Raw genomic sequence first — 70,374 nt, forward strand, 5'->3', positions numbered from 1 at the left:
GCGACTGCCCACATGCGCCCTGCCGGAGCCCCGGACACAGTAAAAGCACGGGACGGGAAATCATAAATCAAGCCTATTCGGTTGGCTGATTCGTATTATTGCTGGTTCGTTTATGTAAAAAAAATACTGCTGATTGATTTATTTTAACAGTGCCCATGTGAGGGGCTGGCCTGCCCCGCCAGCCAGCCCCAGCCGAACACGGCGGAGTCGTCTGCGCACGGCCGCTCGGCACTGCGCGCCCGCGCTGCCAACACTTTCCCCACCTGGCAGGCGGATCGAGCAGCCCGCGCATCCGTCCCGTCGCTTTCCATCATCGACGCCGCCGCCGAAAGGCCGAGAGACCGAGGGAATTTACCCCAATGGCGGGGAGTTTCGGCGTCAGGCGACGGGGGAACGAGGGAAACGGAGGAGAGAAAAAAATCTCGGGGCCGGGTGGGGGCGTGGCGCGCGCTGGGATTGGTCGGCCAGCTCGGCCACTAGCGGGGGGCAAGGTGGTGGTGGTTGCCGTCCTTCTCCCCTTCCCTCCCCCACCGGGCCCCAGTCCCCTTCGCCCTGCCTGTCTGTCCCCTCGATCTCCTGCTCCCTTTCCCCTCCTCTCCGGCTCCCTCCCTCCTCTCTCTCTTCTGTTCTCTACCTGGAGCTGTGATCCTCTTCCTGAGGCGCGGGCGTTGGATGGATACGTGGTTGGCTCCGCGCCATCTCCTTCGGTGGCGATGAGCTCCGGCTGCTGCTGCTGCTGCTGCTTATGAGGTATGATGCTTGCGAGACCTGTCCATGGTTGCTTGCTTCGCTTGGCTTAGAGATGCTCTTGCCTGGGCAACAGTGGCGGAGCCAGGATTTCACGGCTGGGTATTCCACGTATGAAAAATTTCCAATGCATATAAGCAATAGTAATAAGAGGCAAAACCAGTACAAAATTGATCCTGGTGCACAGCTCAAGTAATATATAATTTTTTTATAGAATATATGTTAGGTAAAATATATTTTTACCTTGGTAACAAGGCACCAAGCAAAGTGAACCTGGTGTCGCCCCTAGTAATAATCAACATTACAAGAACAAAATGCAACATTTTTTTCAGAAAAAAAACACAATGCAATAAGAAAATAGAAAACGAAACATTCAATTCTTACTATGAAGAATCCAGAATGGATCTGGGGTCGTTTGTGTTCGCCTTGCTATTGCTTCAAGCCAGAGATGAGAAAGGTGCTGAGGGGGAGGGCTGGACGCCGGAGTCGAGGGGGAGCCTGCAAAGACCCCTGACCGCCGCCGCTGCCAGAGGAGTGCCGGGCGCAAGGCGCTGCCGTGTTGGTTGTCGAGGCCCTACTGCCGGAGGACCGAGGGGCGAGAGGGCGACCGGGCGAGGGCTGAAGGGCCGAGGGGGAGAGCCGACCTGCCGTGCCGTTGTGGCGCCGCCTGCCGGTGCAGCTGCCGCCCTTCGGTCGATGAGAGCGATGGACGGGAATACGGTCGATGGGTTTTTGTCTTTTTGAGTTCGTGGGCTGCTGCTACTAGTTGTTCTACTGGACTTTTGGGCTACATATTTGAAACATTCAACAAACTAACATGCTATATCATTACAAATGTATACGTATATTTGTGTTTGTCACAAAAAATATGGGTATTCCATGGAATACAGGGGCATACCCCTAGCGCCGCCCATGCTGGGCAACCAGTTGCGCGGAAACTCAAGCACCTAGGATAGGATTGGTGGAATTCGAGCAGTTCTTACAAGTTTCCAAGCTATGTGATTAAAGTGTTTTTTTTCAAAAGCATCTTTTCCACGTAGAGATAATGTTTTTTAGTTCATGATTTGTCAGTTTCTACTGAACGGAGACCCACCACGTGCCATGCTCGCTGAAATTCTGTGCTCAAGGCCATGCTTTTCTATTTGTATTATAAAAAAAAGGGCGTACCCAGTGCAGAGAGATCCCGCTCTGTGCAGGGTCTGGGGAAGGGTGTCAGTGGCAAGCCTTACCCTCGCCTGTGCAATGCGAGGAGACTGCGACTCGAACCCGGGACCTTCCTGTCACAGGCAGTAAGACTCTACCGCTTGCACCAGGCCCGCCCTTCTTCTATTTGTATAATATGAACTATAATATATTTGAAGTTACTTTCATGGTAATGATTCAGTGGAGTAATCTAGCACGAGGGTTAATTCCAGTGGAAATCCATCAGGGGTGGATCTCGTTGGGATCAAGTCTGTATTTCCTTTCAGTGAGTATTTATTTTCGGTCCATCGTGTATAACAACCTTTGATCTTGTTTCAGATCTTGCTGAATGAATTTTGTGGTTTTTGAGCCGTCCTGGTAAACCTTGGCATGGCCGAGACAAGCGCAGCCCAGAGGTGTGCTTATCTCATCTTTACCGTGAAACATGCCTTTTCTTTTGTTTTAGTTCTAATGTCTAATGGAAGGCTATGCAGTGTTTTTTCAAAAGAAAAAACAACAACAACTAAACACTGCTAACTGTGCTACTTCAAGATTCTTATAAAAAAATATTTTGCAATTTGGTTGTCAGAAATCTTGGAAGCACTACTATATAGGCATTCTAGTATAAATTGTGAGTGCTGGTAGCCTTATCTTGTCTTTCTGTTTAGGGGGAATACCCTTCCAAATGGTGACATCTATGTTGGCAACTTTGCTGGTTTAGTTCCTCATGGATTTGGAAAGTATATGTGGACAGATGGAACTCTTTATTATGGCGAGTGGGATACAAGCAAGATGATTGGCAGAGGAGTAATTCAGTGGCCTTCAGGTGCTTCATATGATGGAGATCTCTGTGGAGGTTTCATTGATGGAACAGGCACTTTCAAAGGAGTTGATGGATCTGTTTATAAAGGTTCTTGGAGGATGAACAAAAAACATGGAATGGGCACAATGGTTTATGCCAACGGTGATACTTACGAAGGTTTATGGAACGAGGGCTTGCCAGATGGATTTGGTAAATATACATGGGTTGATGGCAACATCTACATTGGAGGCTGGAAATCTGGTAAAATGAATGGCAGAGGAGTGATGCAATGGACAAATGGCGATACTCTTGACTGTAATTGGCTTAATGGACTGGCTCATGGAAATGGTTTTTGTAAATATGCATCAGGAGCATGTTACATTGGTACATGGGACAGGGGACTCAAGGATGGACATGGTATGTTTTATCAACCAGGAAGTAAAATGCCTTGTAATCTTGAAGTGTCTGAGTGTGTAACAGATCACAATATTTCAAGTTCTTCGAGCTCTGGTAATGAAAATATCAATAGTGGCTTATTATTTTTATTCCAAGAACTTTGCAACACATGGAGACTACGCAGCCTTTTCCATTGGCCCAGACGTATTTCAAATGGCACCACACCAGTTTTTGATGATAATTCTGGAAACAATTTGTCACAAGATTCATCTACTGAGCCCTTGGCAACTGATAATTGTGTCCAAGATAGTGGAGTTGATAAAGTATTGGTCTATGAAAGAGAATATGTACAAGGAGTACTTATCTCGGAAAAGCCAAAATGCCATGATTCCGGAATGCTGGATAGCGGTAAAACACAGGAGCATACCTGGCAAAAGCAATCTGGAGGGCCCATGGAGACTATTTTCAAAGGCCACAGGAGCTATTACCTAATGCTTAATTTGCAACTTGGCATTAGGTAAGTGCTTAATTGTAATGATGTCTTCGATTATGTGTCATCTTAATTCATTTTTGTCAAGAATAGATTCTTGTAGTTGTTTTCTTTTTCTGTATCATTACATTTATACTGTGTATCTATTTAGGACAGTTGTACTCTCCACACAGATATGCTACATCTGAAAGAAGCATATGCATAGCTTTCAGACACAGAACTTGTTGGAGGTAACAGAGAAATAATCAGCCAGGGCAACTCTCCCAGGCGACTGCATTGCAATATATAGAGGATAAGTACTGCATTGATTACATACAGCTCACTAGAGCTTTAACTAGACAGAATAGCTGCCTGGGTACCCGCACAACTCTTGGGCTACCCAAGGACTTAATGACATAGATTAACTAAAAACTTAAATACACTAAATGTGCCTGGGAAGCAGGGCTTACAGCTACAGTTCTCCCCCTAAGACCTGCTTCAACCCTTCTTGATCTGCTTGATGCCAATTCTGCTTCTCATATCTTCAAGCTTGGCCTTGCCCAAAGCCTTAGTGAGAATGTCTGCCAATTGATCAGCTGTAGGGATGTACTCAGTCCTGATGCTGCCTTCTTCAATACAATCCCTGATAAAATGTTGCTTAACTCTGATATGTTTGCTCCTGTCATGGAAGACAGGGTTCTTAGCAAGTGCAATTGCAGACTTGTTGTCAACCCTCAGTTCCACAGTCTCCACCTTTCTTCCCAACAAATCAGCCAACAATCTTGACAGCCACAGGGCTTGTGTTGCTGCTGAAGTCATAGCCACATATTCAGCCTCACAACTAGACAAAGCCACCACCCTCTGCTTGATAGATTGCCAGCTGACCAAGCTGTTGCCAAAGAAGAACAGACAACCTGTTGTGCTTTTGCTGGAGTCAATATCACCGGCTAGGTCTGAATCACAGTAGCCCACAAACCTAGCAGAATTTGGGGCTCTTTTGAACTACAGACCATAGTCCAATGTTCCAGCCAAGTACCTCAGCACCCTCTTGACTGCTTGCTGGTGCTCAGTGGTCGGTTTCTCCAAGAATCTGCTCACATAGCCCACTGAGAAAGCCAAATCAGGCCTGGTATGAACCAGGTATCTCAAGCTTCCAACCAGCCTCCTATACTGAGTTGGATCCACCTCCTTGGCAGTGCTATGCTTGCTGAGCTTCAGGCGCTCTTCCATTGGTGTAGCTGCTGGATTGCAATCAGACATGCCTCCCAGTTCTAGAATTTTCTTGGCATAGTGAGTCTGCCTCATGGTGGTCCCATTCTTGCCTTGCTGCACTTCAATGCCAAGGTAGAAACTGAGCAAACCCAAGTCACTCATCTCAAAGGTGGATTTCATCCTTTCCTTGAAAGCCTTTACTTCATCTTTGACTGCTCCAGTGATGATTAGATCATCAACATAGACCCCAACCAGCAACACTGAGCCCTCTGAACCTTTCCTGTAAATTGCTGCTTCATGTTTGCTCTGTTTGAACCCCATTTCCTTCAGAGTAGAGTCCAACTTAGCGTTCCACGCCCTGGGTGCCTGCTTCAGCCCATACAAAGCTTTGTGCAGGCGATATACCTTGCTTTCTTCCCCAGGAATAGCAAACCCAGGTGGCTGCTGGACATATACTTCTTCCTTGAGCTCTCCATTTAGAAAAGCTGACTTGACATCCATATGATGAACAGTCCATCCTTCCTGGGCAGCTAGAGCAAGCAGCAGTCTCACTGATTCTATGCGCGCAACAGGAGCGAACACATCCTCATAATCAACACCCTCTTGCTGCACAAACCCACGAGCAACAAGCCGAGCCTTGTGCTTGATCACATCTCCTTTCTCATCTTTCTTCAGCTTGTAGACCCATTTTAGAGAAATTGGCCGATGGCCAGCTCGGGGAGACACAAGCTCCCAGGTGCCATTGCGCTCAACAGCGCGCAGCTCCTCTTTCATTGCTGCCTGCCATGCAGGATCATCTTTTGCCTCTGCATAAGAAATGGGTTCCCCAGAGTGGGTGAGGTGGAGCTCTGCGAAAAAGCGCTGCGCCGGCGGCGGAACTTCCTGTTCCCCGCCCAATATGCCATCTATGGTACGATAGCGCAGCTGCTCGTCGTTGTGATAAGTGTCCAGCCGTTCCTCATCATCTTCCAAGGGAGTCACGTGCTCCACTTGTGGGCTGGCTGGAGCTGGTGGTGGTGAAGGCGTTCTGGATGTCTCAGACACCTCTTCTCCTGCATCAAGCACCGATTCTGCTGCTGGGAAAGCTTCAGGTGAGGCAGAATGGGGCTGAGGAGATGAGTGTGACTGCACTGAACCTCCAGCTCCAGGGACTTCTTCCTCCCAAGGAAATTCCACCACAAAATCACTACCAGCTGCCCCAGACGTACCTGCTGCTGGTGATGTCCAATCCCAACCTCTTCCTTCCTCAAAAACCACATCTCGGCTGACACGTACACGCTGAGATGCTGGATCAAAAACTCGATAGGCTTTGGCTCCTTCAGCATAGCCAATAAATACTCCAGCTTCACCACGATCATCAAGTTTCCTGAGCTGAGACAAACGGCGAGTATATGCCACACAACCAAACACCTTCAGATGGCCAACAGTGGGTGCTCGGCCATGCCATGCTTCATAGGGAGTGACATCACCTAGAGCCTTGGTTGGTGACCGATTCAGAATATGCACAGCAGTCATCACTGCCTCCCCCCAAAACTTGGCTGGCATCTGGCGCTGCTTGAGTAAGGCACGTGCCATGGCCACCACGGTTTGATTTCTACGCTCCATCACGCCATTCTGCTGTGGTGAATGAGGAGCATTGTAATGCCTTTTGACTCCTTCATTGGCCCAATAAGCAGCAAATTCTGCAACAGTAAACTCTCCTCCATTATTTGTGCGCAGAACTTTCAGTTTACGCCCACTCTCCACCTCTGCAGCAGCCTTCACCTTCTTGATAGCATCTGCTGCAGCATCCTTAGATGACAACAGCACTGCCCACATGAATCGTGTGGCATCATCTACAAGCAGCAGAATATAGCGATTACCTGCCGAAGTTGCTGGTGTAACTGGCCCACAGAGATCACCATGCACCAATTCAAGGTGATCCTGAGCACGATATGTTGCTGCAGCAGGAAATGATCGCCTCCTCTGTTTGGTGGTGACACAAGTGTCACACACTTGCTCAACATGATCGATCTTTGGCATCCCTCTTGCCATTTCCTCCTTGCCAAGCCTCCGCAGGGCCTCAAAATTCAGATGCCCAAAACGCTCATGCCATTGCCACGCCTCCTCATCCCTGCGCGCAGCAAGACACACTGGCTGTGCTGTCTTCATATGCAGTACATACAGCCGGTTCGTGCCACGCCTCACCTTGGCCAGTAGGCGACCGCTGCTGCGTTCCCAAATCCGCAGTACTCCATCATCAATCACCACCTTTGAGCCATTCTCATCAAGTTGACCGAGGCTCATGATCGAGTTCTTCAACGCCGGAATGAAAGAAACTCCATGAAGAACACGATGCTCACCAGTCTTTGCTTCAAAAACAATTGAGCCAACGCCCTTGATTTCCACCTTGGACGCGTCCCCGAACCGAACCGTGCCTCGAACGTCCGTGTTCAGGTCTGAAAACAGGTCACGCCGCCCAGTCATGTGGTGTGTTGCGCCTGAATCAAGGTACCAGCCGCCAGCCATCTCTTCATCATCTGCTCCCAGATAAGCACGCGCACGTGGCTCAAAGAACTCAACGCGCTGCGCTGTATAGTTGAGCTCCGGCGTGCTCTGTTCCATCTCAATGAAGCCGTGAGACAGAAACAGAGCCGCATCTTCCTCACACTCAGCAAACTGGGCACGCCCTTCATGTCCTCCTTGCTGCCCAGCTTGGTTACCGCCGCCACGGCCTCCTCCACGGTTTCCGCCGCCGCGTCCACCACGATTTCCTCCCCCGCCGCCGCGCTCTGTTCCATCACGGCGCGGCTGGGGACATTCACGCGCCCAATGCCCTTCCTGATGGCAGTTGAGGCACGTGTTGGGGCCAACACGGCCGGCGCCATTGCCTTCTCCACGTCCGCCGCCACGGCCAGCACCTCTGCCCCGTCCGCGTCCACCTCCGCGGCTGCGTCCTCCGCCACCGCCGCGCTGGTTCTTGAAACCAGAACCGCCAGCTTCTTCTGCGCCTTTCTTCTCCTTCCTCAAACGCGCACGCCACTGCTCCTCAGTGTACAGCAGCTTGCCGTTGATGGACACCGGCTCTGTCACAGCTTGCGCTTCACGGTCATCCACCGCCTTGAGCCTTCCTGTCACCTCTTCAAGCGTGAGCGCCTCGAAGTCGAGGAACTGCTCAATGGCGACGACGATCTGCGCGTACTTGGTCGGCACCGTGCGCAGAAACTTTTCCACGACACGCGCCTCATCGATGTCCCTGTCTCCATGAAGCACCAGCTGCTGGTGCAGAGTTGACAGCCGTAGGGCAAAATCCTCCACCGGCTCGCCAGGCTTGACGTCAATGTTCTCCCACTCCCGACGCAGTCGCTGCAACGTCGCTCGGCGGACCCTGTCCACACCGATACGAGTCGCAGCGATGGCATCCCATGCCTCTTTTGCTGTCGCCTTGTCGAGGAGCGGGAGCTCCAACTCCTTGGGCACAGCAGCGACGATCACCTCCAGAGCTCGCCTGTCGTCGCGAAACTGCACTGGGCCTCCTTCGACAGCTTCCCAGAGGTCGCGCGCCTGCATCCTGAGCTTCATCGTCTGGCTCCACTCATAATAATTGGTCTTGTCCAGCATTGGCCATGATGTGCCGCTGCCGGAATCGCGGTAGACCACCCTGCCTTGCGGCGACTCATAGCGACCGCCGCCACGACGCCTTCGGTCACGCAGTGGTGACTGCGAACGGCGCCTGTCCCGCGGCGGAGTCCGCGGCCGCCGGTTCCTCCGGTCCTCCTCTTCTTCTTCCTCCTCCTCCTCCTCCTCCTCATCTCCCTTCTCTGCTGCTATCTCCGCCCGCAGCTCCTGCGCTGTCCTGGCCGCCGCCTCCGCGGCTGCTGCAGCCTGCTGTGCCGCCTTGACAGCCAGCGCCGCCGCCTCCTCTGCTGCCTTCAGGCGCGCAGCCCTGCCAGAGGGGTCGCCCAGCTCGCCCTCAGTGGCTCCCTTGGTCTTCCTAGCCCGGCGCTCAGAGGAGGTTGACGTCATGGAGAAGATGAGAAGGTGAGAAGGTGTCTAACCTAGGCTCTGATACCAATTGTTGGAGGTAACAGAGAAATAATCAGCCAGGGCAACTCTCCCAGGCGACTGCATTGCAATATATAGAGGATAAGTACTGCATTGATTACATACAGCTCACTAGAGCTTTAACTAGACAGAATAGCTACCTGGGTACCCGCACAACTCTTGGGCTACCCAAGGACTTAATGACATAGATTAACTAAAAACTTAAATACACTAAATGTGCCTGGGAAGCAGGGCTTACAGCTACAGAACTCACATTATTTATGAGCAAAGTATTACTTATGTAAGACTTATTAGCAGTGGGTAGTGAAAATTGTGTTTAACCTACTGCATAAAAAAAGTAGCTTTGAAACCTCCCATTATTTGAATGACAAGTGAAAGTCTCTTTTCAAGAATAATTTTGATATGCTAAAACTATGATTTTCTTTCTTTAGGATGAAAATTTGTGATGTTCGATATCATGTGCCACTATCTACATACAGAAATAGTTGCCATGGCATATTTCTGGCGCTGCCTGTACTAATTGTACTCCAAACTCTTAGGGCATGTACGCGGTTCCAGATCTAAAAGGCCATGTAGGAAGTCTCCAGTAGTAAACCCAAGCTTAGCAAAATTTGGTGAATCCGTAGCTCCTCTCAGAAAAGTGAACGATGGTTCCCATACTAAATCAAGTAATAGCCTAATAGGTTTCCTCACAATAACACTCAGCCCCATTTATCATGTGCCAGCATGACACAGAGGTGCTACTTTTGCTTTGCTTATTCTCTTGGAGCTAAATCCTGGATTGCTTTGGAGTCAGAAACTTTTCTTTCCCCACCAAACCAATTCTTAGATCCTCTGCCTGCAATGGTATACATCATGGTTTTGAGTGACTAATGATCCTTAGCCCCTCTTTGGGTCATGGGTTGCACACACACCCTTATATCTCCTAAATTTACTATATTGTTTGTTTGTGCCTGTGATATCTCAGAGCTTTTTTGTTTTGGGTGCAACGAAGCTCGGCAACGATGACACACCGCGTTCACTTCTTGGGAGGTCAGGGCTTGTTGCAAGTATGTGGCGGCGTGTCAGCGTCCCTGGCTGATGTTCACTGTGGGAAGTCGGAGCTGCTTATTGCTGCTTGTAGTAAGCTCGGCAACGATGACGTGTGGTGGGCTCTGTCCGGTGTGTTAGGTCCTTGGCTGATGTTCACCGTGGGAAGTCAGAGCTGCTTACTGCTGCTTGTGGTAAGCTTGGCAACGATGACGTGTGGTGGGCTTCGTCAGGTGTCATTGTTGTGTAAGTGGGTTGCCTAGGGATTGTCGTCTGGGCTGTCGTGGTGGGGTTTTTGCCGGTTTTCCATCTGATAAACCGCGCGGCCTTATGGTTTTCAGGCCCGGTTTCCCTTATAAACCAGTCAATTCCATTCTACTTAATTGAAATGCAAAGCTCTTGCCATTGCTTTAAAAAAAATCTATTTAGGGAATTGTATGACTATACTAAATTCAAACATGGTGTACCTCAGTAAGTTAATCTAGTGAATGTCCACACTTCAGTAACTAGTTCCCTATTGCTATTCAGCCATGCACAGTCCTTTCTAATCACCCCGTGATATTGCTATCCAGGTATACAGTAGGTAAAATCACCCCTGTGCCTTTGCGTGAAGTCCGTTCAAATGATTTTGGACCTCGAGCACGGATAAGAATGTACTTCCCTACTGAAGGCTCGCAGTATACGCCTCCACACCACTCTGTCAATTTCTTTTGGAAGGATTATTGCCCTATGGTTTTCCGGTATGTCTCTTTCCTGATTGCTAATTGTATAAGAATTTAGTGTTTCATACTTTTCTGTTGTTTTTTCTCGAATGCATATTGTTCTGTTAGTGCTGAATGTGATACTTTTTTTTTTTGGGGGGGGGGGGGGGGGGGGGGGGTATTGTTGATTGTGATATTTAAACTATGGTTCATCTATATCTAATTAGCTATGTTGGTCTATTATGATTCACCCATGTAATTAACTATAGAAGATATCAAGTATCAACTGAACGAATGCGACGTTGCTGATTTGTTTAACAAAAGAGTAGGTAATGTGTTGGTTAGAATGTTAGATTGCCTATGTTTTTACTTGCAGAAGATTGTATCTCAGAATAAATTAGAAACTAGCAAGAATCTTATGATCACCTCTGAATCAGTTTGTCTGATTTAGAATGAGTCTGCCATAACCATCATAGCATCGCTCAAAGCCTCAACTTGAATTTTTTTTTCCCTGAAAGTCATGTTTCTCTGTTTTTACTATGTTCTCCTATTTAAATATTGTTTAATTGGTTATAGTTCATGTCAAGGGCGAGGTGATCTAGGGTAGGCGGCCCTCGACTACGGAGTTCGTAGTCTCCAGCCGTGTCTTCCAGTCGCGGAGGTTTTACCCCTCACAGTCGCCTGGGCTTAGTTGGAGAAAAGAGAGAGAGATTAGATTGGAATAATTCTTGCTTACCCTGTTGAGTGCCGGATTACAGGAATATATGGCCGATGGCCCAAACCAACTAGAGCTAATTGCTCCTAAAATTATGGAACTGAAAAAGGGAAACTATCCTATCCTTCCTCCTAGCCACGCGCGTCTGGCTCGCCATGCTCCTCCCTGGACGCGTTCGCCGCGCGTTCCGCTGCACGGCGTACGTCGCGGGCCCGCCTACGCCGATGGTAAGTGCGTCCCCACATGACATCTCCCCTCCCGTCGAGGCTCAGCTCGTCCTCGAGCTGGAATGCGGGGTACTTGGCGCGGAACGTCTCAACGTCTTCCCAAGTTGACGAGGCCGGCGACTCGTCCTTCCACTGGATCAAAACTTGGGGCACTCCACGGGCCAGCCGGTAACGCGTCGCGCGTTCAGGCTCGGGGGCGACTGCGCCATGGTGCACGGGTGGTAGTGGTGGGGGTGTCTCCGGCGGCTGGCCCTGGAACTTCTTGAGGAGGCCCACATGGAACACATCGTGAAGGCGAGCTCGGGGCGGCAGGGCAAGGCGAACGGCGACCTCGTTGATCAGCTCGGTGACGCGGTAGGGGCCGAAGTAGCGCGGCTTGAGCTTCCTAGTTGTAGCCTGAGGCAGGGACGCCGCCGCGCGCTGCCGAACACAGAGGAGGGCCTAGTCGCCCACCTGGTAAGCCACATGACGGTGGCCCGTGTCGTAGTGGCGCTTCTGGAGTGCTTGCGCCTGCTCTAGGCGGTAGCGGATGTCGGCGAGGAACTCTTCACGTTCCTCCATGGTCCAGGCGACGGCAGCCACCCTAGTCTCGCCGGGCTCATATGACCGGATGGACGGCGGGTCTTGGCCATAGATGACGCGGAACGGCGTGTCGCGGAGGGACGTCTGGTAGGCGGTGTTGAAGACGAATTCGGCCCACGGCAGCCAACGCAGCCATTGTCGAGGTCGATCACCTATGAGGCACCTCAAATACATGATGATGACGCGGTTAGCAGACTCAGACTGACCATCCGATTGAGGGTGGAAGGCGGTGGTCATGTGCAGCTTCGTGCCCATCAAGCGCATAAGCTCGCGCCAGAATGTGGACGTGAAGGTAGGGTCGCGATCCGACACCATCGACTGAGGCATGCCATGCAGGCGTACAATGTCGGTGAAGAACGCCTGGGCGACAGACTCGGCGGAGTATGGGTGTGCCAAGGGAATGAAGTGACAGCACTTGCTGAACCTGTCGGTGTTTCGGACCGGGGGGTCCTCAACCGACTAGTGAATTTGTTCTGCGTGCTCCCGATTCCGGATGGTGATGCAAAGAGACACAAGGTTTATACTGGTTCAGGCAATCGGCGCCCTACGTCCAGTCCGAGGGATAGAACTTGTATTCCTTGCACCGAAGTGCTCGTAGTAGGGGGTTACAAGCTAAGGGAGAGAGGGAACTTGTCCCAGGTCTCGGCAGGGTGCCGTGGGGCCGTCTGAGACGTTGCTCTCAAGCGGCTGGAAGGTGTGCGTGTGTGTGTGTTCTCCGGGCGTCCCCTCTAAGTGGCCCAAGTCCTCTCCTTTTATAGTTGAAGGGGGGACAAGGGCAGTACAGGTATTACTATGCGGCGTCGTGCCGCCAGGGACGGCATGTCCAAGCCCTGTGGCCTGTTCCTGTGGCGGCGTGGTCGTCGGAGTGGCCCATCCTTGGAGTACTGGGACGGCGTGGTCGTCCCATCAGATCCTGTGCGTCGTGGGAGCCCCAGGAATGCCTCGGAGTGGACGTGGCGGCGACCATAAGCTGCTGGGGACGGACTATGCACGAGGCCGAAACTTGGTCAGGGCCGAGGCTGGTACTGCGGTGGGGGGGTCTCGGCAGGCGCGGACCCCAATATTGCCGAGGCCCTGATGTACAGTGCCGAGGCCTTGGTGTACAGCGCCGAGGCCTTGAGCGGGCGGCTGATCGTGGACACAGTGGTAGGACACAGTGGCCAGTAACCCCCGCCATATCCTGTCCCAGGCGCTGACGGCGGCTGATCGTGGTCACAGTGTTTGGACACAGTGGCCGGTAATCCCCGCCATATCCTGTCCTGGCCGGTATGGTGCTGATGCGACTTCGGGTCGCGTCGGTCTTTCTGTGACGTTGAGCCGCTGTCCGGCTGAGATCACGGGAGTGGTTGAAAGCATTAATGGGACGTGACCGGCTGTCGGGAGGGTCGGCCGAGGCGGGGGGCGACGGACCGCGGGCGAGCCGGCCTCGAGCGACACGGAGAATGGGGCCTCGCGCGAGACGGGGATCAGGCTCCTTGCCGAGGCTTCGCGCGAGAGGCCTCGCGCGATACGGAGAACGCGCCTCCTGCCGAGGCCTTCTGTGGAGAGCCTCGGGCGAGGCGGAGACGGCGTTCCCTGCCGAGGCCTTCCCTGGGGAGCCTCGCCAGGATGTCGAGACCTCCTTCTCGGGGCTCGAGGCGAGGAGGAGGACCCAGTGGGCCTGGCCGCGACGGGGAGGAGCCCACGACTTACCTTTTTGCTTTTATCATTGTTATTTTTTAGATGGGACTGGGGCAACCCATTTGATGTTTTGCTTGGGGTACCCCATTCTAAGGTACCCGACAGAACCGGTCCACCACCGTGAGAATGACGGACTTGCCGCGCACTCGGGGCAACGCTTCGACGAAATCCAGGGCGATGTCGGTCCAGACGCCCTGCGGCACGGGAAGAGGAAGAAGCAGTCCCGCTGGGTGCAAATGCTCGGACTTGTACCGTTGGCAGATGACGCACACACGAACGAGCTCCTGCACCAACTGTTTCATGTTAGGGAAGTGGAAGTCGCGGCGCAGCCGATGGAGAGTGCGCTGGACGCCTTCATGCCCGTCCTCGTGCACCGCCGTCATGATCTCCTGAACAAGCGGCGAGGCTGGAGGAATGTAGAGCCGTTCGTTGTACTGCACCATGCCGTCGGCCAGGGACCAGGGCGCGCCGCGGACACCGCCGGAGATCTCCTCTCGGAGCGCGACGAGGGCCGGGTCCGCGTCCTGGGCGTCGCGAAGGCGCGTGACGAAGTCGAAGCGAGGAGCTGACAGTGCCAGAATGGCCCCGTCCTCCGTGTCGCGGTGTGACATGGCGTCGGCCACCGCGTTCGCCACGCCTGGCTTGTACTCCACCGAGAAATCAAAACCGAGCAGTTTCCCCACCCAATGATGTTGGGGAATCGTCGCAAGCCGCTGATCCAACAAGTATTTGAGACTATAGTGATCCGTCTTCACGAGAAAGCGGCGCCCCCACAGATAGGGCCTTCAGTGGCGCACGGCGTGGACGAGGCCGATTAGCTCCCGCTCATAGGCGGCGAGGGCGCGATGGCGTGGCGCGACCGGCCTGCTGAAGAAGGCGATCGGGTGGCCTTCCTGGATGAGGACCGCGCCGAAACCGTGGGAGGAAGTGTCGCACTCGACGGTGAACGGTTTGGCGAAGTCTGGCATGGCGAGGATGGGCGCCGAGGTGACCGCAGACTTGAGGGCGTCGAACGCCGCGGCCGCTGCGTCGTTCCAGGAGAACCCTTCTTTTTTGAGGAGGGTTGTCAGCGGGGCGGCGACGGTGCCATAGTTGTGGACGAATTTGCGGTAGTAGCCCGCCAGGCCGAGGAAGCCGCGTACCGCCCATGCGGAGCGAGGGACAGGCCAGTCGCGGATGGCCTGCACCTTTGCCGGGTCCATGGCGACCCCTGTCTCGGGGATCATGTGGCCGAGGTAGGAGACAGAGGGCTCTCCGAAAGCACACTTGCTGCGCTTGATGAAGAGCTGGTGTCGCCGGAGCTCAGAGAGCACGACGCGGAGGTGTCGAAGATGATCCGCCCACGTACGGCTGTATATAAGAATGTCATCGAAGAAAACAAGGACGAAACGAAGTAAGAACGGCCGGAGGACATCGTTCATGAGCGCCTGGAACGTCGCCGGGGCGTTGCACAGCCCGAACGGCATCACCAGGAACTCGTAATGCCCGTCGTGAGTCCGAAACGCCGTCTTGTGGACGTCGGAGGGCCGCATCCGGACCTGATGGTACCCTGACCGCAGGTCGAGCTTGGTGAAGAAACGGGCGCCGTGGAGCTCGTCGAGCAGCTCGTCGACGACGGGGATCGGGAACGCGTCCTTGACCGTGAGCGCGTTCAGAGCCCGGTAGTCAACGCAGAAATGCCATGTGCCATCCGCTTTCTTGACGAGGAGGACCGGCGAGGAGAAGGCCGAGTCGCTGCGTCGGACGATGCCTTGGTCGATCATGGCGGCGCACTGCCGCTCCAATTCATCCTTGTGGGCCGCCGGGTACCGGTAGGGGCGAACCGCGACCGGCTGCGCGCTTGGCTTGAGGACGATACTGTGGTCGCGGGCGCGCTCAGGTGGAAGGCCCCGCGGTTCGGAGAAGACATCGGCGAAGCCTGCCAGCAACTCGTCGAGGAGCGGCGCGCTGGCAGTAGTAGCGCAAGCCTCTGGTGCGCCGGCCGAAGGAGCGCCCGCCCAACAGACTGTGCGGCCCTTGTGCTGGAACGACACCGTGCCGGTGGTGAAGTCCCACACGAGCCGCCCAAGAGTGGCCATCCACCGAGTCCCCAGGACCACGTCATACCCTGCAAGTGGCATGACAAACAGGTCGACGCAAAAATCAACGCCGTCGATGGTGAGTGGCGCTTGGCGGAGCACGCCGGGGCAGGGAACCTTCTCGCCGTTTGCCACGGTCGCTGTGAGCCGCGGGCGCGGCTGGACGGGGAGCCCAGTGCGGCCGGCCGCGGCTTCGGCGATGAAGCTGTGGGTGGATCCCGTATCCAAGAGGGCGACGAGGGTGATCCCGCCCAAGACGACCGTGACCTGCACAGTGTTGCCCATGGCCACGCCGGCGACCGCGTGGAGAGAGAAAATCGGGGACTCTGTCTCTGGCGCGTCGTCGCGCTCAGCGGTAGCGCCGTCGTCGTCGTCGTCGACCACGCTGTCCAGGAGGAAGAGGCGCTTGCAGACGTGGTTGTGGCCCCGGCCGTATTTCTCGTCGCAGTTGTAGCATAGGCCGAGGCGGCGGCGTTCCACCTATTCGGCTTGTGTCAGGCGCTTGACCGGCCGGCCTTCCACAGTGACCGTCGGCGCGGCAGGCTTCGTGGCCAGCTGGGGCGCCGGAAGAGCGCGCTGGTGCGGCGCAGGCAGGATACCCCGAGCCGGAGCCTTCGTCTGCGCGACGGAGTACTGCTCCATGAGCTCCATCTGGCGGGCGAGGCTCATGGCGGCGGCCAGGGATTGCGGATTCTGGACCTGCACGGCCATACTGAGCGAAGGCAGGAGCCCGCCCGTGAATAGCTGCACCCGCTGCGCGTCGTCGAGGTGGCCGGCGCGGGGAAGTGGGGCCTGGAAACGGTCCTGGTATTCCTCCACCGTTCCCGTGCGGCGGCAGGACGCGAGCTCGAAGAGTGGCGCGGATCAGAGTGGGGGACCATAGCGCAGATTGATGAGCTCCTTGAAGCGAGGCCAGGAAGGGGTGCCCTCGTCCTGTTGGACTTGCATGTACCAGAGTTGCGCCCCGTCCTCGAGGTTGTACGACGCCATCCACACCTTCTCCTCCGGCATGATCCGCTGCTGAAGGAAGAACGACTCGCATCTATTGATGAAAACGAGCGGGTCGGTCTTGCCATCATGCCGCGGAAAATCGGGCCGCCAATGCTTCGGTGGCCGATCCTGGTGGTGCTCGCCGGAACTCGGTTTAGGGCCTGACGAGGACGAGCTGGCGGAGACGAGGGAGGCGATCGCCTTGGCGTTGGCGTCGACCGAGGCTTGCAGCGCTGCCATGTTCTTGGCGAGGGTCGCCACGGTGGTCTTGAGGTCGGAGTCGTCACCCATGGCGGCAGCGACACAGGAGGCAGCGGACGATGATGCAGACGACAGGGATGCAGCGGCGGCGGCTGGTGGTGGGGACGAGGCGGCGCGCGGAGGAGACGAGGACCCTGACGATGAGGATCGCCGTGACCGTGACAGTTCAACAATTAATAAGAGATCATACATATTATAGAGGAATTCCCACTGGCTTGGATTTTTCTACAGATTCTTCAATTCATCTTTTTGTCATAGCTAATTGACTCATTGATTTCAGGAATCTTCGAGAAATGTTCCACATTGATGCTGCAGATTACATGATGTCCATATGTGGTGATGACAGTCTGAAAGAGCTTTCTTCACCCGGGAAAAGTGGCAGTATTTTCTATCTTTCACAGGATGAACGTTTTGTCATAAAAACCTTGAGAAAAGCTGAGCTGAAGGTATCGCCTCGAAGGCTTTCTATGAGAGTGTGTTGTGTTTTACTTGTTATTTTTTTTTGAAGCGATGTTTTACTTGTTCTTAGTCTGTGGATGAGTTGTTGATATATTTACAGCCAGGAAAAATTTGTTGCACACAAGATTTATGGTCTTAATATTAGTTAACATTCATATGGAAAAAAATCATAGGATAAAAATAATTTATACCGTTGTTGAGTGATAAGTTATGCCTACTGCAGATTGGTTTGATGTAATACAAAAAAAATCATAGGATAAAAATAATTTATACCGTTGTTGAGTGATAAGTTATGCCTACTGCAGATTGGTTTGATGTAATACATGCTGCAGATACTGTTGAAGATGCTTCCAAAATATTACAGTCATGTCAGAGCTTATGATAATACGCTAATTACAAAAATTTTTGGCGTGCACAGGATTACTCTGAAAGGCGGCAGAAAGGTGCACAATCACATTCTTGTTGCATTATTCTTATTTAGTCTGTAAATGCATGTCATATGTTTTGGTTTTTTTTATGGTTTTGTACAGGTTCGCTTTGTTGTGATGGGAAATATGTTCTGCACTGAGCTGCGAATTCATCGTAAGTATGACTTGAAGGGTTCAACACAAGGCCGATCAACAAAAAAGCAAAATATAAATGAGAACACAACACTGAAGGACCTTGACCTTTCATATGTTTTTCATGTGGATAAACCATGGCGGGACGCCCTTTTCAGGTAAGCTAATGATCAACTGCTCCTTTTGTTTTTCTAAACACCTTTTTCTGGTAGTATATACTTGTATTTCTACTAGTCTTCAGTGTCTGACCCTTTTTTACAGAAAGTATCTGACATTATTTATGAAGTCACAAGTACTCTCACAATAAAAAATACAAGAAAGTAAAAATAATGATAAATACAAACTGTAGAAAGTAATATACTTATGATAGATTTCTACTTTAGGCCAAGATCAGTGCCTATCAAATGTTTTATACTCTCATATGGTTTGATAAGTGGTAACTTCTAATCGTTTCTGCGGACCATTTTCAGGCAAATATCACTTGATTGTATGTTCTTGGAATCCCAGTCTATCATCGATTATAGCATGCTCTTGGGGATCCATTTTAGAGCTCCCTATCACCTGAAGACATCTTCATCACATCAGAGCAGTCTTGAAAGATGCGGAATTCCAGGTATAGTATTCATTGTAATTGTAACATTGCATGAACCCAACCTTAAGCTGGTTTCATTTTTTTTTTGTACTTTTCTCTTATAACTGAACAAATCATGACAAAACACTATTGCTATGACCATGATATCCTTTTAAAAAACAAAAGGACCACCTTAAGTATCAGTGCTATACTGCTATTCACACTACTAAAAATCTTACTCGATATTTTGAAAATGGTATCACAGCCAACTTACGCAGCTGATCCAAAATGGCAAAAAAGGGTCACAACAAAAATATAGGTAATGTAAGAGTGAAATATAGAGCAGAATTGCCAAGGAAAACTGGTTCACCCAAGCGCTATAAACAAATTTTCCCTTCTATTTATGCTATGTTCCTTTACATTCTATGTTGTGAGTTCTATTCTATCAGCAATTGGGCATTGAATAACTGGTTGCTTACCTTCAGCTTTTGACTGTGTTACCTAGTAATAAACTGCTTCTTTTTGCCTTGACCAGATAGTGAACTGTTGCAATATGAGGAAAAAAGTTCGTGGAAGGGATTTTTGCTTGTTGCTCATGAGCCAGGCACTACAGTTGGTGGTTCCCACATAAGAGGAAGCATGGTTAGAGCATCGGAAGCTGGTTATGAAGAAGTTGATCTTGTTTTGCCAGGCACCGGACGGTACATTTTCTTCAGTTTTGCCAAAACATTTGATGATCCAGCTTCACACTAGATGCTGCAATGCAGTACTAGAACACGTACTACTATATTAAATTAGGGAGTCTCCTGGGGTTTACTGGCGAGGGGAGAAACTTTCCACTAGCCAGCCGGAACTCAGAAGTCCGTTAACTCTAAAATGTAATGGCTGATTTAAATGAAAAACATGATGGTCAAATATACTTGGGTAGTTATTAGCCCTAAGGAAGATGAATTCTGCATTCTTGCACCTTAAAGTTACACAAGATGAATTATGTTGCTGATTCATGTGTACGTATTCTGTACTTGTGCTTTCAGGTTTCGTGTGCAGTTAGGGGTGAATATGCCAGCTCGAGCTCGGAAAGTGCATGAGGACATGAACACGGAAATTGAAAACCCAAATACCATTGAGGAGTACGATGTTGTTCTTTACCTTGGTATTATAGACATATTACAGGAGTACAATATGTCAAAAAGGGTCGAACATGCAGTCAAATCACTCAAGTTCGATCCCCTTTCAATATCAGCTGTTGATCCGAATTTGTACTCAAAACGATTTGTAAAATTCCTTGAGAGTGTTTTTCCTGAACAAGACTGAGTAGCACTTCTGTGCACATTGTTTCATGTAAAAAGTAAACATGTTCTCAATTATTCACGACGGCTTCTATGCACCTCCAAGTGTTATTTGTTACTCCACTCGAATTATACAATGTTTTGGCTTTTCTAGATATAGTTTTTGCTTTGCACTTACATATACGCTAATCTAGATACATAGTATATATAATCTAGTGCTAGTTGTCAAGAGGTGGTCCACCTCTGCACGGCAAAACATTGGAAATTGATCGCACATAATTTTAGAATGGCCATAAATGTGGTGTTTCAGTTACCACTTATGACCACACATCCAGCATTCATGATTCATGTACGACACGTACTCTCAATTGGCGCCTAAATAACAGACAACTGAATATTAAGAGTTGATCGATGTGGATTCAGCAGAGAGAAGAGTTTACGGTCGATGGTAGATTAACAGAGAAGAATAAGGCAGGTTACATGAGGGTTAGAGCATCCACAGGAGTACTATCTAAGTCAGACTACCTAAATGTCTATTTAGGTATTTTATACTACCTATACTTTTGCTCCTAATTCCAGCAATACTATCTAGCCTCCAGATCTGACGGAGAAGGGCCGGCAGCCGTGGCGTCGGGCTACCCTGTGGTGCGTCGGACGTCCTGCGCCGACGTCGGGCTTCCTGCATTGGGCTCAGGCGGAGGGAAGACTCGCGGGGAAGAAACAAGCGAAAGAGAAAATAGGTAGCGTATGTTAGCCCAACATGAGTAGTGGGAGGAGAAATTTAGTTTTTTTTTTCTCCCGCTACCTAAATTGAGGACAAAGGTAGTCTGCTGAAGTTGCTCTTAGTGTTCGGAGAAGATTTAATAATGTATGGACTCACTGCGGTTCCATGCTACAGTACCAGAGGAGTCCGCGCTGCAGTACTCTGGCTCCGCGCTGCAATACCGAAGGAGTCCTCTGCGCTATAGTCCTGGAAAAGTCGTAAGTCGGAACCGAGCCGTAAATCATGGCTTCTCTTCTTCACATTTATTTGAGGAAAAGAGAGGAAAAACAACTCTTACCAACAAGGTCCACGTTTATTTGGGGAGGAGAGAGAAAAACGGCTCTTACCAACAAGTGGTGAGGGGAGGCGGGTGCTAACATAAATGGATGCAGAATTCTCGCAGTGATTCGGTGCAGTCGATGCGGGGGCAAGTTTTGCAGTCGGTGCGGGGGCCAGTTTTTGCATTATTGTTGGAGGATTGCCCATCTGAGTATCTGACGATCGGATACAGACGGATATCACTGATATTACATTTGTTTTTATATTTCTGTCCGAATTCGGATTTGAATATGGATAGTGTCAACCATGCCGGATAGTATATGAATAGATATCAACATCATAAATATACGATTTAAGTATTCTAATACGAATACGGTATCGGATGTTGAATATGCAGACTTGGATATGGACATATCTAAATCATCTAAACGGATTCAGTCTCGAATATGGTCGAAAAATATCCGTATCATTTTCACCCCTAATTCGCACACAAGGGTGAAGAACGACAGATAGATTCACAAGAGAACGTGCAGCTGCGCTAGCAACAGTGGCAGCAGCACGGGGTAGTGAAGAACAGAACCTGCTGGCAATAAACGTCTGACGCCAGCAACGACCAAATCATAGTAACAATTATAGTATGTTTACAACAACTATAAGATAATAATAATCGAAAGTTGTATGATCTCAACATCAAAAAGCCAAAACAGCAATATTAAAACACATAACCTAACCAGTGGGGAACGTCTAACAAAAATACACGTACAAGCAGTTCCCAACAAGACGGCAACTAAGCATACGGAATGGTACGCCTATGTGTGCCTAGCTTGTGTGAACAAAGAATCCTATTGTGCTTCCTCGAGTGCAGGCTCACCGCCTTCAGTAGTGGCTTCTTCAGACCGCTTGGATGGGTCCTCATTGATTCCATCGTTGATGCCCAGAACTTCATCCATCAGCTCGTCTTCCGCAGCCATATCCTCTGCATCTTCGTCATCGTCATTGCTGCCCTCCTCAGGAACTCGCCGAGTCTTCAGACCATGCTCTGCCCTGTGTGTGTCCAGCTCCTTGTCCATTTCTTGCATGTTAGCAGGCCCGTTCGCCTTCCGAGCATTCCGGGCATTCTGGATCCTCTCCAACTGCCTCTCTACATTTGAGAGATATTGCTCCTCAACTTGCTTTTGGAACTGAGTCAGCTCAGCCCTGCGCATAGACTTCCATTCTTCGAATGCCTGTAGTGTTTTTCACAAGTTGGATTCATCAACAAAAACAATGGTTCATGAAAGATGAACAGGAACAAGTACATGAGTATGCACAAGTTATAAGTTCTTGAGTAGGATACTAGGATGTACCATTTCCTTGTTCTGCTCAACAATGGCTGGATCATCAATAATTGGTTTAGTTGGCATGTAGTAAATAGGTGGTTCAGCTTTTGTCCTGCCAAACATAAGGGGATAATGAGATTGGAGTCAAACATGGAACCAATATTGTTCATCAGTATACAATGTAAATAGATTACACTAATAGTCATCAAACATTAAGTCTGCATACAATTAGAACGTATCTTCCCTCAATTTAATTGTCAATATGGACACTTTTGGACCAGAAATAAAAATAACCTGCAGAATGCAGAAATAACAGATCCATCAAACAAGAAAGTAGAATAATAACTACATAAACATGTGAAACAGCTTATAAGTGAAGAAAATGAGGATTCCAATTTTTGGGTCTAAGTCAAAGTGAAGAATGATGCAAAGCAGCAAAGTTACCTTAAGAAATTGGACAGCCTTTTATGATGCTCAGTCCATTGAATGTACAACAGCTCCAACCTCTTTTCTTCTGCCTTAGCAGCTACACGTGCACGAAGCGTCTAACAAAGAGCATCAAGGATTTAATGATTGCAAAGTAAATATCAATTGAATGTGTAGTTGTAACAGATGAATACAAGTCATGAACTTACCATATCACGCTTACGCTTCTCTGCAATTTGCTCACGTTCCTGCTGTCGCAGCCTTTCACTTTCTTCACGAACCTTTTGCTCAGCCTAAAACCAATCAATTATTTCAGTATCCATGATATGTTTAAATGGAATATAGTGATCCAAATAATCTCAATCTCTATAACATCCAGTTACATATGTGAGATGCGACAACTTAAAGAAAACACAGAATTCCTTGTAAATACTAAAGATTATCTGGCTGTGTGCTCTCTATGTAGGTACTATCACAATTATTAAAGATTGTTTCCATGATGCATTGTCCTAAGTATACCCGAATATGGAGCATGCAGAATATCAAGGTCCCATTCTTTAACAAGTTCCTTCTTTTCTATTCTATAGCACGAATGAATTTCAACATCAAAATTGACATTCCTGTTATCCTGTAAGATATTATATGTGTTAAATCATTTTTGTTTCTTCAGAAGCAAATGCCAGATGCATTCCGTACAAAATTTCACAAGTAGAAGCTGTGCCCATAGGAACACCAAATCTGTTATCATAGATTATGCACATACGAAAATCACAATACAAAAGCACTTATTACATGGTAGAAGTAGCCCCTACTGAATAACAGTCATTAACTTTGAGATATGAATGGGAAAGGTGAGCAAACCTTTCGCTGAGTCTCTGATCTGCGCAGAAAAGCCTCAGAGTTGGATAACTTTTTATCCTCTTGTTGAAATTTCTGCATTGCAATCATGAGTAGAATAAGATAAACAAAATTATCACAAACAGTGATGTACACATCCAGACAGTTGAGCAAGCAATGGTACTGGCACACCTAACATCCAAAGATAGGCAATCCTGGAAATTTGGGCCAGCTGTGCTATATAAAATAATGCTAGGCAGCAACATGTCAATGCACAGTTGCTTAGATTGCAATAAGTACATATCATTGGCAGCCAAAATTTGCAGGAATAAATGTATTATTGCGGGAACGAGACTAAATGGATTTAGATTTTGTTAAGTCGATAGTCAGCTGATAGGTTTGTTAACGCTGGCCAACAGGCCAAGTTAAAGCTAATGAACTGTTTTTAAGGAATACTACTAGAGATGGAAATAGAAATGAACTACCACATTAGGTCAATATATATTCTTGCAGGAGTACAGATTCATTATGCACAGAATCACTTACCTCCAATGTACCGACAAGAAGCTGCCCCAGCATCCTCTTATTCCTTCTCACTAAATTCGGGTCCTCATTCCTGGGAAGCTCCCTTGGAGCTGGCTCTGGCAGCGAATTATAGTCCTATAACCAAACGAAACAAGGTAAGCTCCACAAAAGCACATATAATACCCAATGAATAGCAAAACCACAATACATCCACACTTTGCTCTAATCAGTACTCACCACCCTCCTTTGCATCCGCAGGTTACCATCCCTTCTGAACCCGCCATTGTTGAAACCCCTCCTGTCACTGCCTTCAGTGACACCTGAAGGCGCATCATGCCCCTCCGCATCCGCATCCTTTGTGCCTTCCTCGTTATTTTCAGCGCCATCCACCTCCATTTGTTAGGTCAAGCAAAGAGACATAATTTTAGGGTTTCAACAAACAGGCCATTACAAATTGTGCAAACAGAACCGAGATTAAGGGGGGGGGGGGGGGAAAGACGATACCTTAACTACGGCCGATAGCAGCCGACGCTTCTGCGGAGGCTGGTCCCCCGATTCCGCACCCACAGGCTACATCAGAAACATTGGAAGAAGAAAAAAAGTGTTATGGGCACACAAAAAGATTAAGGTAAACGAAGGAGGCGTGAAGGAAGTGCAGGTGAGAAGCGTACGGGTCTCACGAAGCCGCGAAGCGGGCGGGGGCCCCCAGGTCCAGGACCAGGGCCGGGGGCGCCGCGGCGAAGGCCACGGGGGTCGCGCAGGCGCTCGGTGATCTGCGAGGGTGGACGAGAAAGGGGTCAGGGCAGACGGCCCGGGGACTCGGGGCTTCGAGATGCGCCGGACAGAGAAAGAGATGTACCTCGCGGTGCTGGCGCTGGAGCTCCTGGAGCTCGCGGCGGATGTCCTCGGCCGTCTTCTCTGTCGCGGCGGCCATCGCCGTCGCCCGTCGGGAGCCGCCGGGAGGGAGGAGGGTTTGGGTTTGGCTGCGCGCGGATTGGCAACCTGGGGACGACGGCTCGGGGTTTGGGTGCCGTAGGGCCTAGGCCTAGGATGCGGAGACGGAACCTGGCTTTGGGGTGGTATGCGCCGTTGGATCTTGCATCGTTCCGGTGAGGATTGATGAGGAGTACGCGTGGGGCACGGGTCCTGACTCCTGAGCGGTTCCCGTTCTCGTTTCGGACCGCGGTCAGCCGGTCAGGTCGTCTGGTGCGATCGGGTCAGGTGAACGCACCCGACCCGATGCTCTGCTTTTCTCTGGACGATGCACGTATGACATGATAACTTGCTTGACAAAAAATACAGCTTGGAAGTTGTCTGAAAATCTGATGAATTTTGGCTGGCGATATAAGTGTAGAGAATGTGTGGTTGAAAATATGTGCTTGTGGAAGTATTAATCGGAGAAAATACATCACATATTCACATAGATGTGTTTTGTGACATTTTCATAAGAGTAATATAATATGCACTCTAAGTATGGCTTATAAAAATAAACGGTGTAGAGAATGTGTGGTTGAAAATATACACTCTAAGTATGCTTCACAACAGTTTATAAAAATAAACAGTCTAAACTTATCAGACGTAGAGTCCAAACTTATCAGTCTGGCTTATCAGCCATGATATAGTATTTTTTTCTCACAACAAATCTGTCAATGATACTTTTCAGTCTGACTTTTCAATGAAACGAACGGGTTGTAACCAAACGTACCACCAACATGATCGGGGGCATTGGTCGACGAGGGCCTTCCAGTGAGTAGACACGATGACAGCCATGCGTTGAAACCGGCGATCCAAAATCAATTTGAACCTCTAGTGCGTTTCGCAAGTTTAAAAGCCTGAAAACCAGGTTTTAGAAGTACGTAAATCTATTTAAGAATGCGGGGCATATTTTTAAAAAAACCATAATAAATTCACTCTTGTCTTAAATGCAATGCTAGAAAAGTACTCCATTATAAAGGCAACTGCTTACTCCTTCTGAAAATGACTTTGAATGTATGCCATTTCTGTTTTGACTAATCTCATATAAAAACAAATGGAAGTAATAAACTAAATTTGAAGTACTCTTTCTGTATCTAAAGAAAGTCTCTTGGCGTCAGAAGTGCAAAAAGCTTTAGGCTGTTCGCTTGCTCGTATACGATCGTGGATTATAAGCTGGAATAATATTTTTCTCTTACACCAAACCAGCCAGTAATAAATAATTCACGATCGTTTACGACGAAACAAACAGGCTGCTTGTTCTCAGCCCGTTGGGCTTCTCGCGTAGTAGAAAGCTAGCAGGATGGGCCTGCCCTCCTCGAGTTCCTTTCTCCCTTCCCTCTGTTTTTTTCGAAGAAAAGAGAGCTCCATTCATTACTAAGAAAAGTCATTACATTTCTTAGCAACTAATCACTCGACACACTAGGAAACGATCACGCCACACCATAGCATAAACTCGTTTTGCAAGTTGCGCGAGTTCATGGCCACACCATTTTTCTCTCTTCTCAAATGCTTCACAATGAGTTCCGAGAAGACACCTCCGAGATTTCCTTTTGCCTCTTTAATAATTGGATACATCCTCAATCTTTGATTCAAGTATGGACTTTCTCCCACAGAACTTTGCCCCAGGTTGTAAGCCCTCCTAGCACACCATAGCTTTGATCTCCTCAGTGTCTCGAGCATGGAAGACGACCCTCCAAGCCGTTAGCTCCACTCTTTTGGTCCAATCTCGTATAACAACATCAAATGAACCATCAACATTAATTTTAAAGCAACCATTAGCCTCCCTTTCCTCCATCTAACACTTACACTTTGTTCAATTCCTCCCTCGTATTTCACTTTAATACTGACTTCACGGTGCTTTCAACAATTTATTTGATTTTAGATGTGACATAAGAGGCAGCATCACGGATAACCTATGGAGGAGAGAATTGTACATATGTGGTAGCACGTGTACATCACTACATATACTCCATTTTCGTAATCTAGGGAAAAACAGTTTTCTCGAGATTTTCCAAATGTACTCTAATATCTATCTTGTTATTAAAATACAAGGTATGGAAAGTTAAAAAATTCTCGAAAATCATAACGTAGATTCTGGATTGCTTAACATTATCCATACTTGCCTTTTCAACCCCCCCCCCCCCCCCCCCCCCCCCCCCCCCCCCCCCCCCCCCCCCCCACCCCCAGTGCATGTATGTCTTTTAAACACTATCTTGAGCAAAATGACTTCTATAATAAGTAACAGAAACCAATAACATGCACACATGCCTTTTAAATCTAATGTGTTACTAATAGTAAATGAAGCAAGTTGACAACCAAACTAACTAGTTACAATTAGTGAAGGATAAACTAGTTTTTGCCGGACTTCTTATTTGATATAAAGTTGCTTGGATACATTATATTTCAGAGCCGATGAGTATATGAGATTCCTAGGATTCTTCCAAAAAAATTTTGAAAAAAGTTTTTTTTAAATGGGTTGCGAGCAAAGGAAGAGAAGAGAAGAGAAAAGAAAAGATAAGATAGGAGGCGTGCGTAATCACTAATCAGGTGTAATGCTCACCCGTCACCACTCAAATCTTGTGATGTGTACTATTTTGTATTTTGTACTTGCGCAGTTACACTCGTCATGCGTCCTGTTCGTTTGGCTTATAAACCGTATTTTTTCAGTCAACAAACAATATTTTTTTCTCACAACAAATCAGCCAACACTACTTTCAGCTATGGTTAACAGCCAAGCGAACAGAGCTATGGACCCCAAACAAAAATCAACATAATGGAAAAAGATGGACTCTCCTAGAGCAAATATGGTTCACACAAGTCTACAGCCTGTTCGGTAGGCTGGCTGGGCTGGCTGGTGCTGGGCTTATCAGCCCAGCCGTTCGACAGCCCAGCCCCAGCCGAACGGCTGGTGTTATAAGCCGCAGCGTGCGTCGGCGCCTCTCATTTTCTCCTCTTTCCCCGTCGGTGGTTAGGGTTCTCCGCACAAGCGCCGCTCGTCGCCCTCTCTCCGCGCGTTTCCCGGTGGTGGTCTGCGCCGCGTCGTCGGGTCCCGTTGGTGGCCACCGGATCCGGCCACGGCCACCTCTCTACGCCGTCCGCCTCCTTCCCTGACCCCGCCTCCATCGACGGCGCCTTCGCCTAGCAAGGTAAACCCCGAATCCCACGCCGTCGTCCTCTCACCCGGCCGCCTCTGAGCCCCAGATCGCCGTCTTGTAGTTTGACCCCCGCATGGCTAGGGTTTCCCCGCACTCTCGGCGGGCCTCGGTGAAAGTGCTCTCCGGCTCTCTCCCCGGACCCCGCTTCCATCAACGGCGACTCTCTCTAGCACGGTAAGCCCTCCGGAACCCAACGCCGCCGTAGTCTCACCCGACCGGATCTGAGATCCAAAAAGTATTCATATCTTTTCCTGTATGTATAGGATAGAAATCCCCAAATCTTGTGAGATTGAATGTACATTTATTTGAGGAAGTTTCTGATATGTGTTAGAACAGCTTGTATCAAGTTGAAAATTTTTATAGATTTGCAAATAAATGAAAGGAATTCCGGCTGTGTTATTTTCAGAAAAGACTGACATATCCATGCTCTCTTCCGGCTCATGTTGCCACAATGCCCACCTCCACCTCCCACTGCTTCCAAGGCCAATCCATGTTTTAGCTTACTATACCGTATGCCAATCCATGTTTCCAAGGCCAAATCAAGTTGCCACAGTGCCCATCTAAGAATGGTTCTATTTATGTTGGCTCTTTTCAAATGATGAGAATGCAAACCACTACAAATCAATCACAGTCTCACCCTGTCACCCACACACTTTACTGGGATTTTGTGGGCACGGTTGGAGTTGGTACAATTGTAATGTTGAGGAGTATATTTCTTCTCCTTGCAGTCCCATACCTTGTAGTTATATAGTTTTTCAGTGATTATCGAGCTAGGAAATTAGACCCAAGCATGTTTTGTAGTAACTCTTGGCCTAGTGGACCTCTACATCAAGCTGACATTGTACAAGTCATCCTTGTACATCCCATGTGGCTGTTTGCTTTGAATCAAAGTATACTAGTAATTGATATATTTAATGCAATGTGAAAGGTAGTATGATTATGCAAGCATATTATGTATTTCCTTGCTTTCTTTTTTGCTTGTTGTCCTAAATTGTGCACCTGAACTTTGCAAACTAAACATTGAAGTATGACTAATGAATTTACCAAATTACTATTCCAGTGATCAAAATGTGAGGCAAGGAATTTGCTGTTCATATTCTACTTTCATATTATGTTTAACAGTACACATTTAATGTTCTTCACCACTGTAAATGTTCTATTTTTAGATTATGTTTAACATCTTACAAGTGTGCTCTATGTTTGAACTGTAGACATTTCAGGGACGTTTCGTCATGTGGTGACCAACGCTGCCCAAACTAGCAGCGGCGTCGGCTTCGTCTTGCTCTCCAACTGCTGCGGCCATTACAACCTCCGCTCAAAACGCCGCAAACAGACCCAAAAGGCAAGTTCTCTTTTTCGTCACCCACTCTCAGCTTTGCATACTGGAACTACCCTCCGTACGACATAACATATGCATCCATGTGGGTAATCCCTTCAATGCTGATCCTTGCATCAGATGAGCCAGGACCGTGCTAGCTAGGATGACAGAACCTGCTCTCTGCTTCTTGACCTAATCATCAAGCATAAAGACCTCTATCATTGGAACTCCACTGGTCCAACCTCATTAGGGTGGACCAATGTCGTTCGTGACTTCAACGAAGTCACGAGGCTCGGATACAACAAGAAAATGTGCCAGAACAAGTACAATGAGCTGAAACGTTGTTACTTCAATTGGCGCGACGGACAGACCCATACTGGGCTAGGCCATGACACGCTTACTAGAGAGGTTACAGCTGACCCCGAGTGGTACGGCGCCAGCCCCGGGGTACTAACTACATGCATTTCCTTGACTTTTTTTAGCAATTAGGTTCCCACTAACTCTGTGCTAACTTCACCATCACTGAAACACGTGCAGAAAAGTAGCCAACCCGCTAGAAACAAGTTCAGACGGCCCCAATGTTGTGAGTAACTGATAACAATTTTAGGACGCACCCCACGTGACAGGGGCAAGTTGCTATCGGTGGGGGGGCATCAACCTAACAAGTCACCCAGTAGTGGAAGCCCTCACACTCCTCCATCCTTGTCGGACGAGCCGGTCTTACCACGTAGTGGTGCTCGGCCCTCGAAGAGAGTCCATAGGGAATATTCTGTTAACAATCCTCGCAATAAGAAGAGTAGCCAGACTCCATCCGTAGAAGACTGCCTTGAAGACCTGAGCCACATTATCAGGGAGGCTAGGTCCCAGAAGGCCTGTCAAAACACAGATGCTCAGGAGTTAGCCCAAGTCCATGAGATTCTGTTGCAAGATGGTATCAGCGAGACTGATGTAGTATTCGTGCAAGCCCTAAACTTTTGCAACAACAGGCTCTATCGTCAGGCTTTTCTTAATATGAAATCTAAAGAGGGTCGGCTGAACTAGATCAATGTGACGTGGGGCTTCGTGTGCTCCACAAAGTCCCAGTGATAAGCACGTTTGTTCGAACTGCGGTTTTTCTACTATTTTCGGTTTTACACCATGTGCATGTTGAGTTGATTCTATTTGTTGTTTCATTATGTTCATTTTGTATGTTTTAACAAAGACCATTGCGGAGAACTAAGTGCATGTCGTTGTCTTGTGTTTTGAATAAAATATTTGTGTCGTGCTGTGAGCGTTGTAAGACATTATGCATGTATCACTTTTCTCTTGTCCATTCCTTACATACATTTGTCTAAGGTGGTTGTGCCACCTACCTAGTTCAGGTATCTTGACATGTTCCCTTATTAGCAAATGTTTTGTTCCTAATATGTGTATTAGCATCTTACTGATTTCTACCCATTTGCAGGTAGCATAATGAGCAGCACTGATGAGTCGTCGTACAGCGACACTTCTAGTGATGGACCGAGCACTGTGACCTTGGCGAAGGTAGCAGTCATCCTTCTGAGGTCGAAAGGTATTATGTCGCAGCAAATGCCTGAGGTAAATCCTCCTTGTCCCATTCCTAAGTTATCTGGAGCCCAATGGATGCAGCTTACCCTTGCCGACCAAACCAAATGTATAGACAATTTGTGCATGACGTATGATGCCTTCATGCATTTGCATGACACCCTACTGTCGTTTGGCCTGCCATCAACAGATAAGTGTACCTCGGTAGAAGCTCTAGGCATGTATATCTAGGCCTGTGCCCACCAATCGGCGAGTAGAGAGTGCAAATATAGGTTTGAAAGGTCTTTGGATACAGTTAGCAGAAAGATTACAGCAGTTGCAGAGGTCATGTATAGGTGGGCAAATACTGTCCTAGTGCCAGCAGATAGGAACTACGCACGCGTAAGCCACAAACTTGCTGCATATGCACCATGGTTTGATGGATGCATAGGTGCTATAGATGGCACACACATAAAGGTTGAGGTTAACCGTGAAGCAAATGTTGATTTCTTCAACAGAAAAAGCGAAACAACAATTAATGTTTATGTCATCGTGGATATGGATGGTCGTTTCACATACGTGGGGGCCGGGAAGGCAGGCGCATGTCATGACATGGCGGTGTTGAAAGACTATCAGGGCGGCGGTTCGTTCCCATATCCCCCAGCAAGTTCGTGATGCTTTGATGTTCACATTCCTTAATTGTTTGCTTGTACTAGATGTATTGAAGCATACTTCTATTCAATTTGCTATGACAGCTGATGCCTATATATTGTCTCCTTAAACAATTTGTAATTTGATTTCTCAATATGATAATACAACATATATGAATTCTCAATACAACAATATTGATATGTTTCTGTTCTCTATGCCATACCCAAATTCTGCTGCCCCTTTGATATAATTTGTTATGGCATCTAATTCCTACATATTGTCTCCTTATTAAATAATTTGCAATTTGATTTCTCATTATGACAATGCTAATATATGAATTCCCAATACAACAATGCTGATACATTTGTGTTCTCTATGTCATATTAATTAAGTTTAGGATTGCAAATGATGAGATTGTCATGACTGTACCTAGTAAGTTATCTATTGATAGGACTAATTGGTGAACTGTTTTAATTTTTTGTAGGCCGGTACTACATGGCGGACGCGGGTTACACGGACATGCCAGGTTACATGACCCCCTTCAGAAACACAAGGTATCATATTAACGATTTTAGGGGCGTAGATTTGCAGTAGTTGCAAAGGGAGAAAAAATTCAACTACATTCATGTGAAGTTGCGAAATGTTATTGAAAGGAGGTTTGGGAGGTTGAAAGAACGTTGGCATATTCTGAACAGGGTGTTGTACTGCAAGAGGATGAAGCAGGCTATGTAATCATTTCATGCTTTGCTTTAGAAATTATTTGTGGATGCATAAATACGGAGTTGATCCACCTTCGTATGAGTTGTCGGAGTGGGTTGAGCTAAATCGGAAAACCCCAATCTCTGGAGTTAGGGAGTTAATATCTATGGTTGTGTGGAGTGATGTCTGATTTAGGAAAGTTGAGGTAATGCAGATGCTTCCTATGTATCTACTTGTTGTTTACAATACTGAAGTGTGGTAGGTAATTACTCCTCAAACATTAGCTCACGGTTAGCAATGTTTATAAACTGTTCAGTAGGTGCTAAGTGCTTAAGCGTTGGATCTAAAATCAGCCTATTTTTATGCAGTGAAAGCATTGAATTAGATCAGATCTTCACTAAGCTGGAGAGTTTTATACTCATGGGTCAGCGATGATCGTTGTGGGCATGGTGATCTACCCCCTGGTCCGGTGTGACATGTTCTCAGCAAGCGGATTATAGAGTTTGTGACAGAACTGTAAGCACCATTCTATCATTTTCTTGATTGTACCTTGTCACCTGGGCTCCTGGCATGCATGAGCGTTTGGATGCTATTTCATGGTTGGAAATAAATAAGATACTTTGCAATTTAGCATCTATGACCAATACAAGTGCTCTGGTTATGGATTTCAACTCTATAAATTACAAGATCATGTTTACTGCTTGTCTGAAGCTTCATGCATCATCAATCATTTCGTAGATCCTAGCATCAACACATAGAAAAATGAACGAGTGGCGAGTAACTGATAGCCTATGAACTTGTTACTGATGAAAGCCTCTTTGACGCTTCCTTGGTTGGGGTGACTTATTGATGACAAGGCACTTGCCTTTTGTTGTATTCTATTTATGGTTGCAAGGATATTTTGGTGTAAACTCAGCATCAGATGTTCCAGAGCTAATTGGTATCCTAGAGCTCCCTGATATCCCTTTCTCGTGCATCTCAGTTCTGAAGAGGTACAACGAAGATGACATGGCCTACAAGATGTTCTCACGTGCAAAGCTGGATGATGGTTTACTGGATCAGATCTTCAGGTACGTAGCATTTTGATTATATTGAGTTACTCGCCCAGGTGAGATGAGGTTGGTAAGTTAATATGTGTTGTTGTATTTGTTGGAGAGCAGCGCGAGGAAAGAGACCATCCGGATAAACTAGGCTGCTTACCCACACTACCGCAGCGAGGAGTCGAGCCTGATGCTCCTCATATCAAGTCATTCGCGGAGCAGAAGGAAGAAGGATCCCAGTGTCGGCATGTAGATCTGTGATTCTGTGAAGCTGGGTTGGGATGTGCCTATGATTCGTGTGAAACTTTATATAGATTTTAGCTGGGCACTCTATGAGTCTGTTGCTGTTGAACCTGTTGTTGTTGCTGTTGGTTGAACCTGTTGCATTCAGCATGAGCTTGCAAACCTGCATTCAACATGAACCTGTTGCTGTTGCAAACTGTAAATTATTGGTTGCACTTGTTGTTGGGTCTAATTTTGAAATAAGCCTGAGCTAGAAATGGCTGGTAGTTTGAATTTGAAACTTTGAATTCAGCATGAAGTACAATCGGCTGAAAAGCACAAGTTCTTGTTGGCGCCATTATTTAAACTTTTGAAAAATCAGCTATTAGCTGGAGGCTAAAATTAACTGGCTGAGTTGAAGATTGAAATTGGCTGACTGAGCTGGCTGGTCCGGCACCAGCACCAGCACCGGCACCAGCCAGCCAGTTCAGTCGTGCCGAACAGGCTGCTAGTGGGTATAAAAAAAAGTCGTTCGACATGAGTAGAAAAAACATTTTTTTCAGGGCTTCTCCAGTGGCGATTACAAAGCGACTTATCGTCCTAGCTGGCACGGCCATGGGTTAACCCAACCACTGGAGAAGGCGACTCATCGAGGAGAGAGAACAGTAGTAAGATTGTGAGTCGACTCGCCGAATAAAAAACGAATTTTGGGCGCCGCGGACCTTCATCTCGACATGGCGTGGTCGGAGATCCGCCCTTGTGCGCTGGCCTCACCGGCATCGCCTTCGGGAGCGCGCTTGGGCGTCCGCATGGCCAGCTCGAGCGGCGCCACACAGCCGCGGCCTCGTGCCCGTCGTCGACCTGGAGAGCAGCGAGTACCTCGCACGGCCTCCACCTGTACAGCTGCCACCGCTTTGCGCGGAAGAGTTACGGAGGCAAGGAGGACCTCCAGCTTGGTGGCGCAGCAGCTCGGTTGACCTCCCACCGGGGGCGGCACGGAGCAACATCTCCACGCGCTTTTACGGCGGGCGATTTCGTGGCGGAGGAAACCGCGGAGAAGGAAAGTTATCCATCGCCCGGTGTTTTTGTATTTTTTAACCTTTTATGTGGGCCCACTTGCTTATGGCTGAAGGACTCGACTCTTTCTCCCTGCTTACGTGGTGTTCTCTCTCCTCAAAAAATCGACTCACGACTGGAGCTGCCCTTAGCTCACTTGGGATGGAACCGAGTCACGGACATTGGCACATTGCCGCTATCTGCTGAGTCCCGAGTAGTATTTCGCTGAGCCGAGTCCCGAGTCCCTCTCGCGCTGGCCTGTTGACCAACTTTGATTGCGTACGGTTGGCTGGTTCGTATCGTTGCTGGTCCGTGAAAAAGTACTGCTAGCTAGTTTGTGTGAGAGAAAAATACTGTTCCGACTAAAAATTTACGATCGTTTATGACAAGCCACAGCCAAACGAACAGGCTAATCGAAAATGCTTCTATTTTACCTACAGGGTCTAATCGCGTGAGAAGATTTGTCAGGTTCTCTGTGTTTTTTCTCTAATTAATTAATTAATTTAGATTAGACGTAGATATGTTCGTTGTCATCCCCGTCATGCAGAACAACGAACAACCAATAACCGTTGTTGCCTGCCCTGCAGCAATCCTACCTTGGCCTGGGGTGTTTGTTTCCTGCTGGCTAAAATTTAGCCATGTCATATCGAATTTTGTATACGAATTAGAAATATTACGCATAGACTAATTATAAAACTAATTATATAGATGTAGGCTAAGTTACGAGACAAATCTATTAAGTCTAATTAGTTCATGATTTAATAATGTGATGCTACAATAAACATTTGATAATGATGGATTAATTAGGCTTAATAGATTCGTCTCGCAAATTAACATAGAGCTTCTGCAATTAGTTTTATAATTAGCTCATGTCTAGTGCTCCTAATTATCCTCCGAACACTCAATATGACAATGACTAATCTTTAGCCAAAGATTCAGACACAGCTAGCGGACTTGTTTAAATCTAGGGGCTAAAGTTTAGAGGTATCACATTGAATGTCACATGAGGCTGTCAAACGAGAGTGTTCGGATAGAAACAATAAACAAATTATACAAGTCTTCAATAATCCGCGAAACAAATTTATTAAAACTAATTAATTCGTTATTAGCACATATATGTACTATAGCATCATATTATAAATCATGGATTAATTAGACTTAAAAATTTTGTTTCATAAATTAGTCGTAATTTATAAAATTAGTATTTTTTTTAATCTATATTTAATCTAATATCCGATGTGATAGGGAACAAACGGCGTAGCTACTCCCGTGTCGAGCTCCCTACTCGCACGCAGCCGCCGCCGGGGGACTCGCACGCGGAGCAGCAGCGGCAGGCGATCGACCAGTCCATGAGCGCGGCCCCAGCGTTCAAGCAGCAGCAGGCCGCGGAGCTTTTCGCCACCGAGGGCGACTCGGGGCCGTCCGTCATCAGCCGCTTCGTCCAGACGCTGGCGAGATCCAGTTTCGTCGCCACTCGGAGCTGTCCCGAGCTGGAGCCGGAAGCGTTCCCGCTCCTGACGAGGCTCTACGGCAAGCCGGCCGTCCCGCTCGGCCTGCTGCCGCCGCAGCCCGACGGAACGCGCGGCGTCAGCAGGAGCACAGAGGACGACTCGACCATGCAGTCGCTCGACGCGCAGCCCGCCAAGTCGGTCGTGTACGTCGCTTTGGGAACCGAGGCGCCGCTGCGTGTCGAGCTGCTCCGCGAGCTTGCCCACGGCCTGGAGCTCGCCGGGACGCGCTTCCTCTGGGCCCTCAGGACGCTGGCCGGCGTCCAAGAAGACAACATCATACCCGACGGGTTCGTGGAGCGCACCGGCGACCGTGGGCTCGTGACGACGCGGTGGGTTCCTCAGGTCAGAGTGCTGGCGCACGGCGCCGTCGGCGCGTTCCTGACGCACTGCGGGTGGGGTTCCATCGTCGAGGGGCTCCAGTTCGGGCATCCGCTGATCATGCTGCCCATCTTCGGCGACCAAAGCCCCAACGCGCGGCTCATGAAGGAGTGGAAGGTCGGATTGCAGGTGACGAGGAACGAGACGGACGGATCTTTCGACCGACACGGCGTTGCCGGAGCAGTTCGGGCCGTCGCGGTGGAGGAGGAGGGGAAGGTGTTGGCGACCAACACTAGGAAGCTGCAGCACATCGTGGCGGACAGAGCGTGCCAAGAGAGGTGCATCGACGTGTTTATTCAGCATTTGAGATCCTGCAAGGGGTGAAGTAAATTCTGGGCTATTTTGTTGGTGACCATTAGTGGCGTCAGAGGTCTCGCGCATGAGCTGTTCGTTTTACTGGTACTGTTTAGTGCTACTAGTCATTTATGCATAATTTTCAAGATTTATTATGCAGGAAATTAACGAATTTTCATGCTAAATTATGTGTAAATTACTGTCAATTCCCGTTCTTCAGGCTAAAGCGTTGCGAACTACTGTCAATTCTACCTAATAAATTCACTATGTGGAGTGAATTCCAACCTATCCAAGCATATCATCAAGGTTAATCGAGGAGAAGTGTTGGATAGGAAGAAAATCAACGACAATTCTAGAATCATATGACTCTACTTTGGGGCTGCTATTAGTACCAGAGATTCCGAATCTTAAGGCGTGTCATGCTGTCATGAGCCGTACTTTGTGCCAAAACAAAGACTTGTCATGCATGGCTCGACAGGCCTCAGGTACCAAAAGGTCATGACCCAAAGCGACATGAAACATGTACAAGCGGACAGGGCCGTGCTAGCACGACACATCCTAAGTCCCACATCTTTGTGCTATTCTAATGGTAGCATATTAGTTTTGTGCCAAGGTGGCAGAATAGGAAGAGAGCAACCTGGTGTCTAGATATCTAGCGATGGCAGTGACATCGGTAGCAAGTAAGAACAGAATCAGCTCGTTCGGATGGTCCGGTGAATAGTGTTTTTTTTTTTTTGATGGTTTTAGATGATTGAATAGTATTCTGTGAGAGAGAATAAACTGAAATAAGCTGGAACTATACCAGCCGAACGCCCTGAATGAGTTTGTCACATGCATCCATGCGGCAGCACGAGTCACAGCGGCCATGCATATTGATGGCACTCGGCTCGGCGGGCACGGCGAGGAGATGGACGCGGCAGTGGCAATGGGAAAGCCTGCCGAGAAGAGGCGTTGGCAGCGCGGCCACAGAGGCAAGGCTGGCAACGAGGCCAGCGCGCAGCAAGACATCGACGAGGCTAGACGTGTACACAGGCGTCCATGAGTGTGTTGTGTACGTGTGTGGCGTGCGTGTGTTTTGTCATTTTCTTTCTTTTTCTTTTACCAAAATATATAAATAATTATTTAATTATAAATATGTCATTATTTCTTTATCACTAATATCCCTACACACCTGCATATATTTATTGTATGTTTAAACGTATACTAATCTATAGAGTTACACTCGGGAAGAAATAAGTTTGTACACTACTTTAATTAATATAGCAACATGCTTATTAAAACGAGATACGTGAGTGTGTGTGTCTATATATATATATATATATATATATATATATATATATATATATATATATATATATATAGCTTTTGAATCTATCGTTCTATTTAATAATGTATTTTATTTCATTCTATTTTTGAGTTTTCTTCTACTCTAATCTTGCTCTAATTTATTATTAACAAGTTAATAATTACATATTTAGTGCTAAAGGGCTCATGTAACACTGGAGGTGTTACAACCAACCCCTAAAAAGAATCTCGTCCCGAGATTCGATGTAAGAATCGGAAGAGGGAAAAACACGATTACATTTCGTAAATCGGAAAATACACGAAAGATTACACGATTTCGAATAGTAAACCACACAGGGATTTAGAGATACATGATTAAGAGCAATCGAATACAACCGATGCTTAATCCAGAAGTCGAGATAGACGAGGGCAATGGAGAAACAACAAGATAATGATTATCCAAAACATGGCGTATGACCAACAGATCCAGAAACAGGAGACTGAGAAGTCAAACATAGTGAACCATAAGACCGAACTAACCAACGGTAGACTTGAACTTCTTTGAAAACCAGCTCATTCTTCTTCTCAGATTACACCATCACCTCAGACTGACGAACCTAGTTCCACAATGACGATCGGATCTCGTAGCTATACGTCGGGTTCAAGAAGATGGGGATGAAGAAGAAGAGCAAGGACCAAGAACATCTTATAGTGACGAACGAAGGTGGGGCGCAACATACCGGAAGTGGAGACGGCGTGGAGTACACTGACGGTTCACGCCGTGGTGATAAGGTCGGCCATGGTGCGCTCTCTGCGCGAGCAGCAGAGGGGGAATAAAGGAGAGGGAAGAGATTCGCTCGACGAGGGAGGCGTGCGGATGGCCGTGTCCTGAAAAGAAGAAAGAAGGGAGAGAAAGTGGGGGGTCCGGTACGGGGACTAGGGCGATGAGTTGAGAGCCGACCGGATGCCGAAAAAAGGAGAAGCGCACAGTACATGAGGACGGCCAGTGCGGCATGATGTCGCGGCCACGTTCAAATGCCCTGTTTACTTGGCTGATAAGCTATGACTGAAAATTGGCTGATTTGTTATGAGAGAAAAATACTGTTCATTGGCTGAAAAAATTCGACTTATCCAGCAAGCGAATCAAAACGACGACTAGGCGGCAGTGGTCAAGCTCGCATGCAGCTACGTACAGTACGTCCAACACGCAATCCATCCATCTGCGTCATGTCAAGCTAGATCTTTCACCGATTTGGAACTTGAACCGCTGCCCTTTTCCTTCTCCAGAGCTGAAGCATCATCGATGAGGAGGCAACTAGCTGGCCATGGTACTGCGTGTTGTGTGACACACACCGGCCGGCATCAGTCACGGAATTTATTCATCACTCTGGCTTTACAAAAACAGCTGCACGAGCAAAGAAAGGCGAGAAAGACGTACGTACGTCGCGCCGGAGGTGACAAACGCAAGAACCGTAAAAGAGATCGCAGATCATTCACGAGAGTAGATACGGAGAACCCAGCCACTCGCAGATCATTCACGAGAGTAGATACGGAGAACCCAGCCACGCGGCCCTGCATGGCCAAGGTCGCATGAGTAGATACAGAGAACCCAGCCACTCGCAGATCATTCACGAGAGTAGATACGGAGAACCCAGCCAGCCAAGGTCGCATGCATGTTAGGATAATAGGCAATTTCTATGTCATTTTAATTTCATAAATTAACAGTATGATAATGACATATAGAGAATTATTAATCATTGAAATAATGATATCTATTATATTCATGATAAAACTACATGCTGGATCATATATCATGTGAAACTTATGAAGATCATGAATCATAACAAAGAGAAATACCTGGAATGGTATATATTTCATATCTGCAACAAGCATAAAGCTACATACGAAACAACAGGACTGTAAGCAGAAAACACATATGTAAAACATATATCTAGCAGGAACAGACATAAGATATCTTATGAAATGACATGACTGAACATATGAAACAAATTGAAGAACTACTGAAACATGTAAAACGTAAAACAGAGAGAAGATAAAACGATCATACCCTCTCATCCACAATTTCGAAGTTCCAGCTTCCCTTGACATGCCGTATGAGAAGAAGATGTTCCTTCCGTTCGCTGACGACGTATGGTGACGGCGGCTCTTCGGGCAGTCGCGTAAACGCTCCCCAAAAACCTAATTGCCGATCCCCCGTGCAAGGTCCCAAACGACAAGGGCTTCGGAGGCACCTGCCCTCTCGCTCCTCCGTGCGCGCAGAGTTACGAGATGAGGAAAGCCAAGCAACTGAATTCGTTTCCGGAATACGTGTGTTCTCTATTTAACTGGAGTTGGAAGACTCACAGGGAAAACGAAGAGGCTACAGAAGCATGCGCAGGGAAGACAGAGAGACTCTGGGAGATCAAGAGTCAGGTTGGGTTAGTGGGTGCAAAAAATTAACACGCCACGCCACGCCCCGAGCCCGAGCCCGAGCCCAGCGCGGCCGGCGGCGGCGGCGGGGCGCGCGCGCGTGTGGCACGCCTTTGTCCGTTTTTCAACCTCTCAAATTAAACGGATTAATTCCAATCATTTAAGTTGAGTCAACGTCCTTTTAACTTTCAATCCGGTACAAATAATATTACCCACAATTATAAGCCATAGAGTTATTGATTTATTAAATATATAAATGGGCCTAGCCCATAATAAATCCAACAATCCCTACCAAACTCTAGGGTTTGTAACTGTATAATTCAAGAATCACAATTCTTTGATATACCAGTGTTTCGATGGAGACTGTTAAGTTGAACATCCACCTAGAACAAGAGTTTCACTCAGTCATAACTGAACAATGGACTATGCCTTGAATTGACAGTTTTGTGTGAGGTGAGATTCACTCAAATCCTTCGCTGGTACTAGGTTGCAACAAGCATCCCCCGTTGTTTGAAGCATATAAGTCACACTTCTATGCCTTTTATGAGTGTTTAGGGATAACCCAGTCCCATAGACTGTGACCAGCAGTCTGACTCATATAGGTGTACTTCTCAAAAGATGTTCTGTAGGACAACATCTCATCTTTATAAGACTCTCGAAATACATTAAGGTAAACACCATCCTGCCTTACAGAAAGAAAGATATGCATTAGAGATAGGTTTATAGGGAACTTTCCTCTCAATCTACTTATAGCTTGTTTCACCACTCTACTTCACGAGATCTCCGATCACATAGAGCATGTTACCACTACAGTAGACTTTCACGTGGGTCTCATACCCATCTCTCTCGATGCACTTTCTATCACATTTCGTGACAGTCCCTTAGTAAATTGATCTGCCAGATTATTCGACGTGTGAACATAGTCCAACGTTATAACTCTGGAGGTTTTCAACTTTCTGACAGTCTTTAATCTTCTTTTAACATGCCTTGTGGACTTCATGTTATTCCTGGAACTGTTGACCTTTGTGATCACAGTCTGGTTGTCACAGTTCATTTAAATAGCTGGTATCGGTTTTTCAACTACCGGTAAATCCAACAGAAAATCACAAAGCCACTCGGCCTCAACTCTAGCAGTGTCCAATGTAGTGAGTTCTGCTTCTATTGTAGACTTCGTTAAGATAGTCTGCTTGCAAGACTTCCAGGAAACAGCGCCACCTCCAAACAGAAACACATATCCGCTCGTGGCATAAAGCTCATCAGCATCAGAAATCCAGTTGGCATCACAATAGCCTTCCAGCATTTTTGGATGTCCAGTATAATGAATACCATAAGTCATATTACCTTTCAGATAACGCAAAACTCTCTCAAGAGCACGCCAGTGATCATCTCCCGGCTTTGACACAAACCGGCTCAGCTTGCTCACAGCATATGAGATATCAGGCCTTGTCACACTTGTAAGGTACATGAGTGAGCTAATGATCTGGGAGTATGTCAGTTGATCCCTTGCTATTCTTCGATTTTTCCTTAATAGCACGCTAGGATCATAAGGCGTGGGAGCAGGATCACAGTCACTAAAACCAAAGCGACTTAATACATTTTCCACATAGTGGGATTGTAAAAGAATTACCCCACCATCACCTTCTCTAATAAGCTTGATGTTTAAAATAACATTAGCTTCTCCCAAATCTTTCATTTCAAAATTACTCGACAGAAGTTTCTTTACTTCCTTAATCACATTGAGATTTGATCCAAAGATCAGGATGTCATCAACATATAGGCACAGCATAACAGCTTCACCCCCACCATATCGATAATACACACACGTGTCAGCTTCATTCACAGAGAAACCGTTAGATGTTAAAGTATTATCAAACCTTTCATGCCATTGCTTAGGTGCTTGTTTTAGGCCATATAATGATTTTAACAACCTGCACACCTTGTTCTCTTGACCATCCGTAATGAACCCTTCTGGCTGATCCATATAGATCTCCTCTTCTAACTCTCCATTCAGGAAAGCTGTCTTAACATCCATCTGATGAATGATGAGACCATAAGAGGCAACCATGGCAATTAAGGTGCGAATTGTAGTCAATCGAGCAACTGGTGACTAGGTGTCAAAGAAATCTTCACCCTCTTTTTGGGTATATCCTTTGGCCACAAGCCTTGCCTTGTACCTCTCAATTGTATCATCAGGCCTAAGCTTTTTCTTGAAAATCCATTTGCAACCTATAGGTTGACACCCATAAGGACGGTCAACGACCTCCCAAGTTCCATTAGACATAATAGAATCCATCTCACTCCTTACTGCTTTCTTCCACAAGTCAGCATCAGGAGAAGAATATGCCTCTCTAATGGTGGTTGGTATGTCTTCCATAAGGTACACTAAATAGTCATCACCAAAGGATTTTGCAACCCTCTGTCTCTTGCTCTTTCGAGTGACTATAGTGTCATCCTCCTCAGGGATGTGTACATGAGATTCTTCAGCATGATCTATTGGAATAGACAGTTCGTGTTCATGGGGAATTATAGTCTTATGACTTGTTTCACTAGGTGTATTCTTCATTTGGAATTCATTCTCAAAGAATGTAGCGTCTCTAGATTCTATGATTGTATCAACATACATATTAGGAACTTCAGATTTTATAATTAAGAACCTATACCCAATGCTGTGAAAGGCATAGCCAAGAAAAATACAATCAACAGTTTTAGGCCCAAGTTTACGCTTTTTGTTGATTGGCACATTTACTTTAGCCAAGCAACCCCAAGTGCGCAAATATGAGAGATTTAATCTTCTCTTTTTCCATTCCTCAAATGGTGTGATCTCTTTGTTCTTTGTTGGAACTCTGTTCAGGACATGACATGCTGTCAAAATCGCCTCACCCCACCATTCCTTGGATAATCCCGCTGTACTCAATATGGCATTCACTAACTCTGTTAGAGTGCGGTTTTTCCTTTCAGCAATCCCATTGGATTGTGGTGAAAATGGCGGTGTTCTCTCATAAACAATACCATGTTCCACACAAAACTCATCGAACACATTAGAGAAATATTCTCCACCTCGATCGGACCTTAACCGCTTTATTTTCCTCTTAAGTTGGTTCTCAACTTCAGCTTTATAGGTCTTAAAATAATTAAACGCTTCATCTTTTGTTTTTAAGAGATACATATAGCAAAACCTGGTGGAGTCATCTATAAACGTGATGAAGTATCGTTTACTGCCTTTAGTCAAAATTCTATTCATTTCGCACAAATCAGAATGGACAAGTTCTAGAGGTGCTAAATTCCTCGCCTCAACAGCCTTGTGAGGCTCGCCTCAACACATACATGACACTTAGACTTTTTGACCAAATTGAATTTAGGAATTAAATTTAGATTTGCTAACCGCATAAGACAGCCAAAACTTGCATGACAGAAATGTGAATGCCATAAATCTGACTCATCAGAAATATTAACATAATTCACCATTTTATTACACACATCATGCAGTGATAAACGGAACAAGCCTCCGTAATCATATCTTTTACCAACAAAAGAACCATGTTTTGACACAACACATTTATTCGACTCTAGAACAATTTTATAGCCATCTCGACATAGCATAGACGCACTAACAAGATTCTTCTTGATGGAGGGCACATGCTGCACGCTCTTCAATGGCACCGTCTTTCCCGAAGTAAACTTCAGAATGACCGTACCAACACCAAGAACATGAGCATGCGACCTATTTCCCATCAACAAGGCGCCACTATCCATCCACCACTCAGGTGAATTACATACTGAAAGAACAAATGGTAAAGAATTACCATACCCAGTTGCTCCTTCTCCAGTATCAGTAGTGACAACATTTGCTGATTTCTTTTCCTGCTTGAACTTGCGCTCAGGACACTCACTTGCCCAGTGCTGTTCACTGCCACAAACAAAGCAGCCTCCATCTCTCTTGTTGTTGTTCTTCTTTTTAAACTGTGTTGTTTGAACAGGCTTTGTTGTGTTCTCTTACTTGTTTCGGTTTTTCTTCTTTTTATACTTGCGGAATCTAGAGTTTCTCTTCTGTACCACATTAGCAGTAGAGGTCTCAACACTCTTTCTATTGTCTTTTGCTCTCGCTCTCTCCTCAACATCAAGAGTACCAATGAGCTCTTCAACATTGAACTCCTATCTCTTATGTTTGAGTGAGGTAGCAAAGTCCTTCCAAGAAGGTGGTAACTTGGCGATTATACCGCCAGCTACAAACTTGTCAGGTAAGACACATGGAAAGAGCTCAAGTTCCTTAGCTAGTGCCTGAATCTCATGAGCCTGTTCTACTACAGATTGGTTCTCAACCATCTTGTAGTCATACAGCTGCTCCATGAGGTACAACTCGCTACCAGCATCGGTAACTCCAAATTTTCCCACAAGTGCATCCCACAGCTCTTTCCCTGTAGGAAGGATGATATAGCTTTTCTGGAATTTTGGATCAAGTGCGCTAATCACTGCACCTCGAAAGAGGTTGTCATCAGCCTTAAACTTAGCCTCATCCTCAGGAGGCAAGTTAGCAGGTTTGCCATCAGAGATATGATAACATGACATTGCAGTGAGCCATAATTCCATCTTAGCTCTCCAAACCAAGAAGTTTTTACCATCAAAAGGATCAGGCCTTAACACAGCAGCAAAACCACTGATAGAAAAATGCCTAAAATTAGGTTTTTGGATTGTTAGGATAATAGGCAATTTCCATGTCATTTTAATTCTATAAATTAACAGCATGATGATGACATATAGAGAATTATTAATCATTGAAATAATGATATCGATTATATCCATGGTAAAACTACATGCTGGATCATATATCATGTGAAACTTATAAAGATCATGAATCATAACAAAGAGAAACACCTGGAATGGTATATATTTCATATCTGCAACAAGCATAAAGCTATATACGAAACAACATGACTGTAAGTAGGAAACACATATGTAAAGCATATATCTAGCAGGAACAGACATAAGATATCTTATGAAATGACATGACTGAACATATGAAACAAATTGAAGAACTACTGAAACATGTAAAACGTAAAACAGAGAGAAGATGAAACGATCATACCCTCCCATCCGCAATTCCGAAGTTCCAGCTTCCCTTGACATGCCATAGGAGAAGAAGATGTTCCTTTCGTTCGCTGACGACGTATGGTGACGGCAGCTCTTCGGGCAGTCGCGTAGACGCTCCTAAAAAATCTAATTGCCGATCCCCCGTGCAAGGTCCTGAACGACAAGGGCTTCGGAGGCACCTGCCCTCTTGCTCCTCCGTGCGCGCAGAGTTACGAGAGGAGGAAAGCCAAGCAACTGAATTCGTTTCCGGAATACGTGTGTTCTCTATTTAACTGGAGTTGGAAGACTCGCAGGGAAAACGAAGAGGCTACAAAGACGAAGAGGCTACAGAAGCATGCGCAGGGAAGACAGAGAGACTCCGGGAGATCAAGAGTTAGGTCGGGATAGTGGGTGCTAAAAATTAACACGCCACGCCATGCCGGCCTGCCTGCCTGCCACGCCACGCCCCGGCCCGAGCCCGGCCCAGCCGGCGGCGCGCGCGTGTGGCACGCCTTTGTCCGTTTCTCAATCTCTCAAATTAAACGGATTAATTCCAATCATTTAAGTTAAGTCAACGTTCTTTTAACTTTTAATCCGGTACAAATAATATTACCCACAATTACAAGCCATAGAGTTATTGATTTATTAAATATATAAATGGGCCTAGCCCATAATAAATCCAACAATGCATCCATGCATGGCAGTAGTATGGCACCACTAGCGAGTAGCGAGTGTGAGCAGCTGCTATGCCTATGCTAGCTCGTTCTAGCCGTAGCTAGGTAGCTAGGCGCTGCTGGTCAGACAGACAGAGGCAGAGGCAGGCGAGGGCTAGCTAGCATTCAGCTTCCAGCGCAGGCAGCGAGAGGCGTGCTGGTACAGGAGACAAAGCTAATGCTATGAAGGGCAAAAAAACAGAGGCGTGCAGGAGAGGAGAGGGTTCGTCTTCGTCTACGGGGCCCTGCTGTGACCTGGCCTGCCGGTCGGCTGGGCACTGGGCTCATCCATCCATCCGGGGGTTCTAGAGACGATGCAAATGCAAACGGGCAAGCAGCAAAGCAAGCGCGTCGTTGCTGCTGCGGCCCGTGCTGACCGTGCATGCATGCGCGCGTCGGCGCGTGCATGGTTGTGGAGGCGCGTTTGGCCGGCACGGGGGCGGCCATGCATGCATGCGCGCGCTGTCGTTTGCGTGCTTGCCCTTTTGACCTGAGGGTTGGTTTGGTTGGACTTTTGGCTTTGATTTTTGTCTCAAAAGCTAAAAGCCCAATCAAAGGGGCTGCTTTCTTTGGCTGCTTTTTCAGAAGCAGCTGTTTTTCCGTAGTATATTTTTGAAAGCTGATTTGATCCTGTTTTTAGCTTTTGGCTTTCTGCTTTTCGAAATTGGTGGAATAAAAAGCTCTTCCATGGTTGTTTCAAGAGAGATAAAGATAGCAGGTGTCGGATACCGTGAGAAGGGGTACCCTAAGCAAGAACCAAAAAACGACTGCTTAGACTTCGTAAAAGTCGAAACCAGCTAAACACCGCTGGCCTCGGCCGATTCTCCGACTCGCCCAAGGCCCCCTCACCGCTGACCTCGGGCGATCCCCCACCAAAGGCCTCGGTCGACCCCCTCTCGTCGCAGGCCTCGGCCGGGCCGCCGACCCTCCGTCTCGCGCGAGGCGGGCTCGGCAGCACTCCGCTGCCTCTTCCTTCACCCGTCCCTCTGACAAAACGTCGTGTCGCATTAACTCAGCCAACTGCTGCCCCTGACATCGGCCGCATGCTCGGCACAGTACAGCGGAATGGCCGACGGGACAGGAGGCAGGACTGGGCAGGGGTTACCCGCCACTGTGCTAACCACTATGCACATGGTTGACGCCCATGCCTCACTGTGCTGCCAACTCCTGCTCCGAGAACAACGCAGCGTGGGGAGCCACGTCTGCGATACTGTGGCCTCGGAATCAGTACCCAGGACCAATAATTCCCTCCAAGGCCTCGGCAGTTTGCTTCAGGGGCTCGGCAGCCTGAGGATCCATGTCCGCCGAGCCCCCCACGATGGCTCGGCCTCGGCATCTACAGAACCACAGCTCCCTACGACGTCATCGCACGATGACCAGCACGTCGCCCGCCATGTCCTGCATCAAGCTGTACTGGAGCCCCACGACGCACAAGATCAAGTATGACCGGCGCGTCACTTCTGCACGACAAGGATGGGGCCACTCCATCGACCATACCACAACAGTGGCCGGCTACAGGGCTCGGACACGCCACCCCCATTTATAGAGCGCTATGTATGGACGTCCCTGGTTCTCCCTTAGAGTATAAAAGGGAGGGACCGGAGCCATTTCTAGGGGGGGACGGGGAGAAAAGATGAACACACCGATAGAACTACACACTTCTACGCTGCTTGAGAACAACGCCTCAAGCAGCCCGCACCACCCTCGCCGAGACCTGGGGCTAGCTCCCTCTCTCACCTAGCTTGTAACCCCCTACTACGAGCACTCCGGTGCAAGGAACAGAAGATCGATCTCTCAGACTGGACGTAGGGCCTCGATTGCCTAAACCAGTATAAACCTTGTGTCTCTTTGCATCACCATTCGGGATTAGGGGCACGCAGCATAAATTCACTCGTTGGTTGAGGGACCCCCGGTTCCAAAACACCGACAGCTGGCGCACCAGGTAGGGGACGCTGCGTGTTAGCTTCATCGTTCTAGTAGGACCCGGATGGCAGACCCCATACGACCATTGCGTCTCGGCACATAGTTTGGTTCGGGAGCCTAGAGTTCATGTCTCTAGGGCATGAGTACGACATGGTGCTCCTCACCCCTCGAGCCCCACCGTCCGACGATGAAGTCACGCCCCGGCAGCCCAGGCGCAGGCGGCGCCCGGGCGGCCGCTCTCGCCGCGCTCGCCAGGCACGACGCGAGGAAGGCCACCCCGACGCTACGCGAACCCAGGGCGGCATGCCACTCCCCGCCGATATCCTACGACCAGCTGTTGGTACGGGGTCCCTGGCTGGGGACCTGTCTGGCCTAAGTATGGACAAAGGAAAATCGCCGATGGCTCGCGGCGATGCCCAGTCGTCTAGCTCCACTCCACCACTCCCTGAAGAGTCGACCCCGGCGGGGCAGAATATGGAGACGGCACCGTCCCCATACCCCTTTGGGTTGAGGAATGCCGTCGCCTCTTATGCCTACGCCTACACTGCCGCTCACGAGCACCCCTTGGAACGCCGCCAGCGCTTCGCTCTCGACCTGAGCACCCACTCCGACTCCTCGGACGAGGACGAGGCATGGCCCAGGGTGGATTTCTCTGAACTCCACAACCCTGGGGCTTTGCGCCAATTCTTGGCCGCAAGCGACTACTGCCTCGGCTATTCCGACTCCGACGACGAAGGGACTTACGATCCATCTCGTGAGTGCTTCCACGTCGGGCTCGGGATGCCAAGGGCGGGCGAAGAAGATGAGAGGATAGGCAACCATTCCCCGCCCCAGGCAAGGGCGGGCGATGCCACACCTCCGCGTCTCGTAGCCCCGGTGGCACAAAACGAGAATCCCGTCCGCGGGGGGCATCGACGCCCAGACCTGGAGCAGCTCCGCGAGCTTCAAGCCAAGGTCGAACAAGACCGACTCCTTCTGCAACAGCTTCGGGACACTCTCGAGCAGGAGCAGCAAGGGCGCGGTGAGGGCGGAGGAGCCCGAGGGAGGGCTCGCGACGTCCATCACCGCATCAATGACAACGAGGGGGGAGAGCCACCCCCAATCTTTAATCGTGCTAGCCAGAATGTCGCAGCGGCTGCGATGCTGGTCCGAGCAATGCCCGAGCCCTCCGCCACCGAGGGGCGATGGGTCCGCGAAGAGCTCCGCGACCTCCTCGAGACCGCTGCGGTACAGCAGGTCGAAAGTTCCACCTCCCGCCGGCGCGGAGGCACTTCGGAGCAACCCACGGCGCGACCTCGCCAGGGCCAGGATGCCTCGGTCCGTCCCGAGCCCGCTCGCGCGCCGACGGCCAACGGGGCCCCCTCGGTGCGCGATCGACCTGGAGACCAGCACGAGGCACAAGGCGACCACGAAGTAGTTGGCAGGCGATGGCTCCGCGGCGACAGAGCTGCCCGGGGCTACCACCCACACCGAGGCGGTCGCTACGACAGTGAAGAGGACCGCAGTCCTTCTCCCGAGCCACCTGGCCCTCGGGTCTTTAGTAGAGCCATTCGCAACGCTCACTTCCTAGCTCGGTTCCGGCAACCTGCCAACCTCACAAAGTATAGCGGCGAGACGAACCCCGAGCTATGGCTAGTCGATTATCGCCTGGCTTGTCAGCTAGGCGGTGCGGAAGATGACCTGCTCATCATCCGCAACCTCCCTTTGTTCTTGTCAGACTCAGCGTGAGCCTGGCTCGAACACCTTCCTCCCGCATAGATCCACGACTGGCGCGACTTGGTGAGGGTCTTCGTTGGGAATTTCTAGGGCACCTATGTGCGCTCCGGGAACTCCTGGGACCTCAAAGGTTGCCGCCAGAAGCCAGACAAATCTCTTCGAGATTTCATCCAGCGCTTCTCCAAGAAATGCACCGAGTTGCCCCGTATCGGTGACTCGGAAATCGTCCAAGCATTCCTCTCTGGCACCTCCTGCCGAGACCTAGTCTGAGAATTGGGCCGGAACGTACCAACCACAGCGGCCACACTCCTCGACATCGCTACCAACTTCGCCTCGGGCGAAGAGGCGGTTGGGGCCATCTTCCCCAACAACGACGCCAAGGGGAAGCAGAAGGACGAGGCCCCCGAGGCCTCGCCCACCCGTGTCCCCAAGAGAAAGAAGAAGGGTCGCCCAGGGAAGCAGGAGGTCCTCGAGGCCGTCCATGTCGCCACAGCAGATCGCAGGAATCCCCGAGGCCCCCGGGGCCCTGGGCTATTTGACGACATGCTGAAGAAGCCCTGTCCTTACCATCAAGGTCCGGTGAAGCATGCCCTCGAGGAGTGCACCATGCTCCGGCGTTACTACGCCAGGCTTGGGCTCCTCGACGACGATGAGGCCAGGAAAAGGGGCACCAGCGAAAGGGACGGCGATAAAGATGATGGGTTCCCCGAGGTACGCAACGCCTTCATGATCTTTGGCGGACCCTCGGCATGCCTCACGGCGCGCCAGCGAAAGAGGGAACGCCGGGAGGTCTTCTCGGTCAAGGTGGCCACCCCCCGGTACCTCGATTAGTCTCGGGAGGCAATCACCTTTGATCGGGATGACCACCCCGATTATGTTCCAAACCCCGGGCAGTACCCGCTTGTCGTCGACCCGATCGTCGGCAACACCCGGCTCACCAAAGTGCTCATGGACGGAGGCAGCGGCCTCAACATCCTCTACGTCAACACTCTAGAGCTCCTGGAGCTCGACCAGTTATGGCTCCGAGGCGGTTCCGCACCCTTCCACGGCGTCGTGCTAGGAAAGCGCACATGACCCCTCGGGCGCATCGACTTACCCGTCTGCTTTGGCACTCCCTCCAACTACCGCAAGGAGGTCCTCACCTTCGAGGTGGTTGGATTCAAGGGGGCTTACCACGCCATCTTGGGGCGCCCGTGCTACGCCAAGTTCATGGCGGTCCCCAACTACACCTACCTCAAGCTCAAGATGCCAGGCCCTAACAGCATCATCACCATCGAGTCCACGTACGAACATGCATACGACTGCGACGTCGAGTGCATCGAGTACGCCGAGGCCATCGTGGAGGCCAAGACCCTCATCGTCGATCTCGACTAGCTTGGTAGCGAGGTTCCCGACGCCAAGCGGCACGCTGGGACCTTCGAGCCCGCGGAGGCCATCAAGCTCGTCCCCGTCGATCCCGCCGTCCCCGACGGCCGAGGACTGAAGATCAGCGCCACCCTCGACAGCAAATAGGAGGTCGTGCTCGTCGACTTTCTCCATGCGAACGTCGATATGTTCGCGTGGAGTCCCTCGGACATGCCGGGCATACCAAGGGAGGTCGCCGAGCACGCCTTAGATATTCGGGCAGGCTCCAGGCCGGCAAAGCAGCGCCTGCACTGATTTGACGAGGAGAAGCGCAGGGCCATCGGCGAAGAAGTGCAGAATCTCATGGCAGCCGGGTTCATCAAGGAAGTATTCCATCCAGAGTGGTTGGCTAACCCTGTATTAGTCAGGAAGAAAAGTGGCAAGTGGAGGATGTGCGTGGACTACACTGGTCTAAATAAAGCATGCCCGAAAGTCCCATTCCTACTACCACGAATTGACCAAATCGTCGACTCCACTGTAGGATGCGAAACCCTCTCCTTCCTTGATGCATATTCCGGTTACCACCAAATCAAGATGAAAGAGTCCGACCAGCTCGCGACTTCTTTCATCACTCCATTCGGCATGTACTGCTACATAACCATGCCGTTCGGCCTCAGAAACGCAGGGGCTACTTACCAACGGTGCATGATCCAAGTCTTTGGCGAACACATCGGGCGAACCGTCGAGGCCTACATGGATGACATTGTAGTCAAGTCCAGGAAGGCCGGTGATCTCATCGGTGACTTAGAGGTTGCCTTCACATGTCTCAGAGAGAAGGGCATCAAGCTCAACCCCGAGAAGTGTGTCTTCGGGGTTCCCCGAGGCATGCTCTTAGGATTCATAGTCTCGGAACATGGAATCGAGGCCAACCCGGAGAAGGTCTCGGCCGTGACCAACATGGGCCCGGTCCGAGACCTCAAAGGGGTGCAGAGGGTCATGGGATGCCTTGCAGCCCTAAGCCGCTTCATGTCGCGCCTCGGCAAAAAAGGCCTGCCCCTGTACCGCCTCTTGAGAAAGTCTGAGCGCTTTTCTTGGACCACCGAGGCCGAGGAAGCCCTCGCCAGGCTCAAAGCACTGCTCACCAACCCCCCCCCGTCCTGGTTCCGCCCACCGAGGGCGAGCACCTCTTACTCTACGTCACCGCGACGACCCAAGTGGTCAGTGCGGCCGTAGTAGTCGAGAGGCAGGAGAAGGGACATGCTCTACCTGTCCAACGACCTGTTTACTTCATCAGCGAAGTGCTCTCCGAGACTAAGACGTGTTACCCCCACATCCAGAAGCTGGTTTACACCGTAGTCTTGGCTCGACGCAAGCTGCGTCACTACTTCGAGTCCCACCCGGTGACTGTGGTGTCGTCTTTTCCTCTGGGAGAGATAATCCAAAACCAAGAGGCCTCGGGTAGAATAGCCAAGTGGGCTGTTGAACTCATGGGGGAAACCTTGTCTTTTGCGCCTCGGAAAGCGATCAAATCACAGGTCCTGTCCGACTTTGTAGCCGAATGGACCGACACATAGCTGCCACCCGTTCAGATCCAATTAGAATGCTGGACCATGTACTTCGATGGGTCTCTGATGAAGACTGGGGCTAGCGTGGGCCTGCTCCTGGTCTCGCCCCTTGGAGTACACATGCGCTACATGATCTGGCTTCACTTCGCCACCTCCAACAATGTCGCCGAATACGAGGCCCTTGTCAACGGCCTGCAAATCGCCATCGAACTTGGAGTACGACGTCTCGACGTACGGGGTGATTCCCAGCTCGTCGTCGATCAGGTGATGAAAGAGTCAAGCTGCCATGACCCCAAAATGAAGGCGTACTGTGCAATAGTACGTCGCCTGGAGAACAAGTTCGACGGTCTCGAACTCAACCACGTTGCGCGAAATTTCAACGAGGCCACGGACGAACTGGCAAAGATGGCGTCGGCACGGGCCCCGGTCCCCCCGAACATCTTTGCCAGAGACCTCCACAAGCCATCCGTTGACTACGCCTCGGCGACGGAAGAGGGCATATCGGCCGAGCCCAACGCAGGGCCCGAGGCCCCCTCTGCCACCGAGACCTCGCCAGCCGAGCCCGAGGCCATGGCGATTGACGCAGAGCCTCCCAAGGCCGACCAAGGAACGGACTGGCGAGTCCCTTTCCTTGATCGCCTCATTCGAGGAGAGCTTCCTACGGACAGAACTGAGGCCCGGTGGCTTGCGCGACGAGCCAAGACTTACGTCCTCTGCAACGGCGAGTTGTATAGGCGTAGCCCATCGGGTATTCTCCAACGATGCATCACCACCGAGGCTGGCCACTCCCTACTTTGGGACTTGCACACGGGAGTCTACGGGCACCACGTGGCGCCTCGGGCGCTCGTGGGTAATGCCTTCCGCCAAGGTTTCTATTGGCCAACGGCGGTGGCCGACGCCACGAAGCTAGTACGCTCCTGCGAGGGATGCCAGTACTACACTCGACAGACGCACCTCCTGGCCTAAGCCCTCCAAACCATCCCCATCACATGGCCATTCGCTGTGTGGGGGCTGGACATGGTTGGGCCTCTACGAAAGGCACCCGGGGGCTATACCCATCTGCTGGTAGCCATCGACAAATTCTCCAAATGGATCGAGGCTCGTCCGATCACTCAGATCAAATCCGAGCAAGCGGTGCTGTTCTTTACGGACATCATCCACAGGTTCGGGGTTCCTAACACCATCATCACTGACAATGGGACACAATTCACCGGTCATAAGTTCCTAACGTTCTGCGACGACCACCACATCCGGGTGGCCTGGTCGGCCGTAGGACACCCAAGGACGAACGGCCAAGTAGAGCGTGCCAACGGCATGATCCTACAAGGCCTTAAGCCAAGAATATTCAACCGGTTGAAGAAGTTTGGCAAGAAATGGCTTGACGAACTCCCATCAGTCATCTGGAGCCTATGAAACACCCCGAGCCGAGCCACGGGATTCACACCGTTCTTCCTAGTCTATGGAGCCGAGGCCATCCTCCCCACTGACTTAGAATACGGTTCCCCGAGGCTACAGGCGTACAACGAGCAAAGCAACCGCACCGCCCGCGAAGACGCCCTCGACCAACTGGAGGAAGCCCGAGACGTCGCGTTGCTACACTCAGCCAGGTACCAGCAAGCCCTACGACGCTACCAAGCCCGGCACGTCCAAAGCCAAGACCTAAAGGTGGGCGACCTGGTGCTGAGACTGAGGCAGAGCAACAAGGGCCGCCACGAGCTGACCCCACCCTGGGAAGGGCCGTACATCGTCGCTCAAGTGCTGAAGCCCGGGACCTACAAGTTAGCCAACAAGAAGGGCGAAATCTTCACCAACGCTTGGAACATAGAACAGCTACGTCATTTCTACCCTTAAATTTCCAAACGTCGTTTACATTGTTTCTCGAAATACAATAAAGAAGCGTTCTTAGTTGTTATAATCTTTCGAGGAACCCCCTTATAGACAAGTCGATTGTGTAGAACCTAAGGACAGTACGATCGTCTCAAAGGCGAAAAGGCCGGCTGAGCTGTGAGAACGGCCTACGCCTCCGGGCTACGGCAGCTCCCTCACCACCTTTTCACCCAAAGGACAACGTAGGCTCCGAGGAAGTTCTGTACAGAGAGCTTGTCTATCAATAGGGGCTCGACATCACAATAGCGCTATAAGGGAGACTCGGCTCTACCTCTACAAAGCCGAGCCTCCCTCAGGGGCTAAAAAGGGGGAACCCCCTAAGTCCCGAACACCGTTTGTTAATGGTCTTTCAAAAAATTTCTACGCCAAACTCTCTCGCGCTCCGACGGGACCTACACAAGAAACCCAAAGACCAAAAGCTTGTCTCGAGGCCAAAGGGCCGGTCGAGTCGTGAGAATGGCCTACGCCTCTGGGCTATGGCAGCTCCCTCACCACCCTTCGCCGAAGGACGGCTTAGGTTCCGAGGGATTTCTTTGTGGGTTCCCAAGATCGAGACAGAGGGCACAGGCTCAGAAGTAGAATAGAAAACGGTTAAAAGACCCATGTACGCAAATACTTTAAAGGCCTCGACGGCCACAAAAACGTCACGATACGGTAACTAACTCAATCCAGTTACATGGCCCCTTTTGGCCCAGGTCAAAGCTCAAGGATCGGCGGCCGGCGCGGGAGGGACCACCTCTTCTTCAAATAGACCAGCCAACACTGTGCTAGGTGCCTCGGCCGCCTCCAACAGCTTCACGACCTCTACATTAGCTTCCTCGTCATCTTCTGGCAACACATGGCCGTCGCTGACAGCCTCGAGGTTGATAGCGTAGTGCGAGGAGACGACGGCCAGGGCGCGCTTGACGCCTGTGTGCAACGCCCCCCGGAGCCTCTCATGGACGCGGCCACTCAACGCAATCAGGCGGCTCCCAAGGGAGCTGGCCGATTGGACTCCCTCGACGTCCAGGGCCTCGCAGGCGGTACGGACTGCGCTATGCAGCGCCTCGTGCTCCTGGACCTCAACATCCAGCGCCGCTTGTGCTGCAACGGAGGCCTCAGCCGCCTGGGAGGCCTCTTTCTCTAGATCTACGTCGCAACGAGGGGTCAGGAGTCAAACGCGAACCAGAACAAAAAGAACAAGGAGCACGGTTCGGCGGAACTTACCCTCGGCCTTGCTCTTCCAGTCTAAGGCCTCGACCCGAGAGGCCTCGGCCGCCTTGGTAGCCTCGGCCAAGGCGACTTTCGTCAGCTGATGCTCGCTCTGCTCCGCACCCAGCTGCCCGGCTATGGCCTTGGCAGAGGCCATTGCTTCTTGGGCCCGAGACCTGGAGGCGTCTCGCTCCTCCTCTAGTTCCTTGATCTTCGCTACCAGAGGGGTAGACTGCTCTTTAGCCGTGGCCAACTCGGCCTAAATGTCAGCACAACGAAGGCGGAGGTCCTCCACTTCCGCACTCCGCGCCGACAAAAGCCCCTGAGCATCGGCGAGCAGGCCCTTCTGCCGCTGGAGCTGGTCCCAGATATCCCTCTCCCTTCGTAGGAATACCGATTTCCCAAGGGATCGGGTCTCGAGCTCCTAAAGAGGCAAAACAAAAAATGCACGTCAAACATTGCGAGGGGGCTCGGAGAGAAAACAACACGGCACGGGAGAGGAAAGTACTTACGTGGGTGACACCAGGCAAGTCCCCTCCCATAATAGTCATCGCTGTCTGCAGCGACCACACTGCCAGTTGGCGGTACTGCTCGAGGGTATCCCACCGCCCCCCTCTGCGATATCTTCAAGGGCGAACACAGGCTCCCCCTCGAGATCAGCCCGGTTCCGCTAGAAAACACGCGGGAAGTTCCACCCACGGGGCTCGGGCCGTAGCCGGGCAAGGGCCGAACTCCCCTCGGTGGGATCTGGGACTGGCTGCTCCGCGGTACTGGCCGCCTCGACGTCCGCCGCCTCCTTCCCTTGGGAGGAATCATTAGACGAGATTGTCTGAACCAGGGGCGACGCCAAAACTTGCTTCGTCTCCACCTCCATCGCCTCGGCCTCGATGGATCCAGGGGCTCTGGCCTCCGCCATCTCTACCTCGGTGGCCCCGACGTCCACCGCCCTGACTTTGGAGGTCTTGGGGGCTCCGGCCTCACCCTCAATGGCCTCGGCAATGGTGGATGCCCCAGCCTCCTTCGCCCCAAGACTCACGACATCGCGAGGCATGGGCTCCTCCTCCTCCACTCGCTTCGCGGCCGCCTCGGCACCCTTTTCCTGGGCAGCCGCCTCCTCCGAAACGGCCCCGCCTGATGCCGCGCCACGCTGCACGCCAGCCTGCGCCTCCGCTGCCTGATGGGCGGAGGAGCTAACGTTCACCTTGAGTGCCTTACAGGGCACCAAGGCAGGATCTTCCACCAGATGCTTCTGGCTGGAAGCAAAGACACTCCCAAGGTCAGCATGCGACCAAGGGGCAAACAAGAAGTACTACAGACTCCACCAGAAAAGACGCTTACCGCGAATGGGGATGCAGCCGCTTCGACACCGCCAGCCTCCTCTGCAACGGCGGCGGTGGTGGCAGCAGCGCGGCCTCGGTGTCCACCGGTGCCAGCTGGCCTCCGTCGGACCCTGGCACCTCCTCGACCCTTCGCGGAGACAATGGGGTCGCCCCCACCGTCGCTCGCTCCACCTCCACCGTCGAACCCATCGGGCTGACGGCACGCTCCTCCGACACCCGCGCCTCGGGCGTGTCGGCCTCGGCCCCGGGACGGGCCGCCACCGGCCCTGGGACACCTCCTCCTCCTAGGAGCGTCAGGCTCCTTGCCGGCGCCCCGGGCACCATCTCCCTAATGTCGGGGAGGTGTTCCAGGCAGGCCGTCCCCACCTCGCGCCCGCCGCCGTCGCCCGAAGAATCCGACACCGACGACGAGGGAGACGGCTCCAACGGGAGACCGTCGAGCTTCTGACACCGATGACGGGCGTCTAGCTTTTCGCGCGCGAGGTGCTTCTTCGTGCGCTTCGCCTCCTTGGCATCTTTCTTCTTCTCCTCCTCCTCGGCGCGCGCCCTGTTCACGGCTCGCCGCCGGGTGTCCTTGGGAACGGGCGGCGGGGAGTCTCGCACGTCTCTTATCCCCTGCGGGAACGACGAAGTAAGACAACAGACAAAAAAGGCGGAAAACAAGAAGGCCGCGAAAGCGTCGGCAACATCCAACTCACCAGTGAAATGTGCCCCCACAACGGGCGCATCGGGAACGGCATCAAATCGTCGATCTTCGGCTTCCCATCTACCGCCTCTCTCACCCGACGCAGGGTCTCATCGTCGGTAAGGGTGAAGGCGGACATCTTGATACCGGCAATCGGGTCGCTCGGGGTCATCTCGAACAGCCGCCGCCGCCGGGCCATCAGCGGCAACACCCTCCGGCGGTGAAAGGCCGCCATGACCACGGCCGCCGAAAGGCTGCGGTCACGCAGCTTCCCCAAGGCCCGCAAGAGTGGCTCTAGCCTAGGCTGATCAACCTTGATAACGCCGTATCCCCATTTCTCTGGTTGACTCTCTACAACCCGCCCGGTATAAGGAGGAAGTCCTCCGTCGTCATTGCGGAGGTAGAACCAGCCGTCGTACCAACGACGGTTGGACGATGACAGCTGGGCCGGGATGTAGAGGGACTGCCGGTCTTGGCGCACATGAAGGGTGCAGCCGCCGGCCCTCTGCACCTTCCGAGCCCCCCTCATTCCCCCCGGCTTGGTGGTGAACATCACTCGGAACAAGTGGAGCCACAACTCCCAGTGGGGAGCGATCCCCAAGTACCCCTCATAGACGACGACGAAGATGGCCGCCTGCGCGATGGAGTTGGGGTTGAAATTGTGAAGCTCCATGCCATAGTAGTGCAGGAGCGCCCGCATGAACTTATCCACCGGCGACCCGAGGCCTCGCTCATGGAAGACGACGAAGCTCACCACGTAGCCGTTGCGCGGCCACGGCTCCGACTCGTTCCCTAGAGCAATCCACTCCGGCTCGTCAGGGTCGGTGATCGGGCGAAGAAGACCGGCCTCCACGAGCGACTGCAGCTTCTCCTCGGTGACGTCAGACCGCTCCCAGGGATCCACCGGGAGGATGACGGGACCACCAGCCATTGCGCGGTGGAGGTCGCTACTACGGCAGTAATCTCTCTCTCTCTTTCTTTCAGTCTCTCGCTCTCGCCCTTCTCCTCCCCGGCGCTCTATGCTCTCAGCAACGGCACAGAGGCAGCGAAAGCGAATGCAGAAAAGGTAAGAAGGGGGAGGGCGAGGCTCTTTGCGTATTTATGCAGGGACGAGACGAAACCACCGGGCGACGAAATCGGGGAAGTTTCCCCCAAAAAATCTAGCGCGGTTATCCAGATCCGGTTTTACCGCCCATGCGCCCACTCCCTCCTCATTAATCGCGCGTGCAGATATGTCCCATCGGCTGACGCCACATCGCGTCCAACCACAGCAGCAGCAGGCGCCGTTTCGCCTCCCCGAAAAAGCCGCCTCAAAAGACGCGCCTGCCGTTATTAGCCGTAGGGAGAGAAATAACCCCCCCCCCCCCGATTCCTTTCAGGCAAAGGAACTGGGCACCGAGCCCGCTACGGTCCAGGGGTTCGAAGGCTGGGCCCTTAGGGGTTTCGACAGCCGCCCCAGGGCAACAGAGTCAGGGGCGACTACGGGCGAGCCTATACGAGGCCAAGGCCTAAGCAAGCGGAACACTTGGGACGCCCTGTGTCGTGTCCAAGACCGATAGGGAGGTCTTCGAATGGGATCCCACCGTAGGGAGGCACCGAGCCACCGAGGCCCAGCGAACAGCCTCGGCACCCACTAGAGAAACCCTCCGGTACTCTTGGAGCGCGTCTCCGGACCGCTAGCCGACCCCCAGTGAACGAGGTACGGGCCTCCACTCGGACATACCCGATAACAGCTCACCGGAAATGCCATCGCTCGTGCCCACCGAGGGTAGCGCGGCACATTCCACCCCTCCTTCCAAGCGAAAAGGAAGCGCGAGGGTCGAATAAAAAGTCAGGAGAATCCCCGATGGCCCTCTTGCTCCACGCAGAGGCTAAGGGACTCTTTCTGCAAACCATTACCGAGGCCCAGCGACTTGGGCTCACACACGAGGGGGCTCGGCAAAATAAACCCTCCTTCCGAGCGAAAAGGAAGCGCGAGGGTCGTTCAAAAAGCTAGAAGATCTCCTGACGACCCTCTTGCTCAGTGCAGAGGCTAGGGAGCTCCTTCTGCAAAAGACGTCGAGACCCCACAACCTAGGCTCGCACCCGAGGGGGGCTCGGCAGACAGACCCTCACGCGCGAGGGGCGAACCAAAAGCCAGGGGGACCTCTGATCGCTCTCTCGCTCCGTGCGAGAGACTCAGGGGCTCCTCCTGCAACTTTGCCGAGACCCAGCGGCTCAGGCTCGCACACGAGTGGGCTCGGCAAACAGCCCCCCCGTCCGAGCGAAAAGGACGTGTGGGGGACGGACAAAAAAGTTGGGAGGATCCCTGACCACCCTCTCGCTCCGTGCGGAGGCTCGGGGGCTCTTCCTGCACCCAAGATAAAGACAAGCGACCCGAGCCCGTTACGGTCCAGGGGTTCGAAGGCTGGGCCCCCAGGGGTTTTGACAGCTGCCCCAGGGCAAAAGAGTCAGGGATGACTACGGGCGAGCCTGTACGAGCGCGCCCTGTGTCGTGTCCGAGACCGGCAGGGAGGTCTCCGAATGGGATCCCACCGTAGGGAGGCACCGAGCCACCGAGGCCCAGCGAACGGCCTCGACACCCACTAGAGAAACCCGCCGGTACTCTTGGAGCGCGTCTCCGGACCGCTAGCCGACCCCCAGCGAACGGGGTACGAGCCTCCACTCGGACTTACCCGATAACAGCTCATCGGAAATGCCGTCGCTCGCGCCCACCGAGGGTAGCATGGCATCTTCCACCCCTCCTTTCGAGCGAAAAAGAAGCACGAGGGTCGTACAAAAAGCCGGGGGAACCCCTGACGGCCCTCTCGCTCCAGGCAGAGGCTAAGGGGCTCTTTCCGCAGCATCGTCGAGGCCCTGCGATCCGAACTCGCACCCACGGGCCTGGCAAATACAATGAAAACCCCTCACTCGAGAGAGAAAAAAAAAGCCTCTGAAGAAGTGAAATCACTTCTCCAGGGCCTCGGGGGCTACACCCGACGGGTGCGCTCGCGCGCACCCACCGAAACCTCGAGTACAAAACACCATCCCAATAGGAACTATCAAGAGCCAATTCTCGTCAGAACCTCAGGGGGAGTACCTCCACTCCCCCCAAGGCTCGGGGGCTACTGTCGGATACCGTGAGAAGGGGTACCCTAAGAAAGAACCAAAAAACGACTGCTTAGACTTCGTAAAAGTCGAAACCAGCTAAACACCGCTGGCCTCGGCCGATTCTCCGACTCGCCCGAGGCCCCCTCACTGCTGACCTCGGGCGATCCCCCACCAAAGGCCTCGGCCGACCCCCTCTCGTCGCAGGCCTCGGCCGGGCCGCCGACCCTCCGTCTCGCGCGAGGCGGGCTCGGCAGCACTCCGCTTCCTCTTCCTTCACCCGTCCCTCCGACAAAACGTCGTGTCGCATTAACTCAGCCAACTGCTGCCCCTGACATCGGCCGCATGCTCGGCACAGTACAGCGGAATGGCCGACGGGACAGGAGGTAGGACTGGGCAGGGGTTACCCGCCACTGTGCTAACCACTATGCACATAGTTGACGCCCATGCCTCACTGTGCTGCCAACTCCTGCTCCAAGAACAACGCAGCGTGGGGAGCCATGTCTGGGATACTGTGGCCTCGGAATCAGTACCCAGGACCAATAATTCCCTCCAAGGCCTCGGCAGTTTGCTTCAGGGGCTTGGCAGCCTGAGGATCCATGTCCGCCAAGCCCCCCACGATGGCTCGGCCTCGGCATCTGCAGAACCACAGCTCCCTACGACGTCATCGCACGATGACCAGCACGTCGCCCGCCATGTCCTGCATCAAGCTGTACTGGAGCCCCACGACGCACAAGATCAAGTATGACCGGCGCGTCACTTCTGCACGACAAGAACGGGGCCACTCCATCGACCATACCACAACAGTGCCGGCTACAGGGCTCGGATACGCCACCCCCATTTATAGAGCGCTATGTATGGACGTCCCTGGTTCTCCCTTAGAGTATAAAAGGAAGGGACCGGGGCCATTTCTAGGGGGGGAGAAAAGACGAACACACCGATAGAACTACACACTTCTACGCTGCTTGAGAACAACGCCTCAAGCAGCCCGCACCACCCTCGCCGAGATCTGGGGCTAGCTCCCTCTCTCACCTAGCTTGTAACCCCCTACTACGAGCACTCCGGTGCAAGGAACAGAAGATCGATCTCTCAGACTGGACGTAGGGCCTCGATTGCCTGAACCAGTATAAACCTTGTGTCTCTTTGCATCACCATCCGGGATTAGGAGAACGCAGCACAAATTCACTCGTTGGTTGAGGGACCCCCGGTTCTAAAACACCGACAGCAGGTATATTTTATACTTGTTTAACCAAACAGCTTTCAGCTTTTCTACAACTCACAGCCCACAGCAGCTTTCCCACAGCTCACAACCTACAACAGCTTTTTCCCATAGCCACAGCTCAAGCAAACACACCCTGAGTCTCTCTGGAATTCTGGATCCCTACCGCTGGCGCCGGGCCGTACCCAACACCAACAGTGGCGCCTGCGCTGCCATACGTTTCCCATATATGGCCTGACACCGCGCAAAACGGGCAAAAACGGCCTGCACAAACCAACAAAGGCCTTGTTTCATGAAGTTGGAATTTGGGGCTACTATAGCATTTTCGTTTTTATTTAACAATTAGTGTTCAATTATGAACTAATTAGGCTCAAAACGTTCGTCTCGCAATTTCCCACTAAACTGTGCAATTAGTTTTTTTTCGTCTACATTTAATGCTCCATGCACGGACCGCGAACATTCGATGTGATAGATATTGTAGCACTTTTTGAGAATTTGAGGTAGAACTAAACCAGACCAAAACGGTCGAGCAAGGAATGCGAGGAGGATTCTACTCCTCGGTCCTAAAAAAGACTCCTCGGTCCTAAAAAAAAGTAATTTTAAAACAGTGTCATATTTTAGTATATGACTAATAATAAATAAAAAAATATAAATGTTTATAATATCAAATAAACATCATTAGATTAATTTTAAAATATATTTTCATAACAAATTAATTTGGAGCCATAAATATAAATTGTATTTACTAGAAATTTGGTCAAATGACAGGCAACACATAGTTGCATCCTTTTGGGGACAGAGTTAGTAGCTGGGTTTTCAACGTATCCATGCATCCTTGTATAAACACTAGTACACGGTGGACTTCAATCACAGTTGGGCCTGTTTGACTGGTATTAAAGCGAACATGTGACCACTCTTCCAGATGATATCTTTTTCTTCCTTACCATGGACGTCTTGCTTTACCGTCGCATTGCCTGTTAAAGGCTTATAGCCTCAAGTGTCTTCACTACCACCACCACTTTCCCTCGCACCACCAATGGCAAACGGTATTATATTTTATGGCGACATACTTCGAGATCATGACATGAGTGAAACAATGAAATGAGAATATCCTTATAATATCTCTACTAGTGGCAATTATTGGCTTCCTTTTCTAAAACAATTAATTTGTCAATGTGAAATCAAGTAATTATGTAGTAATTTGACATGAATTGAGTTTTTATGAGAAGTAAAAAATGTCTACATCGTAAACATGGCATAATGAAAATTCACATTTTGTTCCTGAGCATGACTATAGACAAGGAATCACTCTATACTCCGTCCAATCGCACAAACTTGACGTTTAGGACAAGATTTGGTTGAATTGCATACATTATTAACTATCATTATATTATTTTTAGCTTGAAAAGATCAAGTTATTTGTGTACATATGTATTCAGATGCTTGCAAAATCTTGCTAAGTCCAATATGCTAGCATTTTTCACTGGAGATTTTGTTTTAGAATATGTTCTTAATATCTTCCAAATACAAAATATTTATAAGTATTCTGAATACAAATCGATCTATACATATAATTTGCACATTTTCTAAATATAAACAATACAATAGTTATTATCATTTGTAGAACTGTAACTTTTAAGGTTCAACCAATCTTTATTCTAAACAAGTTACTGTGACTAGAGGGAGTATTTAGCAGTGCAAGGGAGGCTAGTCAGATCGGTAAACGGGGCAAAGTCTTACTAACTCGCAGTCGTTTATGGAGATTTTCTTTCCTCCAAAGAACACGGCAGAGTTGGCTTCTAGGTCAACGCAGTGCAAGGCTTTTATTATGTTGATAGAAAAACAAATAAAATGAGATAACTGAGTACAATAACGATGAAACTTCCACCACTTCCGAGGCTGCCGGGCATCTTATAGGGTGAGCATCAAATTTACAGAGTCGCTAAGTCCTAATCAGGATCCAGGAACACATCAATTGTGGTGTGCCCCTTCAGCAAGCTTCAAGCAGATCCGACTCTGGCTCCGTTTGTTTTTCTTAAAAATAGCTTGTTCGTCTTTTTTTTTCAGCCGGAATAGTGTTTTTCTCTTCCAACAATTCAGCCGGAAAAGTATTTTTCAGCCGGTTTCAGCCAAGTTTCAGACCAGCGATCTACGTCATCAGCTGAAGACCCTCCAGGGCCCTGCCGCCGCGCCGCCGCTCCCACAGGCTCGGCGCGTTGTCGTCAGTCGCCGGCCGCCTCACCACCGGCAACGGCGGATCAAACACGCCCACTGCCGCCACGGCCACAACGCGATGGACACCACGAGTGCTCCCTGGCGCGGATGCCGTGCCAGCACGCGGTACGTCCCTGACCTTGGCGCACGCGCGCGACGTCCTCGCGTTCCGCCTCATCCCGAACAACCCGAGCACGAGATTCGCCACCTTGCCGCCAGCGCCGGCGCCGCGGTACCGCGAGTCCCTCGGCGGCAGCGCCGGTCCGCGCGCGCTCGAGCACCCCCTGCTCCTCCTCCTCCCCTTCACCTGCCCCATGCAGGTGATCCTCGGCGACGCCGGCAGGCCGCCGTCGCGCACGGACTCATCCTTCTTCTTCTTCTTCTCGTCCTGCGCCCTTTGCCAGCCCGCCGGCGACAGGAGCAGCGGCGAGTAGGCGGCCGGCAAGGCTTTCTTACCGCCCTCCCTCGGCGCCGGGGGCGGCGTAACGTTGGCGAGAAACCACGTCGGCGTCAGCGCCTTGACGTGGTGCTGATGCTGAACCACCGCCGCCATGGTCGGTGATCGATCGACGCCGGGGCCGTGCGCGCTCGATCTCCCTGTGCTCTGATCTGTGCTGCTGAGCTCTACACGTCTCCGGTCCGTGCCCGAGGCGGTTCTTATACACGCAGAGAGCGGGGGCGGGGGTGGTCCATGACTCCGATTCGGTCCAATGGCTCGCGTGCAGCACTATTTTGATTACAAAACGAATAATAAGGAGAACATAAATGTTAGTACGAGTGGCGAAAATGCGATTACTAGCTTCGTTATTCTTTTTCCAGGTCAAGTCCTCGTAATCGTAGCGAGGCAGCGATCACGACTTGAACCAACGGGGACAACAGCGGCGAGCGTGACTGGGCCGGTGCGAGAGTGCGATTCCTGGTCGCTCTTTCTTCGCTAACTTACGTGGAACGGTTAGCGGGTCGCTTTGGCGCGGCGCGGGCGTTAACTATGCGAGGGCCGTGGACTTCTGCGCACGCGACGTCACTTCTGCAGACTTCTGCTGCCGGGAGGTTTCTTCGAGTTTGCTAGCTGCCCTCCCTGGTCTCGCTCTTGGTTCAGAGCCGGTTGGCGTTATGTGTTGCGGAGAAACCCATGGTTATGGATGAGTGGACACTGTCTAAGACTGACTCTTGGTGTTTATTACTTGTGCGATAACAAATTTAACAACCTCATCCTCGTGCCAAAACTGATTAATATAACACCACTGCACGTCGTTGTGTAATAATAATATGCTGAGTTAGGCACGTATTGTTTATGTTATAGTTTGTTGACTAGATACGGTGTATGAATGAACTGTGAAACATGGCTGACAGTATTCATCCAGAAAACCGTTAGTGTTGCACATAATCGGAAAGAACAAGGATCGGATCATCGGAGGTGCTTGTGAGAGACTGGATAAGGTAGTGCATCGTAAGCTCGTCCTATAAATTTTGGTGAAATGATTTTATCATTAGAATATTAATTATTGTTTCATGACAGATGAGGTAGCTGTGGATTAACCCATCAATTCCAAGAAACCAAGAAGAATTGAAGAATTGGAACACATATACCGCCGTATTCCTCAAACCCAGTGTGTTCAAAAACTGCTAGATGCTAGACAAGCGGTCGAGCTCCTCCTTGCACTACTACCGATTTTATTTTCATGGTATGGTTTTTACTACCGGTTTCTCTAAAAACAACAGTAATAATAATATTTCACCACCAGTTTAAAGACCAGCGGGACGAAAAAACGGCGATCAAAAATATTTTCACCGCCAGGTCATAGTGGCTATCCTCCTTGCACTACTACAGATTATCTTAATTGATTTCTCGTGTTGGTCATACACAAGATAGTACCCTAGTTACTATTGTGGATCTACAATATGCTTATGACATAGTGGCTATCCTCAATGTGCATACCCGATCCAAATGTGAATTAACAAAAGTATACACCATCTTTGATAACTACCTTGAAAATATGTTGATACAAATTACAATAAAAAGTGGCATCTAATTGCTTTGAGTTACTAGAGGTCTACATTTTTATGGCTACTGTCTCCAAAGTGTTAGCATAAATATGAGATTTTGTTTCTCATTTATTTTGCGCACTTTATTACAACTCCATCATATCAGTTTTAATTTACAATAGTGTAAGTTAAACAAAACTATGGTATGGATCTAGTTGGAGCAATGGAAAGAGTTTGATCTCTCGTTTTTAATTGTCACAATTACCCAACATAGTTAATGCACATAAAATTAAGCTTACCATCCCATGGATACATAACAATACTCAATGTTCCTCGAGAAGAGGCATCACCACTTACTGATCAAATTCAATAGAGTTTTGTTTAAATAAAGCACCATATACATCCATATCGTCACCAAAATGTGTATATCAAGGGATGCAAATTGATGCACTATAAGGTTAGCTCTCAATGCTTGATATAAACAACACAAGGTAATTATTCTGCCTGATGCCATTTATGAACGGCCACAATTGTATCTCTAGGATTTAAGTCCATCTGAAAGTAAAATTATACTGTTCATAAAATATCATTCATTCCATTCTTTCACTTACACGAAAGTTTCACCATCCATGTTCATCGGTAGTTTGGTGGTGCCAACCGAACAACAAAGTAGTGATAGGTTGATGAAGTGACTTGCTTGTTAGAGAGAGAAAAAGAGAGCTAGCACTTGCTACTACCTGCTTCGTCCTGAATCATAGATTATTTTAGCTTTTCTAGACACATAGCTTTTAATATACACCTGAATATGCGCCATGCCTATATATGGGCAACGGGTCGGGCTGGCTCGGCACAGCACGAGCCCGTGCCAAGCACGCCCCGATGGGGTTGGGCCGGTACGACACGTCGTGCCTCCCGGGTGTAGGGTCGAGACGGCTGACTAGAGGGGGATAAATAGTCCTTTCTAAATTTAATCGCGCCGGCTAACCGAAACAAATGTGTAATTAAATCTATCGGTCTAGCCATGACTACACCCCTCTATCTATGTTCTCAAACACCTTAAAAAGATCCTAAACTAACAACTAAGGTGCCGGGCTAGCTAGAGCTCACCTAACCAATTCTAGGAGCAAGGTCACACAAACCTATGCCACTAGTACTTCAAGCAACGGAGAAGTTCCTACATATGCTAGTAAGTAAAAGCACAAAGCCACCTAAGTTCACTAGCAATGTTCAATAACAAGGCTACACAAGCCAAATTATAGAGCACAAAATACTTAGCTACACAAATTAAGCAATGTGACTAACAAGGTTACTCAAACCGAATGAGTCACGCAAGGGAGCTACTTCTATGCTACACAAGCAAGAAGGTAACTAGCAAGCTACACAAGCTAACTAATTACAAGAGCAACTACACAAGCACAAAGTATGAAATGTAAATACAAGCTTGTGTAAAGGGGATTACAAACCAACGGGAAAGCAAAGATGACACGATGATTTTTCTCCTAAGGTTCATGTGTTTGCCAACACGCCAGTCCCAGTTATGTTGACCGCTCACTTAGTGGTTCTGCAGCTAATTGGCATCACCCACCAAGCCCACTCATTTGGCACCGCAAGAACCTACCCACAAGTGAGGGTAGCTCAATGACACGCTCTACTAGTGTTGCTTTTCGTGGCTTCCGCGGGATGAGCACGGAACTCCTCACAAATCCTTCTTTGGAGCACCACACAATCTTCTTGCGTGTTTCACGACAGAGAACTCGCCACCAAGCTATCTAGTAGAGGGCAACCTCCAACAGTAACAAGCACCACCGTCTTGCAACTCGATCACCTAGTATCACTCGATGCACTCTCACAACGCAATCGCACTAGAATCGCACTCACACTCAATCGGATGATCACTATCAAGTGTATATGAGTTAGAGGGCTCCCAAGCACACCTACACAAGCCACCAAGGCTTAAGGGTGCCCAGCAACTAGCCCAAGGCCAGCTAATGCTTGGTTTTATAGCCCCTAAGAAAATAGAGCCGTTATACCCCTTCATTAGACTGACTGCACATTGACCGCACTCGCTGCCAGTAGCACCGGACGCGTCCGGTCAGATGTTGCAGTAGCGTCCGGTCAATGTTGCAATAGCATCCAAGCCATGTTGCAATAGCGTCCGGTTGCTATTGCAGCGTCCGATCATAGACTCTGGTCCTCATATCGACACCACGTGCGGCTCCAACGCGTGCAAACGAACTCCGCATCCGGTCAATTGACCGGACTCGCCATCACCCAACGTCCAGTCATGAATAGGAAGGTTCTAGAGAGGTATTTTAGCGACCGAACACGTCTGGTCACCACTGGCCGGACTCGCCCAGCGTCACGTCACACTGTTGCACGTGTTGTTTGCCGAGGAACAGTTGCACAGGCGCATCCTGTCACTGTTGCATTAGCGTCCGGTCACTGTTGCATTAGCGTTCGGTCACTGTTTCAGCGTCTGGTCACACCCAGTGACCCCCATCTCTTCTCTTTTTCATCTCCAACTCTTCTCCTTTATAAATGTGCCCACACTACCAAGTGTACACCACCATGTGCATGTGTGTTAGCATTTTCCAAACTTTTTTCAAAGGATTTTCACTTGCTCTTGCCACGCCACTCGATCCTAGCAACATCGCAATGTTAGATCGCTCAAGTGGCACTAGATGACCAATATGCAAACAAGTTTGCTCCTCTTGATAGTACGGCCATCTATCCTAAACCCGGTCATAAACTTCTCTATACACCTATGACCGATGAAATGAAATGCCCTTTAGGTTATACCTTTGCCTTGCGCATTCCATTCCATCTCCTCCGATGTTGACACAACACATGCACCAACTATATCACAAATAATATGATTCACTTCATATCATCATGTGACCGTATTGGTTCATTGATCTTGACCTCACTTGCTCTTCACCGTTGCGTTGGTCCATAGGCGCCAAGTCCTCGACTTGCTCTTCACTCTTGCAACCGGTCCATCAAGCCAAGCCTCATCTTGATCTTTTCCACCTTAGTCATGTGACTCCATGTTATGTCTCATATGCAATGAACTCCTTCATCACATGTGTGAGCCTTGCAACAGATTCAAGCCATTTCACCCCATGGCATGTATTGCTCACACACATGTATCTGTGGACTAATCACCTGTGTATCTCACATAAACACATATTAGTCCACCTAGGTTGTCATTCAATTACCAAAACCAAACAAGGACCTTTCACTGGGTCGTGCCCAAGTAGGCCTCGTGCCCTGCCATCGGCCCAGGCATGGCCTGCTGGGCCGATTTTCAAGTCGGGCTAGCCCGTAAAGCACGACCTATGCAGCAGGATGGGCTAGCCCGAGGCCTGCATCACAGTGGAGCCGTGGGGGAGCGTCGCCACCGCCCACATCATAGAGGAGCCAAGGCAGCCACCCCTATAGCCATGGCTGCCCTGCATTGGCCCCCGGGGGCCTCAACGAAGAGAGCCGCTTTGGACAAGAGCAGCAGTAGGCGCCTAGGCAGACGACTAAGGGAGAGTAGGAGAGGGAAGGAAAGCCAGCGATGCGTTGTGAGGATGGGGACGAAGCAAGCGATGCGATGTGGTAGGCACTCGATGCGGCGGTGCACCCGCGTCCGATGTCCGCAGCTAGGCACGGAGGTGACGGGCTATCCGCTGGCGGCGTCAGCCATCAAGGGAGAAGGGGCATGAGCGCATGACATCGTTGTATGTCATCGCTCACTCTCTCGTAGTCACGT

General features: G+C 50.0%; 5 protein-coding genes across 5 annotated transcripts; 2 read left to right on the forward strand and 3 right to left on the reverse strand.

Moving 5' to 3' along the window:
- Positions 1–373: 373 nt before the first annotated feature.
- Positions 374–20,113, forward strand: LOC136550955 (phosphatidylinositol 4-phosphate 5-kinase 1-like). The gene is made up of 10 exons (XM_066542572.1): positions 374–750; positions 2,269–2,345; positions 2,598–3,644; positions 10,454–10,621; positions 17,396–17,561; positions 17,907–18,017; positions 18,105–18,292; positions 18,605–18,747; positions 19,241–19,406; positions 19,740–20,113. The coding sequence occupies exons 2-10, from the start codon at positions 2,320–2,322 to the stop codon at positions 20,017–20,019; spliced, it is 2,295 nt and encodes a 764-aa protein (XP_066398669.1). The 5' UTR covers positions 374–750; positions 2,269–2,319; the 3' UTR covers positions 20,020–20,113.
- Positions 6,413–9,093, reverse strand: LOC136510177 (uncharacterized). The gene is made up of 2 exons (XM_066504727.1): positions 6,555–9,093; positions 6,413–6,463 (listed from the first exon to the last, which is right to left on the reverse strand). The coding sequence occupies exons 1-2, from the start codon at positions 8,811–8,813 to the stop codon at positions 6,413–6,415; spliced, it is 2,310 nt and encodes a 769-aa protein (XP_066360824.1). The 5' UTR covers positions 8,814–9,093.
- A 1,521-nt stretch (positions 20,114–21,634) lies between the features above and the next one.
- On the reverse strand, positions 21,635–25,197 carry LOC136551041 (uncharacterized). Its single transcript, XM_066542661.1, has 10 exons — positions 25,003–25,197; positions 24,815–24,916; positions 24,648–24,713; positions 24,381–24,533; positions 24,165–24,278; positions 23,643–23,714; positions 22,991–23,074; positions 22,800–22,900; positions 22,383–22,467; positions 21,635–22,262 (listed from the first exon to the last, which is right to left on the reverse strand). The coding sequence occupies exons 1-10, from the start codon at positions 25,075–25,077 to the stop codon at positions 21,879–21,881; spliced, it is 1,236 nt and encodes a 411-aa protein (XP_066398758.1). The 5' UTR covers positions 25,078–25,197; the 3' UTR covers positions 21,635–21,878.
- Positions 25,198–30,814: 5,617 nt separating this feature from the next.
- On the forward strand, positions 30,815–37,129 carry LOC136452566 (putative UDP-rhamnose:rhamnosyltransferase 1). Its single transcript, XM_066453174.1, has 9 exons — positions 30,815–30,857; positions 31,036–31,143; positions 32,251–32,320; positions 32,420–32,494; positions 32,661–32,723; positions 32,834–32,889; positions 33,361–33,535; positions 33,897–33,946; positions 36,029–37,129. The coding sequence occupies exons 1-9, from the start codon at positions 30,815–30,817 to the stop codon at positions 36,994–36,996; spliced, it is 1,608 nt and encodes a 535-aa protein (XP_066309271.1). The 3' UTR covers positions 36,997–37,129.
- Positions 37,130–64,228: 27,099 nt separating this feature from the next.
- LOC136474234 (uncharacterized) lies at positions 64,229–65,266 on the reverse strand. Its single transcript, XM_066471832.1, has one exon. The coding sequence runs from the start codon at positions 65,182–65,184 to the stop codon at positions 64,567–64,569; it is 618 nt and encodes a 205-aa protein (XP_066327929.1). The 5' UTR covers positions 65,185–65,266; the 3' UTR covers positions 64,229–64,566.
- Positions 65,267–70,374: the final 5,108 nt, after the last annotated feature.

Source organism: Miscanthus floridulus, chromosome 1 (assembly GCF_019320115.1).
Source record: "Miscanthus floridulus cultivar M001 chromosome 1, ASM1932011v1, whole genome shotgun sequence".
Classification (NCBI taxonomy): domain Eukaryota; kingdom Viridiplantae; phylum Streptophyta; class Magnoliopsida; order Poales; family Poaceae; genus Miscanthus; species Miscanthus floridulus.

Coding starts and splice junctions, on each gene's coding strand:
- LOC136550955 (XM_066542572.1), top strand. CDS start 2,320: ATGGCCGAGACAAGCGCAGCCCAGAG. Junction 2,346..2,597: donor GAGACAAGCGCAGCCCAGAG/GTGTGCTTATCT, acceptor CTTTCTGTTTAG/GGGGAATACCCTTCCAAATG. Junction 18,293..18,604: donor TGGCGGGACGCCCTTTTCAG/GTAAGCTAATGA, acceptor GACCATTTTCAG/GCAAATATCACTTGATTGTA.
- LOC136510177 (XM_066504727.1), bottom strand. CDS start 8,813: ATGACGTCAACCTCCTCTGAGCGCCGGGCTAGGAAGACCAAGGGAGCC. Junction 6,464..6,554: donor AGGTGAAGGCTGCTGCAGAG/GTGGAGAGTGGG, acceptor GGGCCAATGAAG/GAGTCAAAAGGCATTACAAT.
- LOC136551041 (XM_066542661.1), bottom strand. CDS start 25,077: ATGGCCGCCGCGACAGAGAAGACGGCCGAGGACATCCGCCGCGAGCTC. Junction 24,534..24,647: donor TGCTATCGGCCGTAGTTAAG/GTATCGTCTTTC, acceptor TAACAAATGGAG/GTGGATGGCGCTGAAAATAA. Junction 22,263..22,382: donor TTGAGCAGAACAAGGAAATG/GTACATCCTAGT, acceptor AAAACACTACAG/GCATTCGAAGAATGGAAGTC.
- LOC136452566 (XM_066453174.1), top strand. CDS start 30,815: ATGTCGTTGTCTTGTGTTTTGAATAAAATATTTGTGTCGTGCT. Junction 31,144..32,250: donor CATCCTTCTGAGGTCGAAAG/GTATTATGTCGC, acceptor AATTTTTTGTAG/GCCGGTACTACATGGCGGAC. Junction 32,890..33,360: donor GGAGAGTTTTATACTCATGG/GTCAGCGATGAT, acceptor TATGGTTGCAAG/GATATTTTGGTGTAAACTCA.
- LOC136474234 (XM_066471832.1), bottom strand. CDS start 65,184: ATGGCGGCGGTGGTTCAGCATCAGCACCACGTCAAGGCGCTGACGCCG.